Below are 72089 nucleotides of genomic sequence, written 5' to 3' on the forward strand. Positions count from 1 at the left end.
TAATCCCTATCACCTGCCCTCTGGTAACCATCAGTTTGTTCTCTGTAGTTAACAGTCTGTTTTTTGGTTTGTCTCTCTCTGTGTCTTTTTCTTTTGCTCATTTGTTTTGCTTCTTAAATTCCACATATGAGAGTGCCTGGGTGGCTCAGTCAGTTAAGTGTCTGCCTTCGGCTCGGGTCATGATCCCTGGGTCCTGAGATTGAGCCCCACGTTCGGCTCCCTGCTGGGTGAGGAGTCTGCTTCTCTCTCTCTCTGCCTACTGTTCCCCTTGTGTGTGCTTTCTCTCTCTCTCTGTCAAATGAATAAATAAAGTCCTTTTTAAAAATCCACATATGAGTGACATGGTATTTTTCTTTCTCTGACTGATTTATTTCACTTAGCATTATACTCTCTAGCTCTACCCACACGTCATTGCAAATGGTAAGATTTCATTCTTTTTTATGGCTGAATAATATCCCAGTGTATTTGTATGCCATATTTTTCTATATCCATTCATCTGTTGATGGACACTTGGGCTGCTTTCATAATATGGCTATTGTAAATAATGGTGCAATAAACATAGTGTGCATGTATCCCTTTGAATTAGTATTTTTGTAGTTTTTGGGTAAATACCCAGTAATGTAATTACTGGATCATAGGGTAGTTCTATTTTCAAACTTTGTTCAATCTATTTTTATTTTTTATTTTATTATTATTGTTAAATTTTATTTATTTGACAGAGTGAGAGCACAAGCAGGGGGAGCAGCAGATGGGAAGGTAGAAACAGACTCCCCACTGGGGAGCCCAGTGCAGGGTACGATCCCAGGACTCTGAGATCATAACCTGAGCTGAAGGCAGACGCTTAATCATCTGAGCCACCCAGGTGTCCCTCAAACTTTAAAAAAATATATTTATTTATTTATTTGAGAGAGAGAGAGAGAGAGAATGAGTGGGAGGGGCAGAGGGAGAGGGAGGGAGAATCGCAAGCAAACTCTGAGCTGAGTGCAGAGCCCCACCTGGGGCTCAAACTCACAACCCTGAAATCATGACCTGAGCTGAAACCAAAAGTAGGTTGTGTAACTGCACCACCCAGGCACCCCTATTTTTAACTTTTTGAGGAACCTCCATGCTGTGATAAATTAGATTTTGAGGGTGGAATTTCTTGATGCCTAAGATAAGGATTTGCTTTATCTTCTGCCAGATGCCTGAGGGTACTACCAATCTCAGATGACTTTAAACTTACAGCTTTAGGACTTTTTGGAACATCCAAATTATGTGGATTAGAGTTGCAAATCCATTCAAGAACTGGTTGTTTTGGACATATCTCAAGTATTATTGTTTGTTTGTTTTTCCCCTTTACCTTGCTCACCAAGGCAATTTTCATCACAACTTTCTGGACAAAGGGGTTGGTGTAGATTTAATTCTGGATCACTCTTAGCACTGAAGACTTAGCCCTTTGGATTTCCAACTTTTTGAGCAGATTCTTCACTGATTGTACTTCTTGTTTTGGGTGACCCTAAGCTTTACATTCCATTCTAGCACTTAAAAGGTCTTAGAAAAAATGGCATTAGTGTTCCATTTCCCCCTGCCTTAAAGATTCCTTTATACCAGCTTTTTGAAACTTTTAAGAAAATGGTTTTATCATTTTATCCACCATTTTTAGTTTTTATTGGAAGGCACATTGGAATATCTAGTCTACCATATTGTTGGAAACTCAGTTTTCTCTTATTTTTAAAAAAACGGGTGATGGCACATATCGAGTTACTGTTTTTAGGGGTGCCTGGGTGGCTCAGTTGGTTAAGCGTCTGACTATGGCTCAGATCATGATCTCGGGGTCCTAGGATTGAGCTCGGAGTCCTGGGATTGAGCCTTGTGTCAGACTCCATGCTTAGCAGAGTCTACTTGTCCCTATCCCTCTGCCTTTCCCTTTGGTCATGTTCTCGTGCTTTCTCTCTCTCAAATAAATAAAATCTTTTAAAAAGTTATTGTGTTTTTAGATTCCATTAGATGTAACAAAATGGTGTAAGTTTTACTTTAAAATGTCAGAATATAATATGCTTATAATTACATTCTTTTTAGCCATTTAAATTTAACTTGAATAATTTAGATAGCCACTTGGGTGGCTCAGTAGGTTAAGTGTCTGACTTGATTTTGGCTCAGGTCATGATCTCAGGGCTGTGAGAGTCCTGTGTCGGTCTAGGCTGGGCGAGGAGCCTGATTAAGATTCTCTCTCTTGGGGCACCTGGGTGGCTCAGTGGGTTAAAGCCTCTGCCTTTGGCTTGGGTCGTAATCCCGGGGTCTTGGGATCGAGCCCCGAGTCGGGCTCTCTGCTCAGCGGGGAGCCTGCTTCCTCCTCTCTCTGCCTGCCTCTCTGCCTACTTGTGATCTCTCTTCCTGTCAGGTAAATAAATAAAATCTTTAAAAAAAAAAAAAAAGATTCTCTCTCTCCTTCTCTCTTCCCCCTCCCCACCTCATGCACATGAATACTCTCTTTCTCTAAAAAAAAAAAAAAAAAAAAAATGTCTGAAGAGGTATGTAGTTTTCAAAAAATTTTAGGTGGTACACAAACAAAACGTGAAGACCACTGATCTAGAGAAATGGTCACATAAGTTTAATAGAAGACATATATACCCATCTAGTCTCATGGCTTTAACTATTATCTGTATACTGGTTACTACCAAATTTTATCTTTTACCCAGACTTTTCCCCTATTCCCTGATGCACATATCCAGCTGACTACTCAACATCTACAACAGGATGTTAAATAAGCATCCTAGATTTATCATGTCTACTTCCTCCCTGTACTCACATGCACACAACCTACTTCTTTCCTCTCCTAGTGTTCTCCCTCTGTGTTCTTCCTCTGAATAAATGTTATCTCTGTTCACCCAGTTGCGTAGGCCAAAGACCCTTGAGTTATTCTTTTTTTTTTTTTAAAGTTTTATTTATTTATTTGACAGAGACAGACACAGCCAGAGAAGGAACACAGGTGGGGGAGTGGGAGAGGAAGAAGCAGCCTTCCCACCGAGCAGGGACCCTGATATGGGGCTCGATCCCAGAACCCTGGGATCATGACCTGAGCCAAAAGCAGATGCTTCACAACTGAGCCACCCAGGTGCCCCAAACTTTGAGTTGTTCTTGACTTCTGTTTTTTAAATATTTCATCTAATGCATCAGCAAATCTTTCAGCTCTATATAAAAAATATATCATGAATTGTCTTTCATCTCCCTTCCAGACACAAAAATAGTCTACCTACTACTCTCCCTGTTTCGATTCTTACAGTCTCTTTTTAAAAGGATCCTTTAAAAATATAACTTTGATCATTCCTACTCTGGAGGCTTATCATTCTTAGAATAGTATCCAAATTCTTACATTCTTCCAAAAGGTTCTTCATGGTTTGGCTCCTGGCTACTCCTTTGGCTTCATCTTATATTATTTTCGCTCTCACTCGTCCACTCCAGTAACACTAGCCTTCTTACTGTATCGTCAGACATAGTAAATATGCTACTTTTTCTCAAGGCTGTCCACTTGTGGCTCCCTTTGCCTGGTTTCCTTTCCCCCAGATATCCATTTCTGCATTTCCTTAAAGTTTCTCTTTCATTATTATCACCCCAAAGAGACCTTGACCTTACTTTCTAAAATAGTAGCCTCCATCCCTTCTTTCCCCACTTAACCAGCTTCTTTTTTCCTCTTAACACATTTATTGTTTATTTACTTATTTTCTGTCTCCGCAATGGAATATACATACTGAAAGGGGAGGACCTTGTCTGTTTTATTCATGGCCTTAGCCACAGAGTCTTATGTAGTAGGTGGTGAATAAATATAGATTTTTTTAAAGATTTATTTATTTGTGAAAGGAGGGGGAACAGTGGGATAGATTTGTCAAGCAGACTCCCCACTGAGTGCAGAGCCTGACTTAGGGCTGTATCACCTGACCCATGAGATCAGAACCTGAGCCGAAACCAAGAGTTGGTTGCTTAACCAACTAAGCTGCCCAGGCACCTCTAATAACAATGTTTTGAATAACAGCCACCTGGGTGGCTCAGTCATTTAAGTGTCTGCCTTTGGCTCAGGTCATGATCCTAGGGTTCTGGGATCAAGCCCCACATTGTGCTCCCTGCTCAGCAGAGAGCCTGCTTCCTCCTCTCTCTCTGCCTGCCTCTCTGCCTACTTGTTATTTCTCTCTTTCAAATAAATAAATAAAATCTTTAAAAAATGTTTTTTTAATAAGAATTGAATGTAGAAGTGTATATCCCCAAATGGCTACTGTAGGGCTGTTTATATGTTTGGTGTTGAAAAGACATTAAATGGATGAATGGATATGGTATCACTCATGTACTTTATCATTACCTTTGTATGGGAAGATTACATTTTGCATCATGTAAGGACTGGTTCCTTTTTACTTTGTTGAACTTCAAGATCATAACCCAGTTATCAATCTTTCTCTTTTTTTTTAAAGTTTACTTATTTTTAGCAACCTATACACCCAATGTGGGGCTCAAACTTATCACCTTGAGATCAAGAGTCCACATGTTTAGTTGAAACTGAGCCAGCCAGGTACCCCCCAGGTTATCAGTCTTGATCCTTAGGACCTCAGATGACTCTCCAGGGTCTTCATTCCCTAATTTCTAACAATGAGAATAGCTCCAGAGGAAGCTTTCCCACGGAAATTTTAAGGGCAGATAAATTACTTAGATTTTTTTTTTTTAAGATTTTATTTATTTATTTGACAGAGAGAAATCACAAGTAGGCAGAGAGGCAGGCAGAGAGAGAGGAGGAAGCAGGCTCTCTGCTGAGCAGAAAGCCCGATGTGGGGCTTGAACCCAGGACCTGGGATCATGACCTGAGCCGAAGGCAGCGGCTTAACCCACTGAGCCACCCAGGCGCCCAAATTACTTAGATTTTTAAAGTGTGGGAATTTTTTGTTTGGGGGTTTTTTGTTTTGTTTTGCTTTTGCCTTCTAAATGAATTCAGATGCTCTTGGGGCACTTTTCTTGCCTATACTACAAACATTTTGCACCTACAAAAAATATTATAAAGTGATTTTATCTTGTGAAAAAGATGCATCATTTTGGCACAATCCAGGTTCAAGAATTAATTATTGTGTTTACTGTCAAACAACACTCGTTTCCACGTGACAGAAAAAAACAAGGAATTAAAGAAAAAAAAAACAGCCAGTAGAAATACCAGTCACATTATCTAACGTAATTGTGCATAGGTATTAAACTTGGTATCTCAAAAGGAATAGCAGTTATGTTGAGTCAGTAGTAAAGAAGCTGATTTTTACCTTTGGTGTTTTTGAAGGGAAGATAAACTATTAAAAACAGATGAGAGGCTGGTAATTTTGAAGTACTCATTCATTAATTATCATTAATAAAAGTTTAAAACAATATAGTTTATTTAAGAAGGAAGAGAATCAATGTTTAGTTCCGTACAGTTTTTTTTTTAAAGATTTTATTTATTTTAGAGAGAGAGCACCTGTGTGTATGTGCATGCATGAGAATGGGGAAGGGCAGAAGGAGTGTGTGAGAGAGAATTCCAAGCAGAGTCTGTGCTGAGCACAGAGCCCCACATGGGGCTCAATCCCATGACCCATAAGATCATGACTTGAACCAAACCCAAGAGTCGGATGTTTAACCAGTTGAGCCACCCAGGCTCCCCTAGTTCTGTACAGTTGTTGTTTTTTTTTTTTAAGAGATGAATGTTTTATTTGTTTTTTTTAAAAATTATTATTAACATATAGTGTATTATTTGCCCCAGGGGTACAGGTGTGTGAATCATCAGGCTTACGTATTTCAGAGCACTCCCTATACCACATACCCTCTCCAGTGTCTATAACCCAACTCTGTACAGTTTTTTGAATTATCTAAGGTTTTTCTTTTTTTTAATTTAAAAAAATTATTTATTTATTTAAATAAATAGGCTCTATGCCCAATGTGGGGTTTGAATTCACAACCCCGAGATCAAGAGTCTCCTGTTCTACTAACTGAGCTAACCAAGTGTCCCAAGAAAGGTTTTTCTTTAAAATTAATGAAATTTATAATGCCCTGAGTATACTAGCTTCAATACCCCTAAAAACATAAACTGGGAGTTATAAAATATGTACTGCTGAAGCCATGTAAGTTATGAAGAATGTTGGCATTTATTCTACCAAACAACATATGATTATGTCGGGGAAGCAAGCAGATATTCTGCTTCTCTCTCTCTCTATATATATATATGTGGAAGAAAATTATGCCGTGTTTAACTTTCCCATCTGGCAGAATTTAAGGTTCAGAATATCAAATAAGGATTCTTTAAAAGTTAACTTTCTCTCTTAAACAAATTAGAAACATATCTTGCCCCATTTAACTGATTCTACAGAAGGTGTCTTAATGCTCTTCTGTATAACAGCTGCAGAATAAGATGTTCTACTTAATAATAATCCCAAGGGGGGAAGAGTCCCTGCATCTTACCACAGATGTAAAAAGCCATCCCGGTCAAACAAGTACATTGGATCCCCAATGAATATAGAGAATATGTTGTGTGCAGCACACTGGTGTTTCTTCAGAGAAGTGAAGACCACACAAAAGTAAGAAACTTAGCCAAACATGGGATAGAAATTTAGTTGTCCAGAAATGAAAAAATATGGGGATGGGACAGAATATCTAAATTGGAAATATGCTAAGGATTTAAAAGTTTTTCATTCTGTATGACAAATAAATCTCTTCAAAATCTTGAAAAAGTACTGAGAGACTTGAATTATAATTACTACTTTTTCTAATAATAGATAATATTGCAGTTAAAATCATGGAATAACTATAAAACATTGTTGAGAGAAATTAAAGACAATGTAAATAAATAGATATTTTATGTTTAAGGATTGGAGGAATTAATATTATTAAGATGGCGATATTGCCCAAGTTGATAGGTGGATGCATTGTAATCCCTATCAAAATCCACAGCTGGCTTTTTTACAGAAATTAACAAACTGGTCCTAAAATTCATTTGAAAACTCAAGAAACCTAGAGAAGCCAAAACAATCTTGAAAAAGAACAGAGAGGATTCATGCTTCCTGATTTCAAAACTTTCTGAAAAGCTACAGTAATCATGACTATGCAGTGCTGGTGTAACAATAGATTTAATAGATTAATGGAATGGAATTGAGAGCCTAGAAATAAACTTTAACATTTATAGTCAATTAATTTTTTTGACAAGGGTTCCAAGACAAATCAATTAGGTAAAAATAGTCTTTTCAACATAGAGTGCTGGGGCAACTGGATATTCATATGCAAGAGCATAAAGTTGGGTCCTTTCCTTACACATACACAAAAATTAGCTCAAAATGGATTATAGACCTAATGTAATGGATAAAATGATAAAACTTACAAGGAAATGTGGAAGTAAATCTTAATGACCTTGGGTTAGGCAGAGCCTTAAGTAGATACAACACCCAAGGTGTAAGCAACAAAATAAAAAATTAGATAAATTAGATTGCATCAAAATTAAAAACATCTGTGCTTCAAAAGACACTATCAAGGAAGTAAAAATACAACCCACAGAAAGGGAGAAAATATTTGCAAATCATAAATATTTTAATATACTTGTATCTGGAAGAATGAAGAGCTATATAACTCAATAATAAAAGATAATTTAATTTTTAAATGGGCAAAAAAATGGACAAAGACTCTGAATATATAGTTCTCCAGAGAAGATGTACAAATGACCAGTAAGCACATGGAAAAGTGCTCAATATTATTAACAATCAGGGCAATGCAAATCAAAACCCCAATGAGATACCACGTCACACCCATTAGGATGACTACAATAAAAAAGGCCAATAATAGCAAGTTTTGGAGAGAATTTGGGAAACTTGGAACCTTATGCACTACTGATAGGAATGTAAATGGTGCAACCACTTTGGAAAACAGTGTGTCAGTTCCACAGACTATTAAGCACAGAGATACACTATAACTCAGAAATTTCACTTCTAGTTATATACCCAAGAGAAATAAAAACATAGCCACATAAAAACTTATACACAAATGTTCATGGCAGCTGTATGGGGAAAAATATTATTTTCTTCTTCCCTTCTAGGTTCTTGGCTGGGGCTCTGTAACAAAAGACAAATTAACAAGAGAAAAAAATGGAAATTTATTAACATGTATATCTTATATATACATAGGAGAAACTCAGGGATAGTAACTCAAAGGTTTGGGTAGAACTTGGACTTACATAACATCATAGCAAGGAAATAAATCTTTAGAAGTGACAAGACAAAGGAAGACAGCCTTGAGTCTCTAGGGGCAGCAAATTGTAAATATAAGGGAGCCTAATGGAAGGTAATTGGGCTGGTCAGTAAGGTTTGTGATGTAGAGTCCTCTTGTGCTGTCTCTGGGCTGATAAAGGTCTAGGGTTGTTAGTGATTAATTCTGTACAAATTTATGTCTTGCTTTTAGGCAAATAGGGAGAGGACAGAGAGCCCTCTTTCTCTTTTTTTTTAAATCTACTTCTCTATTGCCTTCAGTTCAAAACAGTCGTTGTGTGAAAGTGACATGTGTTGGGGTAGCAAATTCTGCTATCCTTTACAGTATTATTCACAGTAGCCAAAAAGTGGAAACAACCCAAATGCCCATCAACTGATGAATGAATAAAGGGAATGTTGTATACCGATACAATGGAATATTATTTGGCAATAAAAAGAAATGAAGTACTGATACATGTTATAACATAGCTGAACCTTGAAAACATTATGCTAAGTGAAAGAAGCTGCGCATTCAATGGTTCTATTTACATGAAATTTCCAGAATAGGCAAATCCATAGAAACAGAAAAACATGGATTAGTGTTTGCCATGGGCTGGGGTCAGGGGTAATTGAATGGGGAATGACTGCTAATGGGTACAGAAGTTTTGGTTTTTGTTGTTGTTGTTGTTGTTGTAGAATGATGAATGATAAAAATGTTTGGAATTCCATGGTGGTAGTGGTTGCACAACCTGGTGACTATACTAAAAACTTAAATTGTACACTAAAGGATGAATTTTATACCATATGAATTATATATCAATTAACAATGCAAAGAAATTGCTGTATTCTAAAATTTCATGCCCTACTGATATTTCCTATAACAATTTGGATCAATGAAATGGAAATATATCTACTTAAGTTGATTTAAAAAAAAAAACAAATAAGCCAGTTACAAAGGCCTACATGCTGTATGATGCCATTTACATCAAGTGTCCAGAATAGGAAAATATATAAATGCAGAAAGTTTTCATTCCAGAAATTCTTTGTTTTTATCTGCTCTCACGTATCCTTAAATGTAAGCTGTTATTATTTACCAGGATTTACCTTCATATTTGCCCTTTTAATTTATTTATTTTTAAGATTTTATTTATTTATTTGACAGAGATAGAGCACAGCAGGGGGAGCTGCAGGCAGAGGGAGAAGCAGGCTTCTCGCTGAACAAAGAGCCTGACATGGGACTTGATCCCAAGACCCTGGGATCACGACCTGACCTGAAGGCAGGCACCCAACCGACTGAGCCACCCATGTGCCCCTGTATTTGCCCTTTTTATTGCTCTTAATTTCCTTCTGCATATGTATCCTTCTATTTGGGATCGTTTTCCCTTTGGTAGAACTCCCTTTGGTATTCCTTGAATGAAGGTCTACTGGTGGCAAGTTTTCTGTTTTTATTTGTCTGGAAATATATGAATTTGTCTTCATTTCTGAAGAACTGTTTTTACTGAGTGTAGAATTCTATTTTGGCCATTATTATCTTATACCACTTTGAACATATCATAGACATATCATATCTTTTGGCTTCCATCAATTTGTTGAGAAGCTATTAGCCCTATTGTTCTTTTGAAGATATGTCCCTCTACCAAACCACCCCCCACAACTTCTTCTAAGGTTTTATCTTTATGGGTGGCTCTGTCAGTTTAGTGGTTAAGCATCTGACTCTTTTTAAAAAATTAATTAATATATTTTATTTATTTTTAAAGTTCTTTTTTAAAATTATTAACATATATTATTTATTCCAGGGGTACAAGTCTGTGATTCATCAGTCTTACACAATACCCAGCACTCACCACAACGCATACCCTCCACAATGTCCATCACCCAGTCACTCCATTCCTCCCACCCCCCTCCCATCCAGCAACCCTCAGTTTATTTCTTGAGATTAAGATTCTCTTATGGTTTGTCTCCCTCTCTGGTTTCATCCTGTTTATTTTTTCCTCTCTTCCCCTCTGATCCTCTGCCTTGTTTCTTAAATTCCACATATCAGTGAGATCATATGATAATTATCTTTCTCTGATTGACTTATTTCACTTAGCATAATACCTTGTAGTTCCATGCCTGTCGTTGCAAATAGCAAGATTTCCTTTTTTGATGGCTACATAAGATTCCATTGTGTGTGTGTGTGTGTGTGTGTGTGTGTGTGTATACCACATCTTCTTTATCCATTCATCTGTCAATGGACATCTGGGCTCTTTCCATAGTTTGGCTATTGTGACATTGCTGTTATAAACATTGGGGTTCATGTGCCCCTTCAGATCACTACTTTTATATCTCTGGAGTTCATACCCAGTAGTGCAATTGCTGGGTCATAGGGTAGCTCTATTTTCAACTTGTTGAGGAACCTCCATACTGATTCCAGAGTCGCTACACCAGCTTACATTCCCACCAACAGTGTAGGAGGGTTCTCCTTTCTTCACATCTTTGCCAACATCTGTCATTTCCTGACTTGTCAATTTTAACTATTCTGACTGGTGTGAGGTGGTATCTCATTGTCATTTTGATTTGAATTTCCCTGAAAGCATTTGACTCTTAGATCTCAGCTATGCCGACTGAGCCATGGTTGTGAGGTCAAGCCCTGTCTTGGGCTCTATGCCCAGCATGGAACCCACTGAAAGAAAGAAAGAAAGAAAGAAAGAAAGAAAGAAAGAAAGAAAGAAAGAAAGAAAGAAAGAAGAAGAGAAGAGAAGAGAAAGAAAGAAAATGAGTTAAAGATTTTATCTTTATCTTTGGTTTTTAGCAACTTCACTATGACATGCCTGAAGTATGCTTTTCTTTGTATTTGTTCTGCTTGATTTCAGAGAATTTCTCATATTTGTGACTCTGGTTCTTTCACTACTTTTGGAAAAATTTTGGTGATTTTCTCTTCAAATTTTATTTCTATTCCATTGTCTCCCTCTTATCTCTGGATCTCTAATTAGGTATGTATTAATTTTTTTTTACAGTGTCTCATCTGTATTTTATATTCTTTTTTGTATTTTTCTTTCTTTCTTTCTTTCCTTTTTTTTTTTTTTTTTGTCTTTGAGGTTCAGTCTGGATAATTTCTTCTGACCTGTCTTTTAGTTCATTGGTTACCTCTTTATATGTGTCCAATGTGCTATTTAGTCCTATTGACTTCATGTGATTATTTTTTGGTTCTAGAGTTTTCATTTTATATTTCATACAGCTTCCTCTGCTGAATTTCTCTATCTTGTCATTTAACTTCCTAAACCTGGTCATAATGGTTATTTTATTTTTATTTTTTTTAATTGTTTAAGTAATTCTTTACACTTAACATGGAACTTGAACTCATGACCCAGAGATCAAGATTCACATTCTCTACTGACTGAGCCAGCCAGGCATACCTCATTATGCTTATTTTAAAGTCCATGCATGATAATTCCAATATCTGACTCTTCTATGGATCTGTTTCTATTCTTTGATAGTGCTTCAGTTTTTGTCATTTTATCTTGTCTATGGAAAACTGGTAAAATTTTTGTTTATTACTGAAAGTGGTTTATGAAAAATTAAAGAGAGAATTCTAGGCCCTGGATGGTATTATCTTTCTCTAGCAAGAGTTTACTTTTGCTTCTGGCAGTCAGCGGGGGTAAGATTAGACCATCTTAATCAAATGAGGGATTGAGTTGATGAGAAGCTAAGCTTTGGTATTTATAAGGGCTGGTCTCTTCTAAGGTAAAGGCCTTTTTTTTTTTTTAAGATTTTTATTTATTTATTTGACACAGAGAGAGATCACAAGTAGGCAGAGAAGCAGGCGGGGGCAGGGGGAGCAGGCTCCTCGCTGAGCAGAGAGCCTGATGTGGGGCTCGATCCCAGGACCCTGAGATCATGACCTGAGCCGAAGGCAGAGGCTTAACCCACTGAGCCACCCAAGTGCCGCAAGTTATAGGCCTTTGGGGGTCCAAACTAAAAGTAAAGGAGTTTACCAGAGTTCTGTTATCTTAGTGGGTCCCGAACATCCAGTTTTCCCCACCATGCTCTGTAAGACTACAGGTAGACCAGTTCTCAGCCTTTAGCTACTGCTTTCTGCTCAGCTTCTCAAACTATCATTATTCCTTTGAATCACTAATGCCTTGAGAGGAAAAGCGGCATCAAATGTCAGGTTTACCTCTTTGCACTTCTTTTCTGTCTGAGATTTTAGCTCCTCAGCTGGCTTGGTAGCTCTCTGATTCCTATGCATAGATTTGTAAATTTTATTTTTATTTTATGTTTTTAAATTTATTTCAGTAATCTCTATACCCCATTGGGGCTTGAACTCATGAACCTGAGATCAAGAGTCACATGCCCTTCTGAGTCAGCCAGAATCTCCTAGATTTTTAAATTTTCGATTTTGTCCGTATTTTCCAGTTGTTTTTTACTGCAGGTTTGGCCTGCAACAAGATAGTCTATCATTACTGAGAACAGAATGCCCTGAAGAATAAATATATATATGAAAACAATTGAAGAAAAGCAGTGATACTCAGAATCTACCTTAAGTTATTTACCTTTGTGTAAATATTGTATCAATGTCAGCAAAGCTGATTTTCTTTCTTTTTCTTTTTTTCAAAGATTTTATTTTATTTTAAGATTTTGTTTATTTATTTGACAGAGAGAGTGAGATCCCAAGTAGGCAGAGAAGCGGGCAGAGAGAGGGGGGAATGCAGGCTCTCCGCTGAGCAGAGAGCCCAATGCAGGGCTCGATCCCAGGACCCTGGGATCATGACCTGAGCCGAAGGCAGAGGCTTTAACCCACTGAGCCACCCAGGCGCCCCTCAAAGATTTTATTTTTAACTAATCTCTACCCCCAGTGCGGGGCTTGAACTCACAACCCTGAAATCAAGAGTCACATGCTGTGCCGACTGAGCCAGCCAGATGCCCCAAAGAGGATTTTCTATTTACCTTTGAGATGCCTTGAGTTTCAAGGGCATCAAGTGATTTTTTCATTTAAAATTTCTCTTCTTACTGGTCTTATTTCTACTATAGCCCTACTAGTCTTATTTCTACTATAGCCATTATTTTCTTCATTCTTTTCCCCACCCCCTTCCTTTATAGTTCTGAGAGTCTTCCAATTTTGCTTAGACAAGACTTATCTAAATTATCCCGTTAAATTATATCTACAGGTGATAAAATGATGCTTACTCTCTCCCTTTATCTCTAGAGAATAAGGCAGTCATGAAACTGATTGAAAACATGCCATAGCTTTATTTCCCAATACTCAGTCTCAAATTAATCTTTTTAGTTTTTACACAGTTCTTTTTTTTTTTTAAGATTTTATTTATTTATTTGACAGACAGAGATCACAAGTAGGCAGAGAGGCAGGCAGAGAGGAAGGGAAGCAGGCTCCCTGCTGAGCAGAGAGCTCGGCATGGGGTTCGATCCCAGGACCCTGAGATCATGACCCGAGCTGAAGGCAGAGGCTTCAACCCACTGAGCCACCCAGGCGCCCCTTTTACACAGTTCTAATAATAGCTTGATAGTGTGTCTTTGTTACACATTTTCATGTGGCTAACAGGCCTACAACAATTTCCTATTCCCTAGAAATGGCTTATATTATGTTGCCCCTTCTAGTCAAGGCTGATCAACCCACAGAAGAAGCCTTGACCCACACTGGGCCAATGAGATCATTACTCCCAGGAATCTGACATTTGCAGCAATTAAAAACAGGGATAGAATTTTTAGAGCTGAGTAATTATGATACATGACTCTAAGATGGTCCCCATTGTTCCTTCTCCTCATATTCATGTCCTTATGTAATGCTTTCTCCTTGACTGTAGGCTGGATCTAGTATTTTTCCAATAGACTACAGCAAAAATAAAAAGATGTCACTTCTGTGGTAGGTTACAAAATGACTGTGGCTCCTGTTTTGGGGGCTCTCTTTTGCTTTCTTTCTTACTTGCTCTGAGGGAATCTAGTTGCCATGTTGTATACTACCCTTTGAAGAGGCCCATGTGTTAAGGAACTGCAGAGCTCCAGCCAATAGACAGCAAAGAACCGAGGCCCTCAGTTGAACAGCAAGGACCTGAGGCTCTCAAAATAGGTAATGAATTCTGCCAACAAGCAGAGGAATGAGGAGGGAAGCGAATCTGACCTCAGTTGGGCCTTCATATTGACTGCAGCCCTGGCCAACAACTGAAACCTTATGAGAGATCTTAAGCCAGAGAGACTCAGCTTAGGTGCACCCAAATTTCTGACCCTCATTGTTTCTCTTCAAATGCTTGTTGCTCTTATCTCTCCTGTGTAGCATTCCAACTGATCAGCTCTTTTAGTTCTCACCTCATTTTCCTCTTTTTCATCATCAAGGGTTTCTCCATGAGTTCTGGCATTTAACTCATTTGGTCTGCTTTCCTGGAAATTCTCACTGGGCTGGGCCTTTTTATGATATGCTATAGCAAGGATTACTATTAATGCCACCCAGAATCCTTGGTTTTGCCTTCCTCTCCAGGTCAGACCTTTGTATATTTTGACCTTCAATAACATGGACACTTGAAAATCTGCTGCTTTCTATGGGATACCTGGGTGGCTCAGTGGGTTAAGCCTCTGCCTTCAGCTGGGGTCATGATCTCAGGGCCCTGGAATCGAGCCCTGCATCAGGCTTTCTGCTCATCGGGGAGCCTGCTTCCCCCTCTTTCTCTGCCTGCCTCTCTGCCTACTTGTGATCTCTCTATCTCTCTGTCAAATAAATGAATAAATATCTAAAAAAAAAAAAAAAAGAAAGAAAGAAGGAAAGAAAGAAAGAAAGAAGGAAAAACTGCTGCTTCCCGAAATATGGGAACATGCAAGTCAGACATTCTGCCTAGCAAGCCTCTGCCCAGGTACTTGAAACATTCTCTTTGAACTATTTCTGAGTTTCTGGCCTGATCTCTTTAAGCTCTTTTTTCCAGGGTTAGCTTCTCTTTGCTATATTATCTTCTACCCTTCTGATCCATTTCATATTTTACTGGATTAAAATTAATGGCCTACAGTATTGTCATATTCCTTCAAACCTTCTGCCTTATCCCACCCCATTCACCAGATGGAAGCAATGCTCTATGTCTCAGTCATTTTTAATTTAAACTCTGTGGGGATAGGCTCTAACTCAGTTTTATATCACATTGACTTCCCATGATGGCTGTGATAGTTTTGATGGTAGTTGAATACATCCAGCTGGTTCATATATGCAACACTTTTTACCATATTTTATGGTATAGAATTTTGGGTCTGCTTTTGTTCATTTCCCTTTGTATAATTTTTGGTTGTGTATTTTCAGCATGTTCATGCATATATTTTTTTGTGAAGCATTTTGGTCTAGCCCTAAAATACTACCTAAACTTACTTTAGAGTGGAGAAGAGATGGTCCAGTATGTTTTCTCATTTTTTACCATAGGTTGTCAGTCTCTTTAGATTGCTAAGCATATGACTTTTAATTTAATGGCCAAATTCAATGCCTTTACTCTACTTACTCAGGTCAAAAGATTATAATCTTGAGCACATTGCTATTAATATCTACCAAAAACACTGAAAAAAAGGATATTTATGAGGTATTTCCCAAATAATCTTTAGTATTTAATTTCTCTGGTGGTTTTAATCATTTTAGAGAATCTGATGAAAACTGTATGTGTTCTCTCCAGATGTATGTGTAAGCTTTGTTTCAGTTATCTGTTGCTGTTTATCATACCACCCCAAAACTTAGTGACTTAAAACAACTATTTTATTATTTCTCATGATTCCATGGGTCATGGACAGCTTCTCTGTTTCACAGGGTGTCATCTGGCTCATTCCCATAGTTGCATTCAGCTGGGATCTTAGCTGGGGCGAGAATGCCTAGATAGTGGCATTTGCAGGTCTGGGGTCTATTTGGTGGCTCTTGGGTAGGGTGCCCTGGTTGTTTTTCACCTGACCTCTCTGAATGAAAACAAGCTGCCAGGCTTCTTAAGAGATTGACATGGATCTGGCACAGCTTCCTTCTGTCATGTTCTATTAATCAAAGCAATCATAAGGCCAATGAAGATTTATAGAGAGAGGAATAGACTTTATTTCTTGATAGGAGAAATACCATGTACCTACAGGAATGAGAGAAATGGTTAGAAATTTTAAAATGCTAATGGTAGATTATCTTTGGTATCATACTCAAAAAGCAATGAATCTAATTCACCATATGAGTAGAATTAAAAACCACCCATGTGATCATCTCAGTAGATGCATGCAGAAAAAGAATTTGACAAAATCCAACATCCATTAATTTAAAAAAACTCCAAACTTTCAGCAAACTACAAATAGAAGGAAATGTCCTTGATCCAATAAAGAACATCTATGAAAAACTGACAGCCGACTTCATACTCAATAGTGAAATATTCAACGCTCCCTAAGATTGGAAACAAGACAAAGATATCTGTTCTCATCACCTCTAGCCATCAAGAATGAACTCCTGATTTTGATACTCTAAATTCTGTCTCTGAATTGAGCTAGATGATCAAAGGTCTACTTGCCCAGACTGCACTTTTTTTCTTTCTGATATGTGCTGTGGTGTGATGCCACAGTCTATATTAAAAAATAACATAAAACTCAGCAGTATGCTAACATACACTGCTGGTGGGAGTGAAAATTCACATTATTAGATAGAATCTGGCAACGTATTAGAAGAATAATCACTATAAATTAGTTTTTTGTACTGGAAATGCCATGATGATCTAACTTTAGGAAAGATTTTAAAATAATTCATCATAGGAGCCCTTGGGTGACTCAGTTGGTTAAGGATCTGACTCTTGATTTTGGCTCAACTCATGACTTCAGGGTTGTGAGATCGAGTCTACTGAAAATTCTCTCCCTCTCTCTTTGCACTCCCCCTCCCTCTCTTAAAAAAATAATAAGTAAAATAAAATAACTCATCATAATATGTTGAAGAAGAAAAATGATGTCAATCTCCAAATATTACTGAAGACATTTAATAAAATTCAACATACTTTCAGGGCACCTGGGTGGCTCAGTTGGTTAAGTGACAAATTCTTGGTTTCCACTCAGGTCATGATCTCAGGGTCCTGGGATCAAGCCCTCTGTCAGGTTCCGCACTCAGTGGAGAGTCTGCTTGTTCTGCTTCCTCCCCCTCTGCTCTGCCCCCTGCTCACATGTGTGCATACATGCACAAGCACTTTCTCTCTCAAATACACAAACAAATAATCTTTAAAAAATTTGACATCCTTTCTGATAAAAATTCTTAACATATAAATAATATAGAAGTTCTATATTTTTAAAGAGATTTTATTTATTTATTTGAGAGAGACAGAGAGAGAGAGCATGCCCGTGTCTGAGCGAGAGAGCATAAGAGACAGAGTGTATACAAGCAGGGGGGAGGGGTAGAACAGTAAGCAACTTCCCTACTGAGCAGAGAGCGTGAAGCAGGACTTGATCCCGGGACCCTGGGATCATGACCTTAACCAAAGGCAGGCGCTTAACTGACTGAGCCACCCAGGCGCCCCAGAAGTTTCTATATTGATATGTGTTTTTCCATATATTGATAAAAACTTATGTATTTTTATTTATTTATTTTAAATATTTTATTTATTTATTTGACAGAGACAGAGATCACAAGTAGGCAGAGAGGCAGGCAGAGAGAGAGAGGAAGGTAAGCAGGCTCCCTGCTGAGCAGAGAGCCTGACACGGGGCTCGATCCCAGGACCCTGAGACCATGACCTGAGCCAAAGGCACAGGCTTAAGCCACTGAGCCACCCAGGCACCCCAAAACTTATGTATTTTTTTTTTATAATGTCTTAAGGCCAAAAGCTACATTCTAGTTAAAGATAGAAAAAAGGATGGGATAGGTATCATAGTCACCACTGTTACTTTTTATTTTTAATATGAAGGAATTAATATATAGGGGAGAACTATAAAGTTTATATAATGGTCTCAAGAAAAATATTTACTTTGTTGTCAATTTTTAATTTTTTACATTTTAATTATCTCAAAATTCTTAGAGGCTTATAGATTAAATAGCAAGATAAAAACATTTTAATTAGGGGTGCCTGGGTGGCTCAGTGGGTTAAGCCTCTGCCTTTGTCTTGGGTCATGATCCCAGGGTCCTGGGATTGAGCCCCACATTGGGCTCTCTGCTCAGCAGTAAGTCTGCTTTTCTTCCTCTCTCTGCTTGCCTCTCTGCCTACTTGTGATCTCTGTCTGTCAAATAAATAAATAAAATCTTTAAAAAAACATTTTAATATAAACAATCCAATTAAAAGGTGAACAAATCTTAGACATAGCAAACAGATTAGTGGTTGCCAGAGGTGGGGGAGGTGGGGTCATAGGTGGTCAAAATGGGTGAAGGTGGTCAAAAGGTATAAATTTTCAGTTGTAAATAACTCATAGGGATGTATAACATGCAGCATAGTAACTGTAGTTAATGATACTATATTGAATGTTTAAAAATTGCTGTGAGGGGCACCTGGGTGGCTCAGTGCATTAAGCCTCTGCTTTTGGCTCAGGTCATGATCTCAGGGTACTGGCATGAGCCCTGCATTGGGCTCTCTGCTCAGCGGAGAGCCTGCTTCCTCCCACCCCACCCCGCCTGCCTCTCTGCCTACTTGTGATCTCTGTCTCTGTCATTAATAAATAAAATCTTTAAAAAATAAAAAATAAAAAAGTAAAAATTGCTAAGAGAGTAGGTCTTAAAAGTTCTCATCACAAAAAAATGTTTAAATATATATGGTGACAGATATTAACTAGACTTACTGTGGAGATCTCTCTGCAATATATATGAATATCAAATCATTATGTTGTACACCTGAAACTAATATAATGTTATATTTTAATTATATAGCAATTAAAAAATTATTACACTAAAAAAAGTAAACAAAGGACTTCTCCAAAGAAGATATCCAAATGGCCAGTTAGCACATTAGAAGATACTGAACATGAGGCACCTGGGTGGCTCAGTCAGTTGAGCATCTGACTTTTGATTTGGCTTGAGTTGTGATCTTGGGGTCCTGGGATTAAGCCCTGTGTTGGGCTCTGTACTCAGCGCAGAATCTGCTTGTCACTCTCCCTTTTCCCATTTGCACACACACACTCTCTCTCTCTTTCTCTTTTTCTCTCAAATAAGTAAAAATAAAAAAATAAAAAATAAAAGATAGTGGGGTGCCTGGGTGGCTCAGTTGGTTAGGTGTCTGGCTTTGGTTCAGGTCATGATCCCAAGGTGCTGGGATTGAGGCCTGCATCAGGCTCCCTGCTCAGCAGGGAGTCTGCTTCTCCCTCTCTCAGCTCATGCTCTCTCTCTCAAATAAATAAATAAAATCTTTAAAAAAATAAACAAAAGATACTGAACATCACCAATCAGGGAAATGTAAATCAAAGCCACAGTGATATAACACCTCATACCCACTTAAATGACTATCATCAAAAGACAAAACAACAGAAAAGAACGAGTGTTGGCAAGGATCTGGAGAAATTGGAACACTTGTACACTGTTGGAATGTAACACATATAGACTCTATGGAAAAGAGTATGGCAGTTCCTCAAAAATTTAAATGTAGAATTACCGTATGATCCAGCAATACCACTTCTGCATATATAAATAAAATAATTAGGAATAGGGTCTGAAAGAGATATTTATATACCCATGTTCATAACAGCATTATTTACAATAGCCAGAAGGTAGAAGCAACCCTAATGTCCACAGATAAATGATTGGATAAACAAAATGTGGTATATACAATGTGGAATATTATTCAGGCTTAAAAAGAAAGGAAATTCTGACACATGCTATAACATGGATGAAACTTGAGGATGTTATGTTAAGTGAAATGAGCTAGTCACAAAAAGACAAATATCTGATTCTATTATTTGAAGTTCCTGGAATAGTCTAATTCATGGAGACAGAGAGTAGGATGGTGATTGCCAGAGGCTGGGGGAGGGGGAATAGGGAAGTTATTTAACGCATATAGAGTTTTAGTTTTGCAAGATGAATAGAGTTCTAGAGATTGGTTGCACAACTATGTGAATGCACTTAATACTGATTTGTATATTTAAAATATGGTTAAGATGACAAATTTTATGCTATGTGTATTTTACCAAAATTAAAAATAAAGTACAATGAATATATATAAAAATAAAACAAAACAAAGTTTTAACATTATGTAATTCTAATGTTAAAAAGACCTTTTTAGGGGCTCCTGGGTGGCTCAATAAATTAAAGCCTCTGCCTGCGGCTCAGGTCATGATCTCAGGGTCCTGGGATTGAACCCCACATTGGGCTCTCTGCTCTGTGGGGAGCTTGCTTCCTCCTCTCTCTCTCTCTCTCTCTCTCTCTCTCTGCCTGCCTCTCTGCCTACTTGTGATCTCTGTCAAATACATAAATAAAATCTTCTAAAAATTTTATTTATTTTATTTTATTTTTTTCAAAGATTTTATTTATTTATTTGACAGAGAGATCACAAGCAGGCAGAGAGGCAGGCAGAGAGAGGAGGAAGCAGGCTCCCCTAGAGAGCAGAGAGCCCGATGCGGGGCTCGATCCCAGGACTCTGAGATCATGACCTGAGCCGAAGGCAGCGGCTTAACCCACTGAGCCACCCAGGCGCCCCTAAAATTTTTATTTTAAATTTATCTGTAGCACTGTACTCTATGTTGAAAGCAATTTGGTTTTTGGGTTTTTTTTTAAGATTTTATTTGTTCATCTGGGAGAGCGAGAATGAGAGAGAGAGAGAGAAAGAGAGAGAGCGAGCTTGAGCCAGAGGGGAAGGGCAGAAAGAGAGGGAGAAGCAGACTCTTTGCTGAGCAGGGAGCCTCACTTGGGGCTCTATTCCAGGACCCTGGGATCATGACCTGAGGTGAAGGCAAACTGACCACCTAGGTGCCCTGAAAGCAATTTGTAATTGAGAAAATATGATACAAAAAGTTTAAGACCTCATTACTGAACCTTAAAAACTGTTTAAAAATGCTGAGTCATCTTCAATCTGCTTCTGTTTATGTCCTATTTAGTATCCATTTATTCTTTTTTCCCAGTTTATTTTTGTTCTGTATTTAATTTTGGATAAGTTTTATTGTTTGTCTTCAATTCATTAATCTTTTCTACTGTGGTGACTAATTTACTGTTAAGCCCATTTGGTATATTTTTAATTTCAGATATATTTTTCATCTCTAGAATTTTTACATCTCTTTTCCCATTTCTCTACTTAAAACTCATCCACTTTCTTGAATATGTATACTGTAACTTTTTTTTTCAATATTTTATTTATTTATTTGACAGATCACAAGTAGGCAGAGAGAGAGGGGGAAGCAGGCTCCCTGCTGAGCAGAGAGCCCCATGCAGGGCTCGATCCCAGGGCTTTGGGATCATGACCTGAGTGAAGGCAGAGGCTTTAACCCACTGAGCCACCCAGGCGCCCCAGGTTTTTTTTGTTTTGTTTTGTTTTGTTTTTTTTAAGTAATTTCTACACCCAGTGTGGGGCTTGAACTTACAATGCCAAGATCAAGAGTTGCATGCTTTACAGGCTGAGCCAGCCAGGCACCCCATTTTAACCCTTTTAGAGTACAATTTAGTGGCATTAAATAGATTCTCATTGTTGTATAAAATCACCACCTTTCGGGACACCTGGGTGGCTCAGTTGGTTAAGCAGCTGCCTTCGGCTCAGGTCATGATCCCAGGGTCCTGGGATCGAGTCCCACATCGGGCTCCTTGCTTGGCAAGGAGCCTGCTTCTCCCTCTGCCTCTGCCTGACGCTCTGTCTGCCTCTGCTCCCAAGTGCTCTCTCTCTCTCTCTAACAAATAAAATCTTTAAAAAAAAAAAAAAGAAAAAAATCACCACCTTTCATCTCCAGAAAATTTTAAGTGTATCTTTCTTAGTTATCTCTGTACCCAACCTGGGGCTTGAACTCATGACCGGGAGATCATGTGTAGTCACTTGCTCTTCTGACTGAGCCAATTAGGCACCCCTCAAGAACTTTTTCATCATTGGAAACTGAAACTCTGTATCTGTTAAACAATAACTTCCTATTACATCCTTCCCCCTAGCCCCTGGTAAGCACTATTATACTTTCCATCTCTCTGAATTTGACTATTGTAGGTACCTCATGTAAATAAAATCAGATAATATTTGTCCTTTTATGTCTGGCTTATTTTACTTAGCTTACTATTTTCAGAATTTATCCATGTTTTCATATGTGTCAGAATTTCAGTTCTTCTTAAGGCTAATAATATTATATTGTATGGACATACTACATGTTGCTTATCCATTCATCTGTCAATGAGTGTTAGGGTTGCTTCTGACTTTGGGCTATAGTAAATAAAGCTGCGGCGACACAGGTACACAAATACCTGTCTGAGTCACTGCTTTCAGTTCTTGTGGGTATATACCCAGAAGTAGAATTCTGAGATCATAGATCTATGTTCAGTATTTTTGAGGAACTGTATCCTGCTTTCAGTTGTTTTTTAAATCACACCGAAATATATGAGCTCACAGGTTTTAACATATTTTATATGGTTCAGCCCACTGCAAGGCACTATTTATTTTCAATGCTCAATTTGTACCATCAATGAGAGCCTCCTCTACTTGACTTCTGTATCCTTTTGATATAACTTTGTCTTTGATTATCTTCCTTGCTTTCTGGAATGAGAAAATATTTGGGGCTGAATTTGCATATTTCCTGCTCCCAGCTTGAACATCTCTAAAACACTGTGATTCCTTTTAATGGAAAATGGTATTTAAAGACCACCATCTGGGGCACCTGGGTGGCTCAGTGGGTTAAGCCTCTGCCTTTGGCTCAGGTCATGATCCCAGGGTTCTGGGATCGAGCTACACATCAGGTTCTCTGCTCAGCAGGAAGCCTGCTTCTCCCTTTCCCACTTCTCCTACTTGTGTTCCCTCTCCCATTGTCTCTCTCTCTCTCTCTCTCAAATAAATAAATAAAATCTTTAAAAAAAAAATAAAACACCCTAAACTTTAAAGAAGTAAAAAATAAAGACCACCGGGGCGCCTGGATGGCTCAGTTGGTTAGGTGTCTGCCTTGGGCTCAGGTCCTTGGGCTCAGGTTCATGGTGCCAGGGTCCTGGGATTGAGCCTTGCATCAGGCTCCCCACTTACCTGGGAGCTTGTTTTTCCCTCTGCCTGCCGCTCCCCACCTGCTTGTGCTCTCTCTCTCATAAATAAAATCTTTAAAAAAATAAAAAAATAAAGACCACCATCTAAGTGGTAGAAGTACTCATTCCTACATTGGTCCTAGGCCTTTTCAGTGGACAAAATTATAGAATTTTTTCATAATAGAAAATGTACAACAAATGCATACTGTTATTTACAATTAAAATTAGGATTGTAGGGCTTTTATTTTTTTACTTAATACTTATCTCTTGGGGCGTCTGGGTGGCTCAGTCATTTGTCATCTGCCTTCGGCTCAGGTCATGATCACAGGGTCCTGGGACCGAGCCCCGCATTGGGCTCCCTGCTCTGCAGGAAGCCTGCTTCTTCCTCTCCCACTCTCCCTGCTTCTGTTCCCTCTCTCGCTGTCTCTCTCTCTCTCTCTGTCAAATAAATAAATAAATAAAATCTTTAAAAAGTGAAAAAAATGGTACTTAATCTCTTTTATCCTACACTTTACTCATTCAACCAATAATTATTGTACATACATCTACCATATTCCTTATATTTTGCTATGTGCTGAGAGTGCACATTAAAAACTTACATTTGATCTAATTTCCACATTGTTTTTTTATCTGAATAAGTGAAGACTTTTACTTTTTTCCCCCCCAAAATCTATTCACATTGGCTTCTAAACTGCTGAGCAGTATTGGATTGGCTTTAAAGCTAGTTGATCTTGGCTTATTTCTTATTTTTCCTTATTTCCATTAACTTAAACTCAGATTCCAGTAACCATAATAGTATTACACCCCTTTGTTGGCAGTGTCAAAGGAAAAACAGATTAAATAGGCTATAAATACGAAAAAAGAACTTCCATCCCAACTGGATATTATCCTAGAACAAGATGGTGTGATAACACAAGACAGTTTGCTGTCCTTGGATCTTCAGCTTTTTGGTCAGTTGGAATGGCAGCTGACCTCTATTGTTGAAGAAACCATTGGCCAAGAACTGTTCCTCTCACTATGTTGGTGCTGATGCCTACAACTGCACTATTAGTTTTATTCTTTGAAGTTATTTGCCCATATCGAAATAATGTATTTGGAGAGTTAAAATTCAGATATACAACACATTAGAGTGAGTAAATATATCAGGCTTTTCTACTATGACATTTAGCTGAAATTAAGTTTATAAAGAAGTAAAGAACTGGGACGCCTGGGTGGCTCACTTGGTTAAACTGCTGCCTTCCGCTCAGGTTATGATCCCAGGGTCCTAGGTTGGAGTCCCACATTGGGCTCCTTGCTCAGCAGGGAGCCTGCTTCTCTCTCTGCCTCTGCCTGCTGCTCTGCCTGCTTGTGTTCTCCCTCTCAATCTCTCTGACAAATAAATAAAAATCTTTAAAAAAAAAAAAAAAGTAAAGAACTAGGGAGCAATTGCTTGGATAGCAGACTTGTTCAGAGAATCTAGGGCAGAGGAAACATCATGGCACTAGACACATGCCAAGATGAGAATGCATGAAAATAAATTTAAGACATGATAGTGCATTTGGAATATTCACTATTTTATGTTTGTCATATGAGACTTGGCAGGTAACCAGACCTTTGGCTGTGTATTAGTAAATATCAATTCTAAAGGGAGTACTAGCAATTTAAGTAACATAGTGGAGTTACAATTTAAGAGCATGGATGTTATGTAGTGGCAATTTTGTTATTTGGTATTTTATGATTAAATGTTATAATATACTAAAATTTAAAATAAGTCACTTCATAATACAGAACTAAATACATGAATTTCAGACACCCAAATAGAAGACACAAGACTGAATCCATTTAAGACAGGGAATACTTTATTCAAACCCATCAGAGAAATGGACAGCTTGGGTCTGTAACAAAGCGTTGTGTTTTAAAGCATAGGTCAGTAATTATATATGAGAGTATACACTGCTACATACAAATTAACTGATCAGAGCACAACTTTTCAATATTCAAAACAGAATAAGCTTCCCTGTAAAAGCAGCACCTTTGTGACATTTTTAACTTTAGTATTCCTCTCCTTCTTCTTCACCCTCACCTTCAACAGAATCCACACCAACCTCCTCATAATCCTTCTCAAGGGCAGCCATGTCCTCACGAGCCTCAGAAAACTCTCCTTCCTCCATGCCCTCCCCCACATACCAGTGAACAAAGGCACGCTTGGCATACATCAGGTCAAACTTGTGGTCCAGGCGAGCCCAGGCCTCAGCGATGGCTGTGGTGTTGCTCAGCATGCACACAGCTCGCTGGACTTTGGCCAGGTCTCCACCGGGCACCACAGTGGGAGGCTGGTAATTAATGCCCACTTTGAAGCCAGTGGGACACCAGTCCACAAACTGGATGGTACGCTTGGTCTTGATGGTGGCAATGGCGGCATTGACATCTTTGGGAACCACATCGCCACGGTACAACAGGCAGCAAGCCATGTATTTACCATGGCGAGGGTCACATTTCACCATCTGGTTGGCTGGCTCAAAGCACGCGTTGGTGATCTCTGCTACAGAAAGCTGTTCATGGTAGGCTTTCTCAGCAGAGATGACAGGGGCATAGGTGGCCAGAGGGAAGTGGATACGGGGATAGGGCACCAGGTTGGTCTGGAATTCTGTCAGATCAACGTTCAGGGCTCCATCAAATCTGAGGGAAGCGGTGATGGAGGACACAATCTGGCCTATCAACCTATTTAGATTAGTGTAGGTTGGGCGTTCAATATCGAGGTTTCTACGACAGATGTCATAGATGGCCTCATTGTCTACCATGAAGGCACAATCAGAGTGCTCCAGGGTGGTGTGGGTAGTGAGGATGGAGTTGTAGGGCTCAACTACAGCCGTGGAAACCTGAGGGGCTGGGTAGATGGAGAACTCCAGCTTGGACTTCTTGCCATAATCGACAGAGAGACGTTCCATCAGCAGGGAGGTGAACCCGGAACCAGTTCCCCCTCCAAAGCTGTGGAAAACCAAGAAGCCCTGAAGACCTGTGCACTGGTCAGCCTGGTAGAAAAAAGAAATAGAGAAAACGTATGATTACTGCTCTTTGCAATATATCCCAAGTAAATATATTGTCACTTTTCATACGAGTCCAAGAATACAGATCTTATCTTGACAAGAAACGCTTACATGGAGACCTTCCTAGAATTACTAAGCATTTCTTACTTAAATGACACCAAATAGTTCATGCTTTAATTGGATTTTTAAAGAAGAACTATAAAGGAATAGTTTACCTCACTCCATTACACTTTAATTCTGTGTCTGAGATGAAAAGAACCTATTTCAAGTGTCTTCCTTAGGATCATTATTTACTTCTTGAGAATAAACATACCAGCTTCCGAATTCGGTCCAAGACAAGGTCAATGATCTCCTTGCCAATGGTGTAGTGCCCTCGGGCGTAGTTGTTGGCAGCATCTTCCTTGCCTGTGATGAGCTGCTCAGGGTGGAAGAGCTGGCGGTAGGTGCCAGTGCGAACTTCATCTGGAAAAGGCAAACACAGCAGCCCCCCATCACTCACCACCTGCACAAGCCTGCTCAACCTCACGGGGTCCCTGGAGCCTCAAGACAGACCTCCTGTCCCAGACCCCAGGGGGAGCTCACCGGGTTACGGAGGCCAACTCACCAATGACTGTGGGTTCCAGGTCTACAAACACGGCCCGGGGCACATGCTTGCCAGCGCCCGTCTCACTGAAGAAGGTGTTGAAGGAGTCGTCTCCTCCCCCGATGGTCTTGTCACTTGGCATCTGGCCATCGGGCTGAATGCCGTGCTCCAGGCAATAGAGCTCCCAGCAGGCATTGCCGATCTGGACACCAGCCTGGCCAACGTGGATGGAGATACACTCACGCTGTGGGAAGGAAAAAAAGAAAATTGTAAAATTAGGTTATGTTAGCATTTTGAATTTTCAGTAAATTTTTGAAAATAATTCTAATTATATACAGGTATTCTTCAAGTGTATTTGAGATCATCCCTAACTCAATAGAAATTATTAAGGAAAAGCACCTGCTACAAATGCTGCAGATGGGTGTGGTCTGAATAATAATGTGGCTCTATTTAACCCATGTCCAAGCCCATTGTTTCCAGTCATGCCTGAATAGAAATTTTTTATATTTAAAATATATTTAAAGCACAGATTTTGTAAAATGAAGTAAGTTAAATTTAATCATTAATTAATTGGAATCAGTATTACTACTGCTTTCCTTTAAATGAAGAATTTCTTCTACATTTGACTTGGAATTTTAACATGGACATCTGCGCTGCAGCTGAGGCTAGATGCCACACCCCTCTGCAGTCTATCTGCAGAATCCATTAGTACTAGGGGATTGGAAGCTAAACAAGGTCTGCCTCCTGCATTGCTGCATTTGCTGTGCCTGGTACTAGCCTGTTCTGTCTGCTACATTATTTAACAGAGTAAGTTCTATTTCCAGAAACTGCCTACATGATCTCATTGTGCTATTCTGCCAGTTTTCCTTCTCTGACCCCGGCTGGGACCATATGCCTACATTAAGATGAATTAATGTAGATGCACTAGAACAAAAGACAGCTGGACAGAGGATAGTTCTTTGTCTGCAGCATTTTCATTACTTAAAAAGAAGTCTTTCCAGAATCTTCTCCACTGCAAAAGACTGAAAAATTATTAGTATCTTTAAAACAACTGTTCCTAAATCAGAAAAATATCAGAGGATCTACTTAAGAATAAAAGCCCGGGTGAAAGGATAATGAAATATTTATTTGAAACAACAAAATAGTATTTTCATTCTGAGATTGTCTACTCACCACAGAATATTCATACTTATCACGTTCAATAAGAGGTTTTCTTCTCTATGGTCTTTATGGCTACAAGTTCCATTGTCTACCCATTGTCTAGTCACTGACATATGGGCGGGGGTGGGGGTGGGGAAGGGCGTTTCCCTGGGTTCTGGGCGTTAGGGTACCCTGGCTCTCCAAAGTGGACTTTTTCTCTTGCTGAACGTGCGCCTAGCACACTGAGACGGGACAGACGGACAGACAATAAAGACACACACACTCCAGTCAGTCAGGGCGGGGTGGCCACAGACCAGACTTTAAAGGGCTTGTCAAGAGAACTGTGATTTTGCATCTCAAGAAAAAAATATTTCATCTAAGTTTTAAAGTGAATGAAAAACCTTTTAACGCCTACATTTCCACAATGATGAAAGGCTTTTTAGTTAAGTCTTCTGACAGGGGAAGTTTTAGTGAGAGCGAACCCCGCCCAGTGGCTCTAAGGCCCGAGAAGCCAGAAACAAACAACTCCGCCCCTGCGCCGCCCTGACGCGGGCTGCCAGGGGCTCCAGCAGAAACTAACCATTTTGTCCCCGCTAATATACGGGTACCCTTCTAAAATGCCAAAGAACCGGGGAGGGATCTTTTTATACTAACCCAAGGTTCCGCTTTCTCCCTGTGCTTTCCCGCCCCCCTCCCCCCTTCCCAGCTACACCCACTGAGCTCGGGTCCTTTTGGACGAGTTTTTCTCTCCCTCCCCCTGGGAACAACGCCAGGAAGAAAAGCCTCTCCGAGTCACACGAATACCGTGCGCACAGACGCTGGGGCCGGGCAGACAACGCCACGACCGCCTTTCCCTGCCCCAGACCCTTTCGTCACCGACAGATGGGCTGCTGGCGGCTCGGAAGGTCTCAGATAACAACTACTCGCTCTGTGCCGCCTTTGTTCTTCCCCACGGTCGTGCTGCGCCCGGGCGCAGTACTGGCTGGGCTCCTGCACCCCGCACTGCGGCGGCGGCCGGGTTCCAGGATGTGGGGCAGCACAGCTAAACCTCGCACACAAAGCATAAAGGCTACCCTTAGCCAAAGAAATTATAAAGGAAAAAGGGCTTAAGTTTTTCCAAGTAGATCTTGGGGGACTGACCCCACCCAATGGCCACAAAGAGCCAGAGAAAGAAGATTCTTACCATGGTTGCTGCTTTGCGTCTGCCGAGCAGATGGCGGAGAGGAAGAGGAGAGGTTGTTGCTTCTTACAGCGCGACTCTTAGGCGGTCGATGTAAGAGAACCTGCGGCACATGGGCGGATGCGGCTCCCTATATACAACTCGGTCACCATGGGGATGGGCTGGGGCCTTTTCCTGTTGGTCCAGACCCCTCGATCTGCCCGGAGAAGCCACGATAGGAGAGTGGTGATTGGTGCAAGCAACATGGGATGAGGTAATCTCTCCCCCACCCCCTTTTTCCTAGCATCCATAGACTGTTTGCATCCTTCAGACAAAGAGACTGTGCAAAAACAGTCAGCCGAGCATCCATTATGGGGTGGGGTTGGGGGGGAGGGAGCGGGAGAAGGCAAGAAAAAGAACTTGAATTGGATGATTTTTATATTGCTTAAACCTCATACTACAGTTAAAATCACCAATGTAGGTTTTCTCCAACACTTATATCGCGGATTTTGTGTTGAGATGAAATATTTAATGGAAAATTACTCCCAGCCCCTCTCTCAAAGAATATTAAATTCTGCCACATTCAAGGAAGTTTCAACATCTCTAATTGCTTTACAGATAAAGTAGGAGAGAAGATGGGAATGATGCTTAAAATGGCTTGGGTAAATGTGATTTTTTTTTAATATAAAAAAGAGGTTTAATAATAGAGCCACCCAAAATGGTTTTTCAAGTTCAAGTAATTTATCTTCAGACCTTCTTTTGCACCCCTCCCGCAAATAGCTAAACAAAAAGGGAAGATGGAAGAAAACCATACTAAATATGGAAGTACACAAGTAGTTCTAACATGGTGATAATTAAGATCCAAGAAACATATCATACTTAAATAGACTATTAGAAATATTCCTTTACCTGAAGTCTGTGTAATGTATTTTATGTAGTGTATTGTTCCTTAAAATGAATCCTCTTTCCTGATATAAAATGGAGAAAATACAAGGAGTTCAGAAGCTAGTGCTGTTACCTGTGCCATGCAGTTATATTTTGCATTGTTCTTTTTTTTTTTTTTCTGGAAAGAGAAGAATAACTAAAACATCAAATTAAAAAGGAGAGCTGTATAATGTAAGAAAGAAAACCATTTGCGATTTTGTCTCCATCCATGGACAACTATGTCAGCTTAATAATTGCATTTCTTTTTTGTGTAGTTCTTGTGTGAATTTGGTAAATCTCAGAGATTGGGCTTCTAACTGTGGGAATTGTGGCCAGCCTCACACCGTTGCTATTCAACTAGAGACTCTGGTGGTTGCTCAATTGCCTCTTGGGACAAAAAGGCTTTGCTTTCACTCCTAGGAAATGGATTGCAGTAACATTCTTTTGCTATTTAGAAAGGCTCTATTATCAGCAAGGATGGGCTATGAAAAATAAGACTCTGGACTGATCACCACCTGATGTTGCTAATGAAATTTCAGAGGTAAAAGAGGTTTGCTATGACCACCAAGGATGAAAATATATATTCTCGCAGATGATTTTTTTATGTTCGGTTTTCAGCAACAGCTTTTCAGGGTCTGCGGCACCATTTACAGTGCTCTGCAGAGCCCATTCATTCCTGCTGGGCTGGCAGACAGGCTTAGCAGGCGTGGGAGGGAGGGACTTGAGGCAACTGCTGCAGGTTGTGGTGTGACAATGGCTGCCATGGATTTTTCTAGCCTGCTCTCCATAGCTCTGCTTTACTTGTTCAAGTTTGCTGCAGTAGTCTCCCTAGAAAAAAATAAAACCCAACACACAACTCATTTTATCTACTTCTCGCACATTGCATAGGAAAAATAATCTTCAACATCCATCTTATCTCCATCCCTTTAGCAAATAAAGTTATATTTCAGTAAAAAGACAGGAGAATTAAGGACAGTTTGAATGTTTCTTTCTGCACCTAAATGTACATTTAATAAAAATAAGAATTAAATGACATTGGGGAGTATAAGGATTTATAAGTCGCTCATTGAAAATACTTCTTGTGAAATATTAATAGTCAAATAAAAGAAACGCTGCTGGACCATGGTAAAGTGTACAAATCTTTCCTTATAGAATGAGAGGCACAGTCTTGAATTTTATTTTCTTTACATTATAAAAGAAATATGTCATTTTCCCAATAGTCTCAGTTCCTTATGCAGTTTACAGAGGATTAAATAAAAGAGAGGCATGTAAAAAAAAAAAAAAAAAAAGAGAGGCATGTTCATGCAATTGATTCTTTGTAATTCTATCTCAGAACTATTCTGTTCCTTATGCAAATGAGGATTTTTTTTTCTCCCCTTGGGTATAAGTAACAATAAGATCTAGGTCAGAAATAGATTATTTGAGCACTGATAATCTTAAATATATAAATGGGAGAGCAGAGGGAAATAATTAACCTGTTCTTTCTTCCCTCGTTATCTGACTTAATAGCATGCAAACTATTAAAAAGATTTTTTACTAGTTCACCTCTTTTTTTTTTCTGCCAATTTCTTTTACTTACAAAGTGTAAGTATTCTACTAATAAATTTGTTCATGTCCACGGTAAGATTAGCATAAAACATCTTTTCTTTTATAATATTTGTAGAATTTAAATTATTTATTTGTGTATCTACACCTCTTCTGCATTAAAATGTGAATCCCAGTCCCTGGCAAAGTGCCAAGCATCTATTAGACATTATACACACGTTTGTTAAATTAAATGAACAGTTTCTCTCTGTGCATATTTTCATTAACTACTATATTGACTAACTTAAAGGTATTGAATAAGTATTTTGCCTTTTTTATTCAATAAGCATTTACTGGGTTTTTACAGTGAGTCCTTGACCATCCTAGATAGTGTGAGTAATTCAGAGGTAGTAACATGGTCTCTTTTCTCTAGAGTCTTCCAATCTTTTTTTTTTTTTTTTAGGATTTTATTTATTTATTTGAGAGAGAAAACAAGCAGAGGGGAGAGACAGAGAGAGAGAAGCAGGCTTACCTCTGAGCAGGAAGCCCAATGCAGGGCTCCATCCCAGGCTCTGGAGATCAAGACCCACACCAAAGACAGACACCTAACCAACTGAGCCACTCAGGCACCCCTAGAGTCTTCCAATCTAACTGAAGTAATAAAACAAGTACACTTATATAGAAGAACAGCATGTGTTTGTAAGTATATGGAGAGGAGCTTTGTAGAATCCATTGCACAATCCCATGTGTTATAATTTATGTAGGAAACAAGAAAGTTGTCTAACACTTTTTTCTTCTTTCTTCTTCACTTCCTATTTATCCCTAAATCCATTCAATCTGGATTCTGCTCTTACCACTCCCTGAAACCAAATGCCCTCCATGGTTGTTGCTAAATCCACTGGACACTTTTTAGTCCTTGTTGACCTGTGATAAGCTTTGTCATAGTTGATATTTTATCTCTTTCTTGGAACACTTTCTTCCCTTGTCCTCAGAAACTCTACATTTTCTGGGTTTCCCTCTTACATTTTTTTGTTTCTTCTCTGTCTCTGCTGGTTCCTCCTCCTTTACCAATCTTTAAATGTTGGAGTTTCTCAAGGTTCAGTCCTAGACTCTTTTTTTTTTTTTTAAGATTTTATTTATTTATTTGACAGACAGAGATCACAAGTAGGCAGAGAGGCAGGCAGAGAGAGAGAGAGAGAGAAGGGGAAGCAGGCTCCCCGCTGCCCAGAGAGCCCGATGTGGGGCTCGATCCCAGGACCCTGGGATCATGACCTGAGTTGAAGGCAGAGGCTTTAACCCACTGAGCCACCCAGGCGCCCCCAGTCCTAGACTCTTTACTCATTTTATTCTATATGATCTTAGTCACTCCTAGACGATGGTAAGTGCATTCATTCCCAAGGCTTCAAATCCTTTTTATATGCCCATCACTTCTTAACAACTCCTCTTAGTTCCAGATTGTGTTGTAAACTTCTAGTCTCTGGCTGGGTTTCCTACAGGTATCCCAAATTGAACTAGGTATCTTCTCATAAATACATACCTCCTCCTTATGAGGTTCTCTTGCTCAGTAAATGCAGAAGCATCCATCTGGATTCTCATACAGTAATGAGAATTACTCTTGATATCTCCCTCTCCTTTTCTAACCACCATAGAATCAGTCACTAAGTCCTGTGAAGTCTACCTCCTAAATCACTCTCAACTCTTGTGCTTTTCTCTCCATCTCAACCACCTCCATTCTAGTAAGTACATCATCTTTTGCCTGGACAACGTTAGTACCCTCCTAGATTTTCTATATACTTGCTCTACCCCACCCAGTTCAGTCTTCACACAACAGCCGAAGTGATCTTATTATAATACATCTCAGAGGGGCACCTGGGTGGCTGAGTGGGTTAAAGCCTCTGCCTTCAGCTCAGGTCGTGATCTCAGGGTCCTGGGATGGAGCCCCGCATCGGGTTCTCTGCTCAGCAGGGACCCTGCTTCCCCTCCTCTCTCTCTGCCTGCCTCTCTGCCTACTTGTGATATCTGTCAAATAAATAAATAAAAGATTTAAAAAAAATACATCTCAGAGATCATGTCACATAATACATATCATGTCACTCCACTGCTTAAAGCAGATCAATGGGTGGCTCTTAGTTTTAAAATGAAGATCCCAAATCCTAAATATGGCTGCTTCAATTCTATAATGGAAGTAAATCTTATACTTAAAAACCTGTGAAAGGACATATTGATTTAAAATTGCGTTAAAATTGAGATAATTTCCTGAAAGTTGATTTTGGTAGGGAGGCAAAGGAGTTATAAAAGCTAGCTAGTCACTTTATAATTATTATGCTATAAAATTCTGTTTTATTCATTTTTGTATTTATGCAATTTTTATAATAAAAAATTTAACAATATAAACCCATGAGATCATAAAGATACCACAAAGGAAAAATAAAAATAGAAAAAAGTAAATTAAAAATAATCATCTGATACCATTGCACTACTGGAAGTAACTAGGACACCAACTCCATACTCTACTCCATAAATGAAGATCTGAGGGTTGTCTGCGTGGCTCAGTCATTTGAGAGTCTGACTCTTGATTTCTGCTCAGGTCATGATCTCAGCACCATGAGATTGAGCCCTGAGTTGGGCTGCATGCCTGCTTGAGATTCTCTCTTTCCCTCTCCCTCTGTCCCTCTCACCCTGCCCCTCTAAAAAAAATTTTTAAATTAAAGTACTTCAGGAAAGAAAAAGGGGAAAAATGATAGAAATTGTGGCAAAACGCTTGATAATTGTTAAATGTTAATGATGTGTATATGGAGTTCATTATACTGTTTTCTCTATTTTTGGGTATGTTTGAAAAAAATTTTTTAAAGATTTGTTTGTCAGAGAGAGAAAGTGCAAACAGGGGAGTGGGGGAGTGGCAGGCAGAGGGAGAAGGAGGCTCCCTGCTGAGCAGGGAGCTTGATGTGGAACTTGATCCCAGGACCCCAGCTCAGGTGACCTGAGCTGAACGCAGTCGCTTAACTGACTGAGCCACCCAGGCGTCCCTGTTTGAAAATTTCTTAATAAATTAAGAATTTCTCAGTAAGTACTAAAAAGGGGTGTTCCTGTTTGAAAATTTCCTTTTTTTTTTAAGGATTTTAAAATTTTATTTATGTATTTGACAGAGAGAGAGATCACAAGTAGGCAGAGAGGCAGGCAGAGAGAGAGAGGGGAAGCAGGCTCCCAGCTGAGCAGAGAGCTCCATGTGGGACTCGATCCCACCATCCTGAGATCATGACCTGAGTCGAAGGCAGAGGCTTAACCCACCGAGCCACTCAGGCGCCTGTTTGAAAATTTCTTAGTAAATTAAAAATTTCTTAGTAAAATAAGTACTAAAAAGGGGCACCTGGGTGGCTCAGCCGTTGGGCGTCTGCCTTCGGCTCAGGTCATGATCCTAGGGTCCTGGGATGAAGCCTCACATCAGGCTCCCTGCTTGGCAGGAAGCCTGCTTCTCCCTCTCCCATTCCCCCTGCTTGTGTTCCCTCTCTCTCTGTCTCTCTCTGTCAAATAAATAAATAAATAAATCTTTAGAAAATAAGTACTAAAAAGAGGAAATTGTGGATGTTGAAGACAAGTTGTATCTGCTTCACAATTTATTCTGTACTACCTTGAAGAGAAAGTTATAGAAATTTGAAGAGAAGGAAAAAGTCTTTGTATTAAGAGCTATGGTTTATCATGGAAGTCTTCACTCAGAATGGCGGCTCATAACCAAATGCTACAGGAGTAGAGTGAGTACTTTTAACAGGGAGCATTATGTTAACAAAGACATAGTATGATGTTGATCAGGTGTACCAGGGAGAGCAAAAATGTTGTCTCAATTTGGGCATGCAAAGGAATGATGGATGAAGTGTTATATGTGAGAAGTGGAGCTAGTTAATGAAACATTTTGAACTCCAGTCTGAAGAAGGAGTTTGGGCTTGAGTCCATAGGCAGCGTGAAGCTTTTGTATTCTTATAGAAAAGAGTGAACAACATTTTAATAAGATTAATATCAATATATTATATTTATAATTTATAAATATAATTCTATATTTTTAGTATTTATAAATTTTATAATTTATAAAATTAATCTGACAGCTAAGTGGAGTAGGGAAAGAGGCTGGATAATGGCACCAATAAGGAGGTTATTGCAATAATCTAAGCAGAAGGTCTCAGACCTTCATAATTACAGAATTACAGAAGGAATGGTTAGAAAGGGGTAAGAAAAGATACCATCCAAAGGAAGAATCCCAAGTGGTGACTGGCGGAACATGAGGCAAAAAGGAAAGAGTAAAAACCCTTAAAGTTTTGAACTTGGTGGATTAGAGCATGAAATGGTTGATAGTGATGCTCTTTATAAAAATGGGGAAGTTACTGGGGACACCTGGCTGGCTCAGTCTGTAAAGCATGCAGCTCTTGGTCCAAGGGTTGTGAGTTCAAGCCCCACGTTGGGTATAGAGCTTATTGAAAAAAATAAAGAAAAAGAGAGAAAGAGAGGAAGGAAGGAAGGAAATAGGGAAGTTGAAAAGGGATACAAGTCTGAGCAGGAAATGCATTTGTGTGGGGGGGCTGTCAATCAGTTGATGTGGTCTTACAGTTGAATGTTTCACGGTTTGCGGTGATAGAGGGATTGAGGGCAGAAGTCTTGGAAGCTGCTGGGAATTTAAGAAAGGTAAGGAGTGGAGGGGTGGAGATGCATATTTAAAACCTAATGAAAACAGCATTGTATGCTGCTGGCAGTATGATATGAAAATAGAATTCTCCACAAGTATAACCCAGAATTTCAATGGGAAACACAATTCCTGTGCATGCAGTTATGTTCACCATGTGAAAAGCCTTTCTGTCTTTTTTCTTCTTTATTTTGAAAACTTTTTATCAAAGGATATCATACATGCATAAATTTTTACCAATCATAAATTTACACTTCGGTGAATTTTTGCAAACTTAACATTATTAGTAGTGTAACCAGCAAGTAGATCAAGAAACAGAGCATTATCACTATCTGAGAAGCCTCCCCCTTGTACCTCTACCCAGTCATAATCTGCTCTCAAAGCTGTTACCCACTGGGCGCCTGGTTGGCTCATTAGGTAAAGCAGCCAGGTCTTGATTTACGCTCAGGTCATGATCTCAGGGTCCTGGGATAGAGGCCTGCATTGGATTGAAGATTTTCCTGAAGTTGTAATGTACACTCCCACTAGTAGTGTAAGAGAGTTCTGCTTCTCATTCTCCCTCATTGTAGCCATTCAGGAGAGTTTATAGTATAGTATCTATCACATTGTGACTAACTCATGAGGTTGACACCTTTTCATGTGTTTATTGTCCATTTAATATCCTCTATGGTGAAATGCCTGTTCAAGGCTCTCTCGTATTTTCTCGTGAATTGCCTGTCTTTATCTCAGTGTTTGGTTCATTATATATTATGAAGAAGAGCCCTTTGGTTTTGAAGGGGCAGGGGGTGGGAGGTTGGGGGAACCAGGTGGTGGGTATTAGAGAGGGCACGGATTGCATGGAGCACTAGGTGTGGTGCAAAAACAATGAATACTGTTATGCTGAAATAAAAAAAATTAAAATAAAATGAAATGGAAAAAAAAAAAGAAGAGCCCTTTGTTGGATTTAAAGATTACAAAAAAAAGTTTTTCCCCTACTCTGCAGCTTGCCTTTTCACTCTCCTAATGGTGTCACTCTATGAACAGAAGTTTTTTATTTTAAGTAGTTCAATTTATCATTTTTTCTTTATTGTTAGCATTTTTTTTAAAGATTTTATTTTTCAATAATCTCTACACTCAACACAGGGCTTGAACCTATCACCCTGAGATAAAGAGTTGCAAGCCCTACCGACTAAGCCAGCCAGGTGTTCCTATTGCTAGCATTTTTTGAGTTGCGTTTAAGAAAACTTTGCCTATGCACAGGGTCATGATTGAGATAGAATATATTCTTCTAAAGGATTTATTTATTCTAAAGGACTTGTAAGCTTTTACATTCAGTTCCACAATATATATGGGAACTGATATCTTTGTGTGTATTTGGTATGAAGTAGAGATCAGACCCATTTTTTCCCTCATATGGATATCCAGTTGGTCCTGCACTATTTATTTATAAGACCATCCTTTCCCCACTGACTGCAGTGACACTTTTGTTATGAATTAAGGTACCAGATGTATATATGGGAAGCCTCCTCTCACTAGCTCATACGTATTTCAACTTTATTATTTTCTAAATTATTATAATCGTTTTTAACCCAAGTAATTAACTCATATGGATAATCAGCCCTATATGTTTCAATTAATTCATTAGTTTCTTCTTTTTGCCCTATATTAATTCACTTGTTTCTTCTTTTTGCTAACACATATTGATTGCCTACTAAGTTGCGTATATTGGGCCAGGCATAGTGTAGGGTAAATAGATGTTAATTTGGCTAAGATTTAATTAGATATAATGCATTCTGATAAGTCCCAAGAAAGAGGCATGGCTTGATCCCATGCAAGGAGATATATATTACCTATAACCTCTAGATCTTTGGGGGATGGGGTAGTATAGAGAATGCAGGAAGGCTTCCTGGAAGAGGCAATTCTTGGGATTGTCTTGAAAAATAAATAGGAGTAGCAGGTACAAATGGAGAAGAGAGTGCACATGCAAATACACAGACAACTGGGTTAGTTTCAGAAACTGGAAGTGGTTTGTTAAGGTTTGTTACATAAAATATAAGGGAATTGGGGAGCCATGAGACTGGAGGGTTAGACAAAGAATTGATTATGAAAGGACCTTATTTCAAACTCAATGAGAACCATTAAAGGAAAGAGGACTAATGAACTTTGCATTTCAGAAAGCTACTTCTGACTGCTACACGTAGGAAGAATAGATAGAACAGAGTTGGGGATAAGGAAACATAATGTAGGAAGACTGGTTAGAAGATTGGTGATTGGTAGATAGTAAGACTGACTCAAAGAAGTAAAAAGAAGTAGACCTACTTGGGAAATATATGGAAGGGTCTAGAGCTGGTGATGTCTAGGAATGAGGTGCAATGAGCAGTGAAGGATGGGGCAGCTGGCTCCAGAGTCAGGAAGACCTGGGTTCAGTTCTCCTTTCTGTCACAATTTAGCCAAGTTAGAAAAACCATTCTGTCTTCAAAGAATGTATTGGAAGAGTTTGAGACTGAAAGCAAGGAGACTAGTTAGGAGGCTACTACAATCATCTAGGCTTTGTGATGAGAGCCTGATTGAGGATAAATTTAGCTATAGGGACAGAAGGAAAGAGATGGATTGAAAGGAGAGAAATGGATTGAGGAATATATAGAAGGTTGACTTATCGATTTGAGAACATACCTAATACATTAAAGACAGCAAAGAGGGGTGCCTGGCTGGCTCAGTGGTTAGAGCATGCGACTCTTTTTTTTTTAAACTTTTTATTTATTTGAGAAAGAGAGCACATGCACCTGACACAAAGAGTGGGGGAGGAGCAGTGGGGGAAGGAGAAAGAGGGGGTAAGAATCTCCAGCAGACTCCATGCTGAGTGGGGAGCCCCATGCTGGGCTGGATCCCTGGACCCTGCAATCATGACCTGAGCTGAAACCAAGAGTGAGTTGCTTAACCAAATGAGCCACCCAGGCACCCTGAGTATGTGACTCTTCATCTCAGGGTTGTAAGTTTGAGCTCCACCTTGGGTGTAGAGAATAATTAAAAATAAAATCTTAAAAAAAAACAAACAAATAGTAGAGGACTGAAGAAGCAGTAGCAGCAGCAGCAGCAGAAGCAGGAGTGGAAGTGTGGGGGGAGGAGGAGAAGTAGTAGTGGTGGTGGTGTAAGGAAATGAATAAAAAAGAACTGGCCAAAAAGGGAGGAAAAGCAGAAGATACTGATGTTACAGAAACAAAGGAAGGGCAGTATCAAGTAGAGTGCTGAATAATAGTGAATACGGCAGAGGGGGTGTTAATAAGGGCAGGGGAATGTTCATTGGATTTAGCAACAGGGAAATAGTATATAGTAAGGCTTGACACGAACACCTAAAACATGTTTCATGGCCCAGAAGAGTTCAAGGTCCTATCATTAAAACTGTTACTACAATACATTGTGTCAAGTGCTGTGAGAGAGAGGACAGTGCAGGAGCTGCCAACTCAAAGAAATGTGTTAAATTTCCCAACTTCATCCCAGTATAGTGTTCACTGTCTCACACCACCCGTTGCCCCTACCTCCTTCGTGGAATGCACACTGCCCTTCCTCATGCGAGTCAGAGTAAATTCAAGCAAGTAGGTTTCTCTTCAATTCTCTGACAAAAACATATTTCAAACTCTAAATTTAAACAAGGATATGGACATGATTACGCTGACATGATGAATTTGCACTTATCTTTACTTTATTGTTCAGTACTGATCAATGTATTGAGTGATTTAGTTCTCACTATGTATGGCCTTTAAAAACTATCCTTGGCCAAATTCTACCATTAACAGTTTAGGTAAGATTATGACCCACATCTGAATTCAGAATTTTGTTTAGAGCTTAACATTATCTTTCTCAAACTCTGAGAAAACTCTGTGTTTCTCAACACAACGCAACATTACTAAATAATCGGGTTTTTTTCTGGATAACAATGGTAAGAATTATCAGTGATTCTGGTAACTGAGTTTCATCTGTTTTGGGAAGGACTTTGGTGTGTATAGCAGAGAGAAATATTAATGAATTTCTATTCCAGAAGTAAGACTTATGAAATAATACAAACACCTGTACTCTGTTAAAAACAAATCTCTGGCGTTGTAATATAAGCTTTGAGGTCACTCATGGATGTTCAGTCACTTACTGAAGCACTCTTTTGAACATCGTATTTATGCCCTGAGATACACATTTTAATTTTTAATTTTGCTCTGACATATTGGGGAGGTGGTTTACCTAAGCCTATTGACATGTGGGAAAAGGGACAATTTGAAGAGGCTCAAAGGCATCCTGAGAAGAGAAGAAAGAGAAGGAATTAGGGGAGACAGTAGATAATCTCAGTTTTCCATAAAATGCAATTTATAATTTGGTTTCATTTCATTAACCCAAATTACACACACTCACAAGAATGCACACTGACCAGCTTTGCTTACGTTTCCCTTCCCCCCCCCCCACCTTTCCCCTTAAAGCAGATGGAAATTAGGTGGCAGACTGGGAAGGTTGCCATGGTGCCCTGGCTACAAGGATTTGATAGTAGTCAAGAGAAGCTCCAGAGTCCCCTCCCCCAACCATCCAAGGTGGGCTTCTCTTTTTCTTTCAAATTCTTGTTTTAACCTATTCCATAGTATAGATAAATCAGGGTGAGATTGATAGACTAGTAAACAACAGAATAGATGCATTGATGTTGTAGAAGTAAAATACTGAGGAATGGTAATGTCCATTTTTATGTGGCACTAGCCACACAAAAAGTCAGAATTCACTTTTAAAATGACTTATACAACATGCTTCCATCTTCAGGACTTGTATTTCTTTCTGGCTTTATCCCCTTGGATGACCTGCAGGTATCTCAAGTTCAACATATATAAATGGAATTAGTTATTTTTCTCCACTACCCTCCTTAGTATTCTATATTCTCAATTACTCTGTGTTCTCAAGGTCAGTTCATTATCATCTTTCTTGTCTACCAAGATAGATTAAAATAATAATAACCTTATATAATAATATAACCTTATATAACTTTTACATAATATTTCCTATATGCCAGACGCTATTCTTAGCACTTTATGTATATCAACTCTTTTAAGTTAATCCCAACTGATCACTAAATTCTATCAATTATATTTCAAATTGTCTTAATAAATATTTCCAGAATGAGCAAATGACTAATTATCTAAAGCTTGACCAACTTTATTAGTGGTAGAGTACATAGGACTTAGTCTTTGAAGCTTCCTCTTTAAGTATTACATATATAAATCTAAGAGCCAAAATAGTAGAGGATAGCCCTTTATAACATATTAGAATCATCCTCTATACTGGTGTTTCCTAACTGTGCTGAAATAACGAGGGTACTAGTTAAAAATACTGATTCCCAGTCCCCTCACCAGAAAATCTAATTTAGTAGGTCTAAATCAGTAAATGGTATTCTCTTAGAATTAATATTTACCATTTTGGAACTTACAAGTTTTAATGGTTTTGGGTGGTATGACTCAGTTATTTCTGAATTCTGAAAACCACTGGACAAGTTGACAGAGAATTACTCTCTAGACTGTTGTAATCTTAAAAGACACAACTCCCCAAAACAGGTGTTTTGGGAAACATTCTCAGTCTCCATTTAGATTTAAGAATCAATTATGGGGGCACCTGGGTGACTCAGTTGGTTTAACACCTGACTCTTGCTTTTGGATCAGGTCATGATCTCAGGGTCCTGGGATTGAGCCAGGGGTCAGGCTCCTCACTCAGCAGGGAGTCTGCTTGAGGATTCTCTCTCTCCCTCTCCCTCTGACCACCCCCTACTCTTTCTCTTTCTCAAATAAGTAAATAAATCTTTAAAAAAAATCAATTATGCATGTGCAGAAAAGAAGAAAGGTTGTGTTTTTTTTTCATCTGCCCAGCCTATAAGATCGTTTAGGAAACACTTCATTCTGCTTCAACACTGATGATGCATGTATAGAAAAGAAAGGATTAGAAAAAGCTGTGGGTTTTTGTTTTTTTTTCTTTACCTGTTTATAAGAAAAGCTACCTGTTATTTTAGTATACAGATTATAAGAGATATAGAGGTTTACTCAAGATAGCATGGCCTGAAATAAGTTCCCTCCGTGGAAGATTGTCTCTGGATTTAGTATATGCAATAAGCCCACTATTTTTTTTAAATGATTTCAGTATTTTTAGATATGTGAGATAGACTTCACTCTCACCCCTCACGTTACTAAGCAACATGTCATACAGTCGCTAGGAAACAGACTAGCAAGCTTGGGGGCACTTCAGTTCCCTTATCACCTTGCATAACACATGACTATACCCTAGAGAGTTTTACAGCCTTGGAGAAAAGAGAGAAAAGTTAATGGCATATAGAAAGGTTAGAAAAAGTGACAGGGGCAGGGAAATAGAATAAGGAAAAGAGCAAGGTATTTGAGAAGAGTGTGTGAGCTTGGCAGAGAAAGGCTATTACGCAATTTCCTTGAATGAGTCATGGAAAAACCTTAAATTGCCAGTGCTCTATTTCATATTCTGTATGCTTCTACCTTTTCTAGAAACAAATTAGAGACTATACTTGGAGAAGAGGATCTTTCAGATAGTATTACTGAATATTATCAGAAGGATAAAAATTGATTGTAACTTTGTAGAAGATTGCCTATTACAAACACATTAAACAAGTCACACCTTATTTAAAATGCCATATCAGATCTGCAATACTGTTTCATTCCATTTCTCCCCCAAAATGGGGAGTAAATGGATAGCATTACTGTAAATGTCCATTACAGTAAATGGACAGGGGAGTAAATGGGGGATTAAAAATGGACAGCACTAAGAGAGAGGTTAGAATGTAAGTGTTCTTGAACAAATTAATGCTCCTGGGCAGTGTGTTTCTGTACAAAAGTTTAAAAATCAAATATAAAAGGGGGAAAGAAGAAGCTGTTGTGCTCTACCTAGAAGACTGTTGGATCTGAAATAAGACACCAGGCTCTAGGTTTCATTGTGTGCATGTGAAAAGTTGAGTCTTTGTGTCTCTGTGGCATTTATTGTTGCTGGCAACCAGGAAGCTCCCTAGCAATTGTTGCTAGGTCCTCAGTGCCTCTGTTTGCCTGAAACCTTAATCAGTGCCAGAAACACCAGAGATAAAAATCATTGCACAAAACCCAGCACCCATTATCCCCAATGGTCCTGCCGCAAACAGTCTGTCTTGTGTTCAGTGAAAATCAGTGTCAAATGGAGACTTCACACCAATAGTTCATCCTCAATATCCTCTCCATGAATGCCTGTTCTTTCAGCACAGGGCACTGAGAGAACACTGAAGAATGGTTTAATTAAAGTAAAAGTTATATTCTAGTGTCACCAGCTTTAACTAAATGCCTAACAGTCTGAAAGAGGGACACAGACAAGAAAGATTTCATCAGATTTAGATGACTTCCAGTTCTGAGGTCCCATCATGTTTATTTGACGGCTTGAGATCACCTTAGTGACCACAGAAGTCATGGTGCAAATGATGGCACCATTTCAATAGGACTCCAGAGACTCTGATAAAGATCCGTGTCAGGACCACCCCCAGAAATAACCTACATCATCTCTTGACATTAAACACTGGCTTTTAGGTGAGCTTCACTGACCTGTACAACCCACTACTCACGCCATCTTGTACAAACACACACCTTAAAATTTTGTTTCCTGTGTATTTCCTACCCAGGTGTAGACAGAACTTTGAACTTACCTGGAAACAGTTGAAAATCTGGGCTGAGATTTAGAAAAGATTGATACCGAGATGACATAAATTATCTCCTTCCATCAGGCATCTAGCTGCCAAAAGCAGGTTTGAAGAGATAATTATTGTGATTATTACTAATTTTTGAGCACCTGTTCAAGGCTAACTGCTATATTATCTAATCTAATCCTCAAAATTATTCTTGGGGGTAGGTACAATTATATTTGCTTTATTTCTCCATTGAGGAAACTGAGGTCCAGAGAAGTTACATAATATGCCCAAGGTCTCTCACAGTTAATGAGTTACAAAACGAAAATTAAAACCTAGACCAATCTGTCTCTGGCGTTTGACTTTGAACCACTGCTCTATGCATACAGTTTAATAGAGATTTTTTTTATAGGAATAAATTGTGTAGGACATCACCTATATGTCAAGGAGAAGAATATGGGTCCCGGGGTCTCTCTGTCCCCTTATGGGGTAGTTGAGACTCAGAATGTCTGCTTCTTCTGGGGTTGACTTTTCCACAAAGGCCTCAACCCATCTGCCAGAACCCTTCATTGCCCCATCCTTGCATTTCCCCAAATCTAGGTTATCCAGTGTATAATAACATTCCATGGGATCTTTAGATGAATGCTTCAGATTGGGTTCTGCAATATCAGCCCAGTCTGAGGCAAAGACTTGTCCCTACAGCCTTTCTGCATTTATCTGATCTCCTCTTCTCATTTCCTTATCTAATAAGAACAAGAGATCATTTTTAGGGACTGTGTGATCTGAATTCTAATTTGGAAAAGAATGCTTTTTCAAAAGAACCGGGTTGGAAAACTGTCACAGTTTACATTACCCAGAGCTTTGATCAGTGCCTTGGAGTCACATTGTCTCAAAATCTTCATTTTAAAGTAAAATATTTTCTTTTCCTTTGCATCACCAAAAAGTCCACTGAATTAGTTAAAAAACGCTTTCATTCTTACATACACACTGGACAGAAAACCTGAAATAGTCCCATGTGGGTGGTGTGCTGGGGCCTGCTCTAACACACAGACTGTAGGCCCCTCTTTCCAACTCTGTATTCAGTGACATCACATTGGTGGCTTGAAACTGGTCATGGTAGGAGCATTTACACCATGGAAATTGACCAATGCTACAAATCAGGGCTTTTTTCTTTTTCTTTTTTTTTTTTAACCTCTCTCTCTCAGAGCCAGTTAAACCACTAGGAGAGGAGTTCTCAAGGACCAATATACCAGCAGTATAACTTCAGGGAAACATAGTCCATCCTTGTGGCAGTGGGCATCATGTTGCTGGATTCTCATGTTGTATAAATGAAGGAAGTCATCTGCTCAGTGATGTAGACTAGTACAAGTTTTATTAAATGAGTGCCCTCAAACACAAGACTTGGTAGAAATTATGTTTACCATTTGACACAGGACATCCTCTTGTATGACCCACAACTTTTCAGCACATGGGGTACGTCTGGCAGCGTCATAGATAGAAGTATAAAACAGGTTGCAAGGACAGCATAGTTTTCTCATCATAGCACCTATTGGGGGCTTTTGGATTCTGAGGTGGTTACCCAAAGAGTCTTTAATGAAATCTATAGATGATAGGCCTTGTCTGTACGTGTGAGAAGGCTTATGACCTAACCTGGAATGATAATTTTTGAAAAATGGGATTTAAAAATATAATTTCTATTGTCAAGAGATTTGAGAATATTTATAATTATAGCTAACATTTCTTAGTTTACTACTGTGATCTGTTCTAGGCATTGTACTTGGGTATACTTGTGTTAACTCATTTATTCCTCATTATAACTCTCAGAGATAGGTACTGTAATTATCCCCATTTTATAGATGATAAAATCAAGGCACAAAATATTTAAGTAAGTTGCTGAAGGTCACCAAGTAAGTAACAGAGCCAGAGTTCAAACCCAAAAGTCTGAGTTCTAATCCTTTGTAGCCTCCTCCAGTATACTTAAAAAAAAAAAAAAAAAAAAAAAATTTAGGGACTCCTGGGTGGCTCAGTGGATTAAAGCCTCTGCCTTTGGCTCAGGTCATGTTCTCAAGGTCCTGGGATCGAACCCCACATCGAGCCCCGCATCAGGCTCTCTGCTCAGCGGGGAGTCTACTTCTCTCCCTCTCTCTTCCTGCCTCTCTGCCTACTTGTGATCTCTCTCTGTCAAATAAATAAAATCTTTAAAAAAAAAATATTTTATTTATTTGAGAGAGAGAGAGAGAGTGCACATAAGTGGAGAGAGGGGCAAAGAGAGAGGAAGAAACAGGCTTCCCACTGAGCAGGGAGCCTAATGAGAGGCTAGATCCCAGAACCCAGAGATCAGGACCTGAGTCAAAGGCAGATGCTTAACTGTCTGAGCCACCCGGGTGCCCCTCCAGTATATTTTTGATACTAACCATAGATCAAGCTTAATGCTTAGGTACTTTCTTTCTTCCTTCTTTTTATTTTTTTAAAAAAGATTTTATTTATTTATTTATTTATTTAAGATTTTATTTATTTATTTGAAAGAGAGAGAGACAGTGAGAGAGGGAACACAAGCAAGGGGAATGGGAGAGGGAGAAGCAGGCTTCCCACAGAGCAGGGAGCCTGATGCAGGGCTCCATCCCAGGACCCTGGGATCATGACCTGAGCCAAAGGCAGATGCTTAATGACTGAGCCACCCAGGTGGCCCTTAAGATGTTATTTATTTCAGAGAAAGAGAGAGGGAGTGGCAGAGAGAGGGAGAAGCAGACTCCATGCTGAGCAGGGAGCCTGATGTGGGACTCAATCCCAGGACCCTAGGATCATGATCTGAGCCGAAGGCAGATCCTTAACTGACCGAGCCATCCAGGCACCCCAACACTTAGGTTATTTCTAATAATTTTTTAACAGAACATATACAATACTAATCAGTATTTTTCCAACCTTTGACCATTGACCCATTGTAAAAAATACATTTGTGTTCATATTATATGCCTCAAACAAAATAATATTCTTACTATTAATAATATTCTCTGATATTTTCTATCTTATTCTATTTCATTTTTAAAATACTGGTCGCAATTCACTAAATTGGTTTCTTGACATACTAATGAATGGTAAACCTACTGTTTGAAATTCACTGTAGTAAATTTTTATAAATGTGGCCCCATTCCATGGTTTGGTTTACTACTGGTGTCCTAGTTTATTTTATTTTTTTAAGATTTATTAATTAATTTGAAAGAGAGAGAGAGAGAAAGCAGAGGGGAAGGGCAGAGGGAGAGAGAATCCCAAGTGGACTCCGTGCTGAGTGGGGAGCCCATGGGGCTTGATCTCATGACTCTGAGATTGTGACTTGAGCTGAAACCAAGAGTCAGACTCTTAACCAACTGTACCACCAAGGTGCCCCCTGGTATTCTACTTTAGAAGTCACAGTATTCTATTTCCTTTCCAATTACCCTATGGTCTAGTGGCAAAGTCACTTTCAAGGGACATATGATTTAAAAAGATGGAAGAAGCCATGGAAGTCTGGGCTGGGCTGATGGCAGTGAAAATGGAAAGGAAGAATATAATGGGAGAGTTTTAGAAGAAGACTTTCAGGATTTGACAGGACATGAGTGACTAGTGTTCCTCCTCAGATGATACAATTAGAATGTCCTATGTGTCCAGGCTGGGCAGAGGTGAGATGAAGAGTATGGAGAGTCATGGGTCAATAGCCAGATGTAATGGTGTATCAAGTTTCCAGGCTAGTGGTGCTCAGGTTACCACATTCTAAAGCTGAATTGCTAAATCCAGATGGTTGAAACAAGAAGAGAAGACATGAAGCAAGCAAGTTAGAGACCCAGGAGAGTTCCTGCCTACAGACATTCTAATGATCTGAGAAGGCAGTAATAAAGTGAATCTTGAGGAAAAGTCCAGCAAATGATTCCTGTCCATGGTTCTGAGTATTCCTTGAGAGTTTAAGTAAAGGAGATGGTGGTAGGCACAAGCATGTGCTGCATACTACTGGGAACTCAAAGATTAATATATGGCTTCATTCCTTTAGGAGCTGAAAATCTATGCAGCATCATATGAAGGAGCATCATTAAAGACAAGCTTGTTCTCACCACCCTGCACAGCTAGCAATGATGATGTTTGTATAGTGCATTAGAGTTTACAGAGAACTTTCACATCTGATATCTCATTTAATCTGCTCATCAACCATGTGGGACAGATACTGTTTTCATTTTATACACGTAATAAGAGAAAAACTGAGGTCTTGAGCTTAAACATATCTAGATTTATGTGTTTTTTTTTAAGTTTATTTACTGAGGTAATCTCTACACCCAACGTGAGGCTCAAATTCACAACCCCAAAATCAAAAGCAGTATGCCCTTCTAAGTCAGCCAGGCACCGTAGCCCCCCTTTTTAAGTTGATTTTTTAAAATAATCTATACACTCAACATGGGGCTTGAAATCATGACTCCAAGATCAAGAGTTGCATGCTCTTCTGACTGAGCCAGCCGCACGCCTCGCCTCCCCCCTGCCTTGCCAAGTAGATCTACATTTAGGTTTCATTCTCTTTCCACCATTTCAGAGCTCTTTATCAATAATTAACTGTCATCATCAAGTGAAATTTACCTACTGTAGAAGATGTTCTGGGAAAAGAGCATAAAAATAAGAAGAATCAACAATTAAAAACAAATGCCTGGGTGCTCCTGGGTGGCTCAGTTGTTAAGCGTCTGCCTTCCACTCAGGTTATGATCCCATCCTCCTAGGATGGAGCCCTGCATTGCGATCCCTGCTCTGTGGGGAGCCTGCTTCTCCTTCTCCTGCTGCTCCTGCTGCTCCTGCTTGTACGCTCTCTCTCTCTCTCTCTCTCTCTCTCTTTCTCTGTCAAATAAATAAATAAATAAAATCTTTAAAAAAACAAAAACAGGGATGCCTGGGTGGCTCAGTTGGTTGAGCAACTGCCTTTGGCTCAGGTCATGATCCTGGAGTCCCAGGATCGAGTCCCACATTTGGGCTTCCTGCTTGGCAGGGAGTCTGCTTCTCCTGCTAACCTCTTTCCTTTCATGCTCTCTCTCTCAAATAAATGAATAAAACCTTAAAAAAAAAAAAACCTGAAATTCTATCACCCCTGCTGGGATGGCTATAATAAAAACACAGATAATAACAAGTGTTGATGAGGATGTGGAGAAATTGGAATCCTTGTACACTGCTCATGGGACTGTTAAATGGCACAACCACTTTGGAAAACAGTTTGACCATTCCTCACAATGTTAAACACAAAGTTAGCATAGGACTCAGCAATTCCACTAGTTATATACCCAAGAAAAGAAATGTATGTCCACATAAAATCTTGTAGACAAATGTTCATAATAGCCAAAAAATAGAAACAACCCAAATGTTCATCAACTGATGAATGAACAAATAAATTACAGTCTATCCTTAGAGAGGAATATTACTGAACAAGAAAAAAGGAATGGTGTGTATGTTACAATAGAGATGAACTTTTTTTTTTTTTTTTGAGTCTGTCAACACTTACTTATTCAAGAAGCATCTTGAGCCATTTCCACACATTTCTCTCCTCTCGGCCTTATTCATATTCTTTTTTAAAAAAGATTTATTTATTTGAGTGTGTGCACGTGTGAGTTTGAGGGGGAGAGGGCCAGAGGAAGAGAGAGTCTTTTTTTTTTTTTTTAATTTTATTTATTTATTTACAGACAGAGATCACAAGCAGGCAGAGGGGTGGGGGGGAAGCAGGCTCCCCGCCGAGCAGAGAGCCCGATGTGGGGCTCGATCCCAGGACCCTGAGACCATGACCTGAGCTGAAGGCAGAGGCTTTAACCCACTGAGCCACCCAGGCACCCTGGAGGAGGAGAGAGTCTTAAGCCGACTTTGTGTTGAGTGTGGAACCCAACTCTGGGCCCTGAAATCATGAAATGAGCCAAAACCAGAGGCTTAACTGACTGAGCCACCCAGGCACCCCTTAAGCATATTCCTATATAGCATTTATAGCTACCTGAAGGTTATCTATCTATCTACAGGTAGTTTGTGACTCCACAAGCGTAAAGATTTTTTATTGTTTTTAATTTTAATTCCAGTATAGTTAACATACAGTGTTATATTGGTTTTAGGTGTGTAATATAGTGATTCATGATTCTGTGCATTTGTCAGGGCTCATCATGATAAGTTTACTCTTAATTCTCCTCTCCTATTTCACTCATTCCCTTATCCACCTCCCGTCTGGTAACCATCAGTTTGTTCTCCATATTTAAGAGTCTGTTTCTTCGTTTGCCTCTAGAGATGAACATTGAAATCATGTTGCTAAGTGAAAGAAGCTGGACATAAAAACCACATATTGTATGATTTCGTTTACGTAACATGTCCAGAATAGGCAAATTCATAGAGACATAAAGTAAATTAGTGGTTGCCTGGGGCTGGCAGAGAGAAGGTTTGTGGGAAGAAGTTGGAGAAAATGGGGAGTGACTGCTAATGTGTACAGGATTTCTTAGTGGGGTGATGAAAGTAATCTAAAATTGATTATGGTGATGGTTGCACAACTCTATGAACCCACTCATAACCATTAAATTGTGCATTTTTAACTGGGTGAATTGTATGGTACATTAATTACATGTAAATAAAGCTTCTTTTAAAAAAAAAGATTATAGCCCTGAAAAAAAAATTATTGCCTGGTTCTGTTCACTGAATAGAAATAATAATATCCCAGTAGCAAAGAGCTCCTTTAGCCCCAAGATATTGAGTTTTAAAAACTATTCTCAAAAAATAAACAAACTATTCTCAAGTCATTTAGAAGGTTAGGGCATCTCAGAATAGAATGTAATAAAAAAAAAACCTAACTGCATTACAAATGTATGAAAAACCTCACTGAAGAGGATTCAGGGAGAAACAGTGCTCATCCAACTAACTTTGGAAATGAATGGAATCTGTAAGACTAATGGTAAAAAGAACTGTAGATAAGTGCTGTACTCTAGGCAATAAAGTTGTTCCCCCCCGAAGGTACAAGTTAACAGTTCTGAAACCACTATGTATCTATACTGGAACTGAACCATTAAGTATAATGGATGGTGGGTGGTGGAAGCCAAGTTTCCTTCTTACTGTTGGAGTTGCAGGTTACATACAAGCAAGAGAAGCAAGTTAGAAGGTGATAATGGATTCAAGTTGGAGGCATCAGTAAGAACCCCTCTTTAGCTTAATATACATTTAATAGTTACATATAAAATACTAATAAATATGTGTGTATATGCACAAACTAGTATACGTACCATATGTTTCTTTTCTCTGCCGGCTGAAAATGTGTAGAACCAATGACATCCCAACAGCAACAGCACCCCAATCTTATGTTTGTTTGTTTGTTTGTTTGTTTCTTCCTTTCTTTCTTTCTTTCTTTCTTTTTTCCTTTTTTTTAAGTAAACTCTACCTCCAGTATGGGGCTTGAACTCATGACTCTGAGATGGAGAGTCACATGCTCTGCTGACTGAGCCAGCCAAGTGCCCCCTAATCTAAACTTCTTTTCTTTTCCTTTCTTTTCTTTTTCTCTTTTCTTTTGTCTTCTCTTTTTTCTCTTTTCTCTTTTCTTTTTCCTTTCCCCTTCCTTCCTTCCTTCCTTCTTTTCTTTCTTTTTTTAAAGGTTTTATTCTTTTTTTTAAGATTTTATTTATTTATTTGACAGACAGAGATCACAAGTGGGCAGAGAGGCAGGCAGAGAGAGGAGGAAGCAGGCCCCCCGCTGAGCAGGAACCCCCCGCCCCGATACGGGGCTCGATCCCAGTACCCCAGGATCACGACCCGAGCCGAAGGCAGAGGCCTTAATCCACTGAGCCACCCAGGCACCCCTAAGATTTTATTCTTAAGTAATCTCTACACCCAGTGTGGAACTCGAACTCACAACCTCAAGATCAAGAGTCACATACTCCACCAACTGAGCCAGCCGGGCCCCCTGACCTACCTTATGTTTCTAATAAAAATTTTCCAATAAAAGGAACCAGAGCTCCTTGGAGAAGTGACTGACTCTAGAAGTAAGGCAAGAAATATGCAAGATGTTCCTGGAGCAGCTTATAGTGCCAGAAAATAATGAAGTGCTCGAAAAACCCCAGAATGATGAGGTATGTCAAAGGGACCCAGGAACCAACTGAAAAGAGCCCAATGGTCAAAGATGGAGCAGTTTCAGCAACAAATAAATGAAGTAGTACTAAATTAAAAGCTGGAATATAAAATATTTATGAGTACATACTGATATCAGTTAATTAATTAATTAGTGGAGGTGAATCGACAAAGCTCTCATGCAGAAGAATTTCAAATAATTTATGTAGATACACAGCCTTAACGAGATGGAGTGTAATTTGCCACTCCTTAAGTGTGGGCTGTGCGTAATAGCTTCCTTCCAAGGAATACAATATGAAGGGGAGGAGAAGAATAACTTTTTAAAAATTATATTTTTAATTTTGATTCCAGTATAGTTAACATAAAGTGTTATATTAGTGTCCGGTGTACAATATAGTAATTCAGCAACTCTATACATGATGAGTCTCAGTCCTCATGATGACAAGTGTTCTCTTTAATCTCCATCCCATATTTCACCCATCCCCCCCCCCCATCCACCTCCCTTCTGGTAACCATCAGTTTGTTCTCTATAGTTAAGAGTGTGTTTTGGGATGCCTGGGTGGCTCAGTTGGTTAGGCATCTGCTTTCGGCTTGGGTTATGATCCCAGTTCCACATCACCTCCTTGCTCAGCGGGGAGCCTGCTTCTCCCTCTGCCTGCTGCTGTCCCTGCTTGTGTGCTCTCTCTCTGACAAATACATAGATAAAATCTTTTAAAAATGGAAGTCTGGGGATGCCTGGGTGGCTCAGTTGGTTAAGCAGCTGCCTTCGGCTCAGGTCATGATCCCAGCGTCCTGGGATCGAGTCCCGCATCGGGCTCCTTGCTCATCAGGGAGCCTGCTTCTCCCTCTGCCTCTGCCTGCCATTCTGTCTGCCTGTGCTTGCTCTCTCTCCTTCTCTCTCTCTCTCTCTGACAAATAAATAAATAAAATCTTAAAAAAAAAAAAATGGAAGTCTGTTTCTTGATTTGTCTGTATGTCTCTCTTTTTTCTTTTGCTCATTTGTTTTATTTCTTAAATTCCACATATGAGTGAATCATATGGTATTTGTCTTTCTCTGACTGACTTACTTCACTTAGCATAATACTCTCGAGCTCCATCCATTGTTGTTGCAAATGGCAAGATTTCCTTCCTTTTCATGGCTGAATAGTGTTCCATTATGTATATATACCACATCTTTATCCATTCATCTACTGATGAACACTTGGGTTGTTTCCATAATTTGGCTATTGAAAATAATGCTGCTATAAACATAGGGGTGCATGTATCTCTTTGAATTAGTGTTTTTGTATTTTGGGGTTATATATCCAGTAGTGTGATTACTGGATTGTGTGGTAGTTCTATTTTTAACTTTTGTTGTTGTTGTTGTTAAAGATTTTATTTATTTATGACAGGGAGAGATAGTGAGAGAGAGAGACCACAAGCAGGGGGAGCTGGAGAGGCAGAAGCAGACTCCCTGCTGAGCAGGGAGCCTGATGCAGGGCTTGATCCCAGGATGCTGGAATCATGACCTGAACCAAAGGAAGACACTCAATGACTGAGCCACCCAGACGCCCCTATTTTTAACTTTTTTTTTTTTTTTAATTTTGTTTATTTATTTGACAGACAGAAACCACAAGTAGGCAGAGAGGCAGGCAGAGAGAGGAGGAAGCAGACTCCCCGTGGAGCAGAGAGCCTGATGCGGGGCTCGATCCCAGGACCCTGAGATCATGACCTGAGCTGAAGGCAGAGGCTTTAACCCGCTGAGCCACCCAGGCGCCCCCCTATTTTTAACTTTTTGAGGAACCTCCATACTCTTTTCCACAGTGGCTGTACCAGTTTGCATTGTTACCACCAACAGTGCAGAAGTGTTCCTTTTTCTCCACATCCTCACCAACACAATTTTGTTTTTTGTGTTTTTGATTTCAGCCATTCAGACAGGTGTGAGGTAGTGTCTCATTGTGGTTTTGATTTGCATTTCCCTGATATGGGTGATGTTGAGCATCTTTCCATGTGTCTGTCAGCCATCTGGATGTCTTTGAGAAATGTGTGTTCATGTCTTCTGCCCATTTTTTATTTAGATTATTTGTCTTGAGGGTTTGAGTTTTGATTTTTTTATATATATTTTGGATATGAACCCTTTATCAGATGTCATTTGCAAATACTTCTCCCATTCAGTATGTTATCTTTTAATTTTGTTGATTGTTCCTTTTGCTGTGCAGAAGCTTTTTATTTTGATGTCGTTCCAATAGTTTGGTTTTGCTTCTATTCTTCTTGCCTTGGGAGGCATCTAGAAAAATGTTGCAATGGCTGATGTCAGAGAAATTACTGCTTGTCCTCTCTTCTAGGATTTTTATGGTGTCAAGTCTCACATTTAGGTCTTTAATCCATTTTGAGTTGCTTCTTTTGTATGATGTAAGAAAGTGGTCCAGTTTCATTCTTTTGCATGTGGCTATCCAGTTTTCTCAACACCATTTCTTGAAGACACTGTCTTTTTCCCACTGGATAGTCTTTCCTCCTTTGTCAAATTACTTGGCCATATAATTAGAGGTTCATTTCTGGGTTTTCTATTTCGTTCCATTGATCTATGTGTCTATTTTTGGAGTACCACAGTTTTTTTTTATTACTACAGCTTTCTGTAATATAACTGGAAGTCCTGATTTGTGGTACCTCCAGTTTTGTTTTTCTTTTTCCAGATTGCTTTGGCTCTCCAGGGTCTTTTCTGGTTTCACACAAATTTTAGAATTGCTTGTTCTAGTTCTATGAAAAATGCTTTTGGTGTTTTGGTAGAGATTGCATTAAATCTGTAGGTTGCTTTGGGTAGTATAGACGTTTTAACAACAGTTTTTTTCTTCCAACCCAAGAGCATAGAATGTTTTTCCATTTCTTTGTGTCATCTTCAACTTCTTTCATTTATGTTTTATAGTTTTCAGAGTATAGGTCTTTCACCTCTTTGGTTAAGTTTTTTCCTAGGTACTTTACTACTTTTGGTATAATTGTAAATAGAATTGTTTTCTTAATTTCTCTTTCTGTTGCTTAATGTTACTGTATAAAAATCCAACAGATTTCTGTACATTGATTTTATATCTTTCGACTTTACTGAGCTCATTTATCAGTTCTAGTAGTTTTTTGGTGGAGTCTTTAGGGTTTTCTATATATAGTATCATGCCATCTGCAAATAGTGGAAGTGTTACTTCTTCCTAACCAATTTGGAATGTCTTTTTATTACTTTTTTTTTTGAAGATTTTATTTATTTATTTGCCAGAGGGAGATCATAAGAGGCAGAGAGGCAGGCAGAGAGAGGGGGGAAGCAGGCTCCCCACTAAGCAGAGAGCCCAATGCGGGGCTTGATCCAAGGACAGAGGCTTAACCCACTGAGCCACCCAGGCGCCCTGTCTTTTTATTTCTTTTTGTTCTTGGATATCCAGGGCTAGGACTTCTAGTACTATGTTGAATAAAAGTGATGAGAGTGGACATCCTTGTCTTGTTCCTGACCTTAAGGGGAAAGCTCTCGGTTTTTCCCAATTGAGTATGATGTTCGCTGTGGGTCTTTCATATATGGCCTTTATTATGTTGAGATACACTCCCTCTAGACCTGCTTCATTGAGGATTTTTATCATGAATGGATATTGTGCTTTGTCTAATTTTTTTCACATATATTGAAATGATCATATGATTTTTGTCCTTTCTCATAGTGATGTGATATACCACATTGATTGATTTGTGAAAATAGAACCACCTTGCATCCTAGGAATAAATCCCATTTGATCATGATGATTTTTTTTTTTTTTTTTTAGAGAGGGTGAGAGGGAGAAGGGGAGTAAGGGGCAGAGGGGGAGGAGAAAGAGAGAATCGTAAGGAGGCTCCACACCCAGTGCAGGGTCCAGCATGGGACTGAATCTCACAACCCATGAGATCATGATCTGAGCCAAAATGAAGAGTCAGATGCTTAACTGACTAAGCCACCCAGGTGGCTCAGTTTTTTTTTGTTTTTTGTTTTTTTTAATTAATGATTTTTTAAAAAATATATTACTGGATTTAGATTGCTAGTATTTTGTTGAGGATTTTTGCATCTATGTTCATTAGAGATATTGGCCTGTAGTTCTCTCTTTGTGCTGTTTTTATCTGGCTTTGGTATCAAGGTGATAGTGGGCTCATAGTATGAATTTCAAAGTTTTCCTTCCTCTTGTATTATTTAGAATAGTTAGAGACGAATAGATATTAACTCTTCTTTAAACATTTGGTAGAATTCACCTGTGAAACCATTTGATCGTGGACTTTTGTGACAAAAAAATAAAGTTAAGCTGTCACAACCCGAACCTACCCATGAGTTTTAGCATCACTAAGATAACCTTGGATAACCAGCAATTGTACCCTCTAATGTGATGCAGTGTGAAGCATACAGTGCTACCTATGACAGATCCTTGAACCTGAATCTAATCAAGCATTAGAGCTAACTTCTAATTTACAGGAAATGTGGGGAATAGAGGAGTAAGTTAAATAAACCACTAAGAAGCAAATAAAGAAAGGCTAAGGGGTGCCTGGGTGGCTCAGTTGGTTAAACATCTGACTCTTGATTTTGGCTCAGGTCATGACCTCAGGGTTGTGACATCTAGCCCCACATGGGGCTAAGTGCTGAGTTTGGAGGCTGCTTAAGATTTTCTTTCTCTTGGGGCGCCTGGGTGGCTCAGTGGGTTAAAGCCTCTGCCTTCAGCTCAGGTCATGATCCCAGGGTCCTGGGATCGGGATCAAGCCCTGCATTGGGCTCTCTGCTTAGCAGGGAACCTGCTTCTTCCTCTCTCTTTCTGCCTGCCTCTCTGCCTACTTGTGATCTTTGTCTGTCAAATAAATAAACAAAATTTAAAAAAAAATTTTTTTTTCTTTCTCTCTGCTCCTCCCTGCCCACTTGTGAGGGCTCACTCTCTAGCTAAAAAAAAAAAGAAAAAGAAAAAAGAATGGCTCATTCTCTTAATTTATTTTTCTTTTAATTATTTAGCAAGACAATGGTCTGGGGATAAAAGAGAAAGGGAACGGTTTTGGATTAAAAGAGATAAGAGACATAACCAAAATAATGTGTTCTCTTTGTCTGGATCCTAATTAAAACAAACCAATTATAAAAATAAAATTTTTGAAAAAATAAAATAAAATAAAATTTTTGAGATAATCAGGGAAATCTGAATATGGACCAAGGAATTGTTGTTAATTTATTAGATATGGTCAGTGAAATGTGACAGAAGGGAAAAAGAAATCCATAGTTTCATTTTTCATGCCCAGGAAACATGTTGTTCATTTGAACTCAACAATGGATCAGCTGAAGTGACTAATTTCTGTAGTTTTGAGAATGGAGTCAGCAGATTTCTTTAATTCCAACATTGACTGCGGTAGGAAATAATGTAATTGACCTCATTCTACATCTTGCCGGAAAATAGGATTAATGTTTACCTCAGAACAGCAGTATGAAGTAATGTTTCGGAGGAGGTTTTTGGACGAGAGGTGTTCAAGGAATCCAACCTGTTTGGGCTGTAAGTGAGATTGGCTGTTTTCTTGTTTCACTAAACAGAAATTCTATTTTCTTCTTCCTTTAGCATCGGCTTGGTGCCTGGTACTCCCTCAGAAGCCGACAGACCTAGCCTCTCAACTTTCGGGGAAAGTTATTAGGATGTCTGAAGCCACAGCTAGGTAAACCATTGCCCTGCTGCTTGTTGGGTGCTGTTGCCATCTCGGAGGACATGCCTTCCCTGCTGCTCAGGTAGCCAGCCCTCCGCAACTCACACATGCCATCCTCAGGAGGGTAGCAGGAGGATGGCTTAGGGCTGAGCTGCTTCAGAAAAGGCAGTTAGCCTAAGTTGGGAGAGCAGCCCAGTCTCAGAACCTGGCAGCTAAAGGGACTGGAACCCAAATGACACATCTAAATGTTTGGGAGTAAGGTACTATGAAAATGGGCAATGGCTTCAGTGGACCTGTAAAAACTATTTGCCCAAAGCAGCAATCGTGCCTCTCTTTCTCTCTCTCTCTCTTTTTTAACCTCAGATAAAGGATGTATTTGAAGCTCTTCTCAGAAAACAGGTGGGATTGAGGAGATTTATTTATGACTTACTGGAAGCACAAAGAGAAGCTTTTATTGTTGATAGCTAGGCTGGGTGGATGCCAGGAGACACATCCCGGAGGAGCTGTGCTGCCAAGGACTGACACAAAGAGAGCTGACCTAGTCCTTTTTTATGCTGACTGCTTGCTCAGAAATTATATCAGAGGACAGTAGTGAAAGACCCAGTGTGATCTGGAACAATCTTGGAGACTTTAGAGCCATCCTAATTCTAAGAACCATTTGAAGGGACATGGAGAAGCCATATATTCATTAGCTTTACATGGAACTAGTGTTCAGCTCGTATAGGAAAACTGCCTCGAGATGGCTCTGCATGGCCAGGAGTTCAGTATCAGCCTCCTTCCTCTTCCTTTGCAACTACAAATTCAAATTCAAGTTTTCAGCAAATGCCTCCTAAACACCTCCAGCAGGGGTGGGGGATGGGAAATCTAAGGAACACATCATTGTAACCAATAGTTTTAAGTTTGGGAGTGTTTTTCAGATTCCAAAATGAAGGTCTGAAGGAGAAAGGGGTAGGGTGTGCATGCTGGGATGACTGGGGTGGAAAGAAGAGGGAAAGATCAGGGGAGAGGAAAAGATGGATCTTGTAGGGAAATAGTAATCCAAAATGGAGAATAATTCATAGATTTTCTTAGATTCAGCCAAACCATAGACTGTCAGGGCTGGAAGGAGCTTTAGAGATGATCTTCCTATCTCTCACTGGTCATCTTACTGATGAGAAACCTTGGACCAGAAAAGTGACTTGTCCAAAGAAGCAGAGCCAGGTGATGGCAGAAACAGGCTGGAAACTAGGTGTACTCACTGTTCTCACGACACCCTTGGCTTCCCACCATGTCTGCATCTGATTCCCACCGGATAGCTTTGACCTCTCATTCATCACTTTAAGAGCTTTGGACAAAGAGAATAGTCAGCTGTTGGGATTGCGATTCAGTGCAACTTCCTTCTAGCCTCTGTGTCTTGTATCTTTACAATGTAAAGCAAATCAACTATGTTTTTCAACCAATTCATTTTTCATTTGAAAGATCTTCCATTCGAAAGGTCTCAGATCTTTCATTTGGAAAATATGAAACTTACATGTAAAAGAGGCAGAAAACCCCAAAGAATTGCTTTATAATGCAATTCACGTTCTATGATCTTTTATGGTATGGATCCTACACGTGGCCCACAACCATCCCGTAGTATCAGCTGCTGTATTCTCCCATTCCTCCCCTCCAGCAGTGCTTTTTTCTCCCCAGTACCATGAGACCCAAGGATTTCACCAGGGTGCAGCCCATGGGACTTTGGGTCTTCCAAATAAGCTGGTTGAAGCTGTTTATTTTGTGGAATATTTGGGAGGAGGGCCATGCCTCGTAATTGGTATAATATAAAATATAATAACAGTGTGTGTCTAGAGCTCAGCCTCAGGTCTTTAATTACCTTCTTCTCACCTTTATCATTGTCTTGCCCTCCACTAGACATGCTGTCGCCTCAACTACCAACAGGCCAATACAGACATTTATATGCTTGTTTCCTTGAAGTGATGGGTATTTGGTCCCGAGAATACTCCAGGCATCTGAGGTCAATCTTGACATCGAATGTTCATTCCCTGTTTCCTTGGGAGATGAGGGAGATGAGCCTCTTGATCTCTTCATCTGGACACCAGGACCCAGGCAAGGGAATACACGCAGGACAATGATAAGATGCTTTCCCAAATTTGGGAGGTAACATTATGTTGATAAATGTTTAAAAATAATTATTGTCCATACAAATACACACGTTCTAGTCTCAAGAGATTCTGAATCTCCTAGACATATTAAAGAGATTTATGTCTAACCCACTAAATCAGCAAAACTTAATTGGGGGGCATGTATTCAGTGTTCAATGATATGCTAAGCAATGTGGGGGTAACAGTATTAGCTAATGTTTACTGAGTTCTTATAACGTGCCAGGTATCTGCTGAGCACTGTGTATGAGTTGTTGCATCTAGCTGTATAGCCACTCCTATGAGAAAGGTATTTTTAGTAGCTCCATTTTAAATGTTAGTAACTAAGGTATAGAGAAGGTAAGCCATCTGCCTGGTGTCCCATAGCTGGCAAGCAGGAGAGCCAGGATTTGAGCACAATCTGCTTCCAGAACTTATAAAGAAGGATAAATGATGGTTCCTACCCCCCGATAAATTTATAATCTAGTTGGGGGAAACATGACTAACACACATTAAAACAATAGTAAATTATGTTAGATGCGCATATATAATTAAATGCTAAATTGGATGCTGTTAACTATGAATGCTTCAGGAGATCAGAGGGCACAGGGAGGCATGGACCAGGGAGGCAGGATTTCATGAAGCTGAGCATTGAATGGTCCCTGAAATGTGCATGGGGATAGGACTGCCTGGGGCAAGAAGGTGGCCAGAGTGCTAGAAGGGGGAGTGAGCAAGATCTGTGTGGGGAGGATGAGGCAGCCGGCTGGACCACAGCCAGGTGGAGCTGATGGGAAGGGCTAATCCAGCTGTAAGAGCCTTTAAAGCAAGCAGAGTTTAGTCTTGGTGCATTAGCAAGGAGAGAGTCATTAAAGACTCTGGATCAGTAAAGCAATATTAGAAAAGAGACATTTAAAAGGAAGACGTGCTCAGCAGGACAGAGAGAATCATCTTATTAAAACCGCAGATGATATAAAGCTTGGAAAAACATACGAAATTGCTCTAAATTATTACCAGTTCTTATTCTCCCATTCAGTGTTAATTCTATTTGTTCCTTAAGATTTATGTTTGCATTTATTTCACATTGGCAAGTTCTACCAATTCTGCCTCCTTAAGACTTTTCAAATTTGTCTGTTTTTCTACACTTCCTTGCCATTACTTTAGTTTGGCCATCATCCTGATGATGAGAGGAGGTGTCAGAGGCCTTTCTGGAAGAGATGGTATGTTTCCAGAGTCCTGATTATTTAACAAGAGTTAGGCAGGAATGAAGGGCAGAGGTAGAAAGGGGTGTGGGAGGGGCACCTGGGTGGCTCAGCCTGTTGAGCCTCTGCCTTTGGCTCGGGTCATGATCCCAGGGTCCTGGGACCGAGGCCCTTTATAAAAAGGTGGGGGGGTAGGTAGGAGTGAGGAGGTGGGAAAAAGAGCAGGGGAAGGATAGCATAATGGGCAGAAGAAAGCAACAAACAAAACAAATGACACGGAATTTTGTGCTAGACAAGGGTGCTACAGGAAGGAAAATGAAATTAGTGAAGGACCACTCGCGGGTGGTAACGGCCCAGAGCCCAAGCTAGAAGGCTGTTGAGTTTTGCTACATGTTATCAAAACATTGGGTCAGAATTTTATATCCTGGAAGGCAGAACAGCCCCAGTGTGGTGGAAGGAAGACCCTTGAGGAGGGGGCATCTGACCTAGGTAGGCCTTGAACACACAGATTAGCCTTCTCAGTGGAGGGAATGATCTTGGCAAAGGCACGGAGTCTGACACTTTGAAGGACAAGGATCCCGAATACCATACAAGCTCTAGGAAGATTAATCTGCTGTTGGGGGTACAGCACACTGGGAAATGGACCTAAATAGGGATAACCTAAATTTAAGGAAAAAACCCATCTGGAGACTGCTTATAATTTTAGAGAAATGTTAGTGAATGAAATAAGTAAAAAAAATGTAATTATCTTTCAGAATCCAGTGAGAAGTTAGTGCTAGGTTTTTAACAGCTTTATTGAGATATAATTCACATACCATACAACTCCCCTTTTGAAAGTAGTATGATTCAGTAGCTTTTAGTATATTCACAGAGTTGGGCAACCATCACCACAATTAAGTGTAGAACATTTTCATCACCGCAGAAAGAAATCCTGCCCCTATTTGCACCCTATCCCCACAGCTCCTGGTGATCTATTAACCTACTGCCATCTCTGTGGGGTTGCCTGTTCTGGACATTTCATGTAAGTGAAATCATATCATATATAGTCTTTTGTGACTGGCTTCTTTCCTAAATGCTAGATTTTGCAACTGCATGATTTTGTTATTAAAATGGCAGTAGTTGGATTATACATTTTCAAATGTATTAGGAAGGAATAATAGGAAAAATTTAGAAATGATCAATGGGGCAGGATGCTGGTGTAAGAAGAAAGACCCTAGGCCAGAAATCAGGAAGTTTGAGTTCTTGTCTCGATTCTGTTTTTAACCAGGTGTGTGATCTGTGGCAAGCCAGCAACCTCTCTGGGCCCCAGGCCTGTAAAATGAAAGGAATGGGATTTGAGCAGTGATTCTCAGCTTTGAATGCCCCACAATTGCCTTTGAAGCTTTTTTGAAAAATATACAACCCTGGGACCTTACCCTGTGATATTTCAAAACTCCAAAGGTAAGTGTATTGTTTCTCAAAGGTTAGGAACTACAGGGCTGACGTGTATTTTAGTTTTCCTAGTAAATCTGACATTCTATGAGGTAAAATTGTTTACCAAGGCATTTTTGCCTAGAGCCATACCTGTGGCTCTTGGTCAAGGTCTTTTGTCTGTGATCAGTCATTACTTCAAATGGGGCAACTCCGATGAGGCTATGCATGCAGCAGCTGCTGATGGCTGTGATCCTGGGTGCCTGACTTGAACTCACTGTGAGTCAGCAATAACTAAGAGTAATTGGCCTTCCCCAATGCTTCCCACTTTACGGAGGACAGAAATAACCGAAAATAAGGAACAAGCCATGTGAATAAATAGCATATATGTGGTGTATTGCTAAGCACTGAAATCTGTGAATGTGTAGGGTGTGTATGTGAGAGAGAGAGATAGAGAAGATGCTTGACATTTTTTTAGTCCACTTCCCCATGGACAGCTGGTCAAATTCCTAACTTGAGAGACTGCTTGGATAGAAGTAGTTGAGTTTAACAACAGAGTAATGCTTAGTGAAAGTTTTTAACAACATGGGAGGAGATACAGAACACTCTAGGGGAAGTCTTGGTTTCCCTGTATTCTGTTAATGAAAAATGTAGACTTTTGAGCCTTCTTCTCAAGTACTAGCAATTTGTTACTTCCGTGCCTTTTTATCACTCTTCAGCTGCCAAACCCCTTCTTAAAACACGGGAAGGGGAAGCTAAAATTACAAGCTTGGCAGGGGTGCATGGCTGGCTCAGTAGGTGGAACATGTGACTTGATCTTGGGGTTGTAAGTTCAAGCCCCATGTTGGGTGTAGGGACTACTTAAAAATAAAATATATATTTTTTAAGATTGATTCATTTATTTTGGACGGAGAGAGACAGAGAGAGAGTGCGAGGTCACACAGGCACCCCAGTGAGCTGGGGGAGGGGAAGAGGGAGAGAAAGTTCCGGCAGACTCCCCACTGAGCATGGAGCCTGTCTCAGGGCTCAATCCCAGGAGATCATGACCTGAGGCAAAACCAAGGGTCGGAACTTTAACAGACTGAACCACCTCAACTAGGCACCTCAAAAATAAAATCTACAAAAAAAAAAAAAAATCAAAGCCTGGCCTCTACCTGAGAAAGTAGAGAAAGAAACCTCACAAATGTAAATGAGCTAACACTTATTATAACCTATTGTACAGCGTCCAAATTAGCAGAGATAGTTGCTTGTTTCCTTTAGTTTAGTTACAAAATTAACCTTCAGTGCATGCTTTTGTGGCCATCTTATACCTCTCCTCAAAGCCTTTCAATTCACTTCTTTTTAACTTAGTATAAAATAATTTTATTCTATTGACCTGAAAACAGTTCCCCTCTCTCTTTTTTTTTTAAGACTTTATTTTTTTGACAGAGAGAGTCAGAGAGCACAAGCAGGGGAAACAGTAGAGTGAGAGGGAGACGATGCAGGGCTCGATCCCAGGACCCCAGGATCACGATCCGTGCCTGAGGCAGATGCTTAACCAACTGAGCCACCCAGGTGCCCCAACACTTCCCTTCTTAGGTTCACTTTATCTAATGATTTTCATGTCCCCTTTCCTTCATTCCAGTCACCAACATGTATAAATTTCTGCCCCTAAACATATTATATTTGGTCAATTCTAGATATATACTTTTTCACATTTTAACATCTCTGAACTCAGCAAGTGTCTTACAACCAGTAGTATCTGATATTCAATGATGTACAGTGACTTCTTTCTGAGTGAGCAGTTTACTTCCCACCACTTACTGAATAATGTTCTTCCATCCAATCATTTGGCTCCAATTCATAAATCTTATAAGAAGTCTTGCCTTATTTTTGTGAAACTATTTGACATTAATATAATTCTAATATTTCTAGCATTCTGATATGTATGTTCCAAAGTACTATGTGAATCTAACTTTATCAATTTAATGACTGTATAATATCCCATTCTTTGAATATATCATGATTTTAGCACCCAGTTTCTACTGAGGTTACCAATAATGCTCAGATAAACCAGCTTTATATATTTATCTCCCTATGATGCATTTTCCAGAAGTAGAGAATGATTACTCATTTTACTGGTACAGTACAACAAACCTTCTTGTCCCTATGTTTTCATTTGTTAACTGGTCTGTTAGGCTTTATTTCTAGTCTAATTTTTTTTTGTCTTTTATTCTTTTTTATTGTGGTAAAATATGTAACATAAAGTTTACCATCTTTCAGTGCCATTAAGTATATTCACGTGTGTCGCTGCCACCACCATCCATCTCCAGAAGAATGATCTTTTTTTTCCCAAGATTTTATTTATTTATTTGACAGAGATCACAAGTAGGCAGAGAGAGAGAGAGGAGGAAGCAGGCTCCCCGCCAAGCAGAGAGCCTGATGTGGGGCTCAATCCCAGGACCCCGGGATCATGATCTGAGCCGAAGGCAGAGGCTTTAGCCCACTGAGCCACCCAGGCGCACCCAGAAGAATGATCTTTTTTAAGGTTGTAAATACATATTGCCAAGTTGCCCTATAGAAATCGGTAACTGCTGTACCTCGCGATGACTTACTTTTCAACTAAACACACATTTGTTAAGAGTCTCATGTGTCAAACAATGTACTAGATTCAGAATATAAATAATTATTATATCAGTTACATAAATCAGTTATACGTAAATATTGTATCAGTTAAGATAGTTTTATTGATGGGGCATCTGGGTGGCTCAGTAGGTTAAGTGTCTCCCTTGGGCCAGAGTCATGATCCCAGGGTCCTGGGATGGAGACCAGTGTTGGGCTCCCTGCTCAGCAGGGGCCTGCTTCACCCTCTGCCCCTCCCCCTGTTTGTGCTCGTTTTCTCACAAGTAAATAAATAAAATCTTAAAAAAAAATAGATGGTTTTGTTGCAAATAACAGAAAACCCAACACAAATGGACAAGCAATAGTTTCCTTTCAAAGCATAGCTGAATTCAGTTCTGCTTCCTTCACCAGGATTGTTTCTCTCTTTCTCTTGGTTGTCTTCTTTCCAAATATTATGTTCATTCTCAAACAGCAGTCTTGCACCCTATTGACTCCATGTCCAGCAGAGAGAGGGAGAGAGAGAGAGCGCACCCTTCTTCCACTAACTCTGAAGATTCAAGTCCTGAGATCTACTTTAATTGGAAGGCTTAGAGCATATGCTCACTCAAACCAGTCAGGAAGGCCATAGGAACGGGACAATAACTGGCTAATTTAGACACCTGTGACTTGTCCTCCACCCTGATCCCAGGGTTGGGGGGTGGGCATCTGAGTCACAAAGACTAAGAGCAGAGAATTTCCATCCTGTTGCTAGAAGAACAGGAAGGGACCCTGGAGTGACAAAAACAATGTCCACTGCCATGCAAAAACAGAGTGAGGCTATCATATAAGAAACCATACCATACGGCATGTAAAAAGGCGGTTTTAAAAAAGAGAAAAGGAAAAAAAAAGAAAAGAAAAACAGAGGAAAGGGAGCAAAGTTCTTTCAACACTTTTTTTTGTATGTAGAATGCCATGCACTGTGCGATGTATTGATGCTCTAAATATGTAAAATATACATATATGGCTTCGGCCTTCTGGAAACTTATATTCTAATGAGAGAAACACATTTAAGCAGATCCAAATAGGCTGAGTGTCAAGAGAGGTGGAGAGGTGGTGTGCTGCAGACCCAGGAAAGGCTTCCCAGAAGAGATGACAGCTGATCTGAATCTTGCCTTGTAACATAAAGGAAGGTGGAAAGACACTTTGGGGAAAAGAGAACTGGGGAATGATAAATCGGTTAGTATCCAAAAACGAACATCTGTTGAATGCTGTCACATGTTAGACCCTTCTCAGCCCTTTTTCTATAATATTTTAAGTAATTAATATATTCAGAGAATAGTGAGTAGCCTGGCATTTTGGAAGGAAGGTTCATGAAAAGGAAGACAAAACAAATAAAAACAAACAAACCCAAAAAGATCAGGCTGAAGAAAGCAGGTTGGGGTCAGATTATGGAAGAGCTATATTATACCTAATACCTAATGCAATAGGTATTGGGGCTAATAGAAGTTCTGTGGCAAGGGTTTGACATGATCAAGGTCATGCTCTATAAGCATTTTCCAGATTTGCTACCAGCAAGATGGTGTGGAGTGGAGAGCATTGAATTTGGGGAATCACTGAAGAGGTTGCTAAGACACGCCAGCCAGAGGTCAAAAGAATCCCCTTCTGCCCTCATGACTCTCAGACACTGCCGACCTCGTAAACTCTCTCCACGTGCTCTCCGGGATCTTTGTTTCATTGAACTGTCCTCTATATTCTTTTTTCTTTTTTTAATGTTTAATCTCCTTATAGAATGTACCCTCCTCCTCCTCGCTTTAACTAAGACTTGTTCTTTTTCTCCTCTCAGGAATCCACTTCTACTGAACCCCATTGAGCAAAGGTTTGATTGGGCCTAGAGCTTGCCTATTTGCAAACCATTTCTAGGCAACCCTCTCCTCCTTTGAGGACCATACAATCCAGCCCTCCCCCATCCTTCAGACTTCATTTACTCTCCCGATTCACTTTTCAACACGTTACTTTCTCTTGAAAGTTTTTTGGCCGATGTCACTTTGATGCTAAATCCAATGGGTTTCACATTTTAACTTGGGGTATTTGATTCTGTTGACCCCTTATTTCTTAACAGATTCTCCAGAAATTATGTTTTTCCTGTTTCTTCTCATACTTATCCTCTGGCCATTCTACTTTTCTCAAAGTTCTTCCTTTCCCCACTTCTTAAATGTAAGTGTGCTTTGGGCTTTTTCCTCAGCCATCTTACCTTCTCGTCCGCCATGCTCTCCCAGTTGTTTGAATCACTACCCAAGTGTTGGTGAAGTGACAGCTCACAAATTCACACCCCCAGCCGTAGCTTCTCTCCTGATATTTAGATCTATGTGTCCAACTGCCTACTAGACAGCACTAACTCAGTGTTTCTCTGAAAATCCAATTCCTCATGCCTGAAAGAGTAGGTTCTTTACTGTCTCCCCAGGCTCCCAAGCAAAAGCCTGGAAGTCATGCCAACTCTTCAGTTTCAATAACCACTTTTGGGGGTGCCTGGGTGGCTCAGTGAGTTAATTCTCTGCCTTCGGCTCAGGTCATGTTCCCAGGATCACGGGATTGAGCCCATCATCGGGCTTCTTGCTCGTGGGGAGCCTGCTTCTCTCTCTCCTCCCAGCTCAGTGTTCGCTCTCTCTCTCTCTCAAAACAACAACAACAAAAACCCTCAGTAACCACTTTTAACCAGTCACTGAGCATTGTTAATTCTATCTTTAAGCTATCTCCTCTACATTTTTACTCTAATTTCTTTAATTTGGGATCTCATTTTCCTTTGCCTAATAGGTTTTCATTTTGATAATTTTTTAAAAAGATTTTATTTATTTATTTGGCAGAGAGAGTGACAGTGAGAAAAGGAACACAAGCAGGGAGAGTAGGAGAGGGAGAAGCTGGCCTCTCTCACCGAAAAGGTAGCCCAATGCAGGACTCTATCCCAGGACTCTGGGATCATGACCTGAGCCAAAGGCAGATGCCTCATGACTGAGCCACGCAGGCGCCCCTCATTTTGACAATTTTCAAATATACATAGAGCATAATGGACCCCGACATATCCATCGTGTGGATTTAATAATTATTAACTTTTCTTCATAGTTACTTCATCTATTATTTCTACAGTGTTTTAGTGCAAATCCAGACATTGTGCTATCTCACCCATTAAACCCTTCAGTATGCTGCTTTGTTCGAGGTAACATTATCACACCTAATAAAATGCACAATACCCTAATATTATTTAATACTCTATTTGTCTTCCACATTTTCTCTTTACAGTTGATCTAGTCGAGTCAGGATCCAAAGTGATTGAAGTCTCTTGGAAACAAAAACTAAAACATTGCCCTCCCTTGATTCTTCCCGCTGACTGAGTCAACTGTCTCATGTCACCTAAACTGTTGCAGTTGTGTTAAGTCTCTTTGCCTTGGGTCTTGCTCCTTCCCAGTCCTCCCCCAATCTGTCTTCCCCACTGCCATCAACACCATCTTTATAAAATGCAATCAGAACGGTGTTATTTCTCTGCTTGGAACTTTTCAGTAGTTCTCCTGAACTGCTACAATAAAATCCAAACTTCTTCCTCTGTGACATAGTGTTTTCACTGATCTCTACCTAAGTGCCCAGTCTCATCTTTGGTTGATGCTTTCTCATACTATGCAGGCCAATAATATCCCCCCGCCCTCCAAACAACGGGCTCACTCTGTCTGAATGCCACGTACTTTCCTTGCTTCCACCTGGAAAATAGCCTTCATTTCCTAAAGTTTTAGCTCTAGTTATCATCTCCTTTATGACTTTTTTAAAAATTTATTTATTCTTTTTTTCTCTATTAAGTGTTTAAATTCCTTAAACCCCGGTCAAGGAGAATTGACTGTCTCCTCCTTCCACCCTCGTCCCTCAGGGCTCCCACACACATCAGCGTTTACACTGCTGGCTCCTTCTGAGACTCCTAGAGGCTGGCTCCTAGTTATTGTACCAGTCTTGCTGGCTTTCAGGGGCTTAACACAAAAATGGGTTTTAATAAATACTTGGGGATAGGTGAGTGAACCATAAAGAGTGGGTTTACATTGCCAACTAGGAAACAGTAGATTTGTTCCAAGGAGAAGTTTTGTTGTTGTTTTTTTTTTTAAGATTTTATTTATTTATTTGACAGACAGAGACCACAAGTCGGCGGAGAAGCAGGCAGAGAGAGAGGAGGAAACAGGCTTCCCGCCGAGCAGAGAGCCCGACGTGGGGCTCGATTTCGGGACCCCGGGACCACGACCAAAGGCAGAGGCCCCAACCCACTGAGCCACCCAGGTGCCCCCAAGGAATTTCTAACAGTCTCTCCTGCTCACAGCCCTTGAGGCAACAGGCACAGCCAGACTTAGGTCAAGGAGGGGGTCACTCCTATTTGAGAGTAGAGCCCCGACCTCAAGTCTGTCGAGTTCCATCCTGTACCCCAGTAAGAGCCATGTGGTGAGACAAGATCTATTTATTACAGGACCGTTGGATTCTCAGTAAAGGAAGGCTTTCTGAAACATAGTCCTTGGGTGAGGAGAATTCCTTCCTCAGAGAAAGCAAGTTGCCTTCCTGGCCAATATGATTTGTTATCAAGCATAGGATAAACCGGGAAATGGCAGGTTAGAGACAAAGCTAATTAGCAAGCTGTTGTTCAGTGCCAGGTGTTTAAAATTTAAGAACTAATTTCATGACCCTGTGCATAGCCCCTCCCTCTTTGTCCTCTGTTTTTTATAATAATCTTCCAGATGAAGATACTGGACTAGATGATGTCTAAGATCATTTCCAGCTCTACCATTTTATGGACTAATTTTTATTTAACACCAGCCTAACCTGTTTTTGATACAACAGAGGTTCAAGAAGTATTGATGGCATTTTACAGATATGGACACTGAGGGCCGCCAGGCCTGGGATTTGCTTCAGACACATGCAGGTCGTGTCAGGGCCTGAATCCTTCCAGAGCTCTGTTTCATTAAGCAACCAATATTTCTGGGCTCCAGGGCAGAATTGCAGTATCTTTCCCTTCAGAAAAGTTGGTCTGGTTTTTCCCCACCAGATCTGAAGAAAAAAAAGAAAACGACAACTAAGGGTCAGAGTATTAATATGAAAAATATTAGAGCACACGTATTCCCCTTCTGCAGACAATGAGGGTTTTAATCTCACAAGTCCGTGGCGACGGGACTGCTAGGCGGTTGGAGGAGAAGGGGACCAGATCCGAGCTTGGCGGTGGGGGGAGTTGGGGTGGGGGGTTGTACATTTCATACATTTCAGTGTTGGTAGAGTGGGGGGTGGGGCCCTGATCCCAAGGGCACAGTGACAAGGTCAGCCTCACCTCTTCTCTCTGATCTTGGCAATAGCCAGTCTAGCCAGAAAGAGCAATCTGTCAAGTCTAATTAGAGTAGAACAGAGTGAACAATGGGCGCCCAGCTCGAAACTGACAGCCCGGTTGAATGGGGTGGAGGAGCCCGGGAGGGATGTGTGCTTTGTGTGTAATTGGTTCCTTCAAATGGATCCTTTCCGAACTCAAACTGCAAAACAACTTAAACTGGATTCTTCTTTGCTTCACCAGAAATCTGCAGGTCCCTGCACTGTTTAACACAGGCACATCCGGCAAAAGTCGAGAACCTGGTCTGTTTCCAAGGTGAGGCTGTGATTGAACCTAGTTCCATCCTGCGTGGTCGGCATGGTGCTGTGTGTGTGCGACTGATATTTACTCATCTGCTCATGTTTCTCTTTTGTGTCTGATTATATTGGTGGTACCAGTGTTTCTTTGATTGTTTTTGAAACCCCTTTTCTTATAAGGCTTATAGTTGGATTCTGGAAATTTCGGAACAGCTTGGAATTTTAGTAGGACCACAGATAAGCACATTTAAGGTGCAAAAAAAATTTTTTTATGATATTTTTGGCTTGTACTTTAAATGGTCTCTCTGATTTGGGTATTTTAGTTCTTGCATCAAAAGTAGGTTTCACCCGAGAAGGGTATGTTGTATACACGAATCAAATGAATATATTCCTTCAAATAAGTACATGAATGCAGGCTATTGAAGCTTAAAAGCTAGGCATGTTCATAATCTAAAGCCTCAAATAATGGAAACCTGTGATCAGCAAATATTATATTGAAGACTGATGACTTGTTCATTTAATTCTGTCTCAGTGTGGGGCATACTTAAAGGTGTGAGAAAACATAATTCTCTGAAGTGGGAGGGAAAGGATGGGAAGACAGTCCACACAAACATAATTTATAAATTCTAAGTCTCTGCATGATTTTACTATTCTTTTCTGGGTATTATCTCAATCCTCCAAGCATCCTGTGAAGTATATTACTGTTGTCTTCACTCTGCAGATAAGGATACTAAGGCCTTGAGAAATTAGCCCAAGTTTACAGGGAAACGCAGAGTGAGGCCTTGACCTTCGGCTGTCTGGCTCCAGGTCTAATGTACTTCTCAGCACTGTGTTTCTGGTAGAGTTAGGAGATATTGCATCTTAAAACTCACCGAATTCATAATAATAATGCCAACATGAGAAATCTCTGCTCGTCCTCTGGTTTCTTATGCACATGAGCAAGGCAGTGGATTTCTGTCTGGAAGGTTTCCTACCGCTTACAGTACTTTACTGTGTGTTGCTATCCTTTCTTTTCCAGCAGCGACACTTGTTTCTTTTGTTTTCCTTTTTTTTTTTTTTCCTCTTTCACCTTTATATACACATTATTTGAATAAATAATCTGGTAAAAAGATAAAGTCTGCCGGGGCTACCCACCTCACCCCAGGCCTTGTCCTTTCCCCAGGGAAATCAGCTATCGGTTTGGGGTATAACCAACTGTTTGCGGTGTGTGTTTGCGTAGATGTGTGTGTGTGTGAGTGTGTGTGACATATTGTTTTGTGTCTTTTTTAAAAATATACACAGTACCATGCTGTATTTTTTTATTCTGCAGTTTGCTCTTATTATTTTAAAGCAGGCTTTTTTTTTTTTTTAAAGATTTTATTTATTTGACAGACAGACACTGAGAGAGAGGGAACATGAACAGGGGGAGTGGGAGAGGGAGAAGCAGGCTTCCCACCCAGCAGTAATCCCGATGCGGGACTCAATCCCAGTACCC

The 72089-nt window shown here is 39.8% G+C and overlaps 1 protein-coding gene across 1 annotated transcript; it reads right to left on the minus strand.

Moving 5' to 3' along the window:
* Positions 1 to 25087: 25087 nt before the first annotated feature.
* LOC111157713 (tubulin alpha-1A chain) lies at positions 25088 to 29302 on the minus strand. The gene is made up of 4 exons (XM_022519351.1): positions 29204 to 29302; positions 26902 to 27124; positions 26611 to 26759; positions 25088 to 26282 (listed from the first exon to the last, which is right to left on the minus strand). Exons 1-4 carry the CDS (start codon positions 29204 to 29206, stop codon positions 25302 to 25304), a joined length of 1356 nt encoding a protein of 451 aa, XP_022375059.1. The 5' UTR covers positions 29207 to 29302; the 3' UTR covers positions 25088 to 25301.
* Between the last annotated feature and the right edge of the window lie 42787 nt (positions 29303 to 72089).

Source organism: Enhydra lutris, unplaced genomic scaffold (genome assembly GCF_002288905.1).
Source record: "Enhydra lutris kenyoni isolate GAN:26980312 unplaced genomic scaffold, ASM228890v2 scaffoldscaffold56, whole genome shotgun sequence".
In the NCBI taxonomy this organism is placed as follows: domain Eukaryota; kingdom Metazoa; phylum Chordata; class Mammalia; order Carnivora; family Mustelidae; genus Enhydra; species Enhydra lutris.

Excerpts from the sequence above, each read along its gene's own strand:
- LOC111157713 (XM_022519351.1), bottom strand. Across the intron at positions 26,760-26,901 it reads CCTGGAACCCACAGTCATTG|ATGAAGTTCGCACTGGCACC; the intron begins GTGAGTTGGCCT and ends TGCCTTTTCCAG. Across the intron at positions 26,283-26,610 it reads TGGACCGAATTCGGAAGCTG|GCTGACCAGTGCACAGGTCT; the intron begins GTATGTTTATTC and ends TTTTTCTACCAG.